The sequence below is a fragment of the Ambystoma mexicanum genome, chromosome 6p (genome assembly GCF_040938575.1).
Source record: "Ambystoma mexicanum isolate Mex_15411 chromosome 6p, UKY_AmexF1_1, whole genome shotgun sequence".
NCBI lineage: Eukaryota > Metazoa > Chordata > Amphibia > Caudata > Ambystomatidae > Ambystoma > Ambystoma mexicanum.
This window is the reverse complement of record NC_090935.1, coordinates 393603533-393675621: the sequence shown is the minus strand read 5'-3', so window position 1 is coordinate 393675621 and position 72089 is coordinate 393603533.

The following is a 72089-nucleotide window of genomic DNA, read 5'->3' as shown; positions in this document are numbered from 1 at the left end:
GGTATGTTCAGGGGGGTTTTAGCAGAAAAGTGGATATTACTCTAAATGTGTGCATGTTAAAAATCTGAAACTTCATCAGTTAATGTCCCTACCCCCTGCACACATGTATGTAAAGTTGGGTCCATGTCGGAAATTGAAAAAGCAGTTAAAAAGTCAATTATGTACACTCTTTGAATGCAAGCTCCCAGGAAGAGCAGAGTTTGAACAGGGGATACCTCCTGTAATGCATGATGGGTGCATATGATTGTAAAACAATATGTACCTCTGCAAATATGTATTTGTTTCAAATCTAGATTTGTGTGTAAGTTGACAGGAGGAGTGGACTTTCTGCAGGCTGTAAAATGACATCAATCTGACTCACAGTTCAGTTTGCCAATCAAGCGGAGGAATGGAAGCCTGACCAATGACGAATGAGAGGGGCAAGTCTAGTGATGCAACACACACACCCATTCTCAAGAAACAGATAAAAGCAGAGAGTCAGGACACATAGAGAGATTCAATTTCATCTGCCGCTGGAAGCCCTGCCGGAAAAATCCATACTTACCTCCATCAAACTCCAGAAAGCCAAACTAGAGACTTCAATCTATCCAGAGCAGAGACCAGACCAGAGAGAAAGCAGTGCTGGGCCTAGCAGAGACCAGACCAGAGAGAAAGCAGTGCTGTGCCTAGCAGAGACCAGACCAGAGAGAAAGCAGTGCTGTGCCTAGCCGAGACCAGACCAGGCGCTGTGAGCAGAATCCGGAAAGACCTGACCAGACTGAAGATCGTGACCAAGTCGCTTTCCTGTTCAAAATCTCTTGTGAGTACTTAGCAAAACTCAGAACACATCTCTTAGTTTAAATTCATCTAATTCAATCTATTTAACCTAAGTAGAACTGCCTCCTATCTGTCACCTGTCATTTCTAGTAAAATTTGTCATTTTGAAAAAGTGTGCGTTTAAAATTTACAAAACCAAAAACGACCTTTACTAAATTACTCATATCTCCGCAACCGTTTGGGCTAGAGACTTGCAATAACTTTCATTTGGAAGCTGAGATCCCAGGCTTTCCTAGGACCCCAAAACGGTAGAGATAGTCCTTGCGGTTCCTTTGTAATAGCGCTCGGCGCATCCGCGAATTTTGCCGCGATTTGCAATTTCTTCACATGTAAAAAAAACTGCTGCTGCCTGATTTCATTTGCCAGAAATTCGTTTAACCTGCTAACTATCCCTGCATCATTGCTAGTGTGAGCCTGGACTAATATTAACTAGATACCACTCATCCTGAACCTCTAAAAGGGAATTAAGAGCGTTTCCAGCATATTTCTCATTCATTGCTAGCACCTATCAAAGCATTTGCCTGTGTTTTCAAACTTCTGTTTAAGCTTGCTGGATTGAACTGAATTACAGTTGATTGCATTTCTGAGAACTGTGTGTTTTCCTTCCATTTCCTTGCCTTGCATCAAGGGGGGGAGGGGAGTAGCCAGAGAAAAGTGATTACATTGTTTGGGAAATCATATTGCGTATTTTCTGTACTGCATTCATTGAATATTGCATCCACCTGAGCCTACATAAAGCATCCTCTACCACATTATACTTTTGTTCCTATTTACCAGTGTGCTACCTTATCCATTTCATGTCAACTCATTAGTGATTAAAGAAGTGTGCTAGTGCCAGATTCTCCGTTGTTAATATTTACCATATCAGATTAAGTGTGATATTCAATTATTAATTTATTAAAAAGTGTGATATATATTTTAATTTATCAAATAAACCTTTTAAACTTGCAAAACAGAATTACTTCTTGGCTCAGTGGGGTCAGGGGGATTCCAAGAGAGGGGTGTTATACAAGGGTAGTCATCCAGAACGCATGAACTGGACCTAAAGATATATCAATAAGGGTTTTCATTCAGTATTATAGACTAGGCGTTGACTTAGCTGTAGTGTTGAATTGAATCCTCTTACAAAGTGGGGGCTCGAGCCGAGACGTTGGGTTAGATTTACCATTTGTGCAGATTAATACAGTGTGCTAACTGACGGGATACATACATCCAGTCGGATCACCACGCTGCATTACGCTGTGAAGCATTCCTCAAAAGGGACACTCCAAGAAAAGTTCTGTTCTGCAAAAATAAAATACAAACTTCTGTAAGTCAGGACAGAGACCAATCTCTAGAATGACGACCTTAGTAGACATGAAAATAGCCAGAGAGCACCTCTTGCATAAGCTATTTGTGAGAGGTGAATGGACCGAACAGGGCCAGGATGTGTGGTTGCAGGCCATCACACAACAGGTCACTGAAACAGGGTCAGATATATATAGAGATCAGGGTCCCTTACATGTGGCCCTGAGTGAACTATATATGGCTCCTAAAGCCAAAGAGGAACACAATAAGATTGCCAGGATAGCAGCATACCTGTACCTATATATGGGAGACATGCAGGATAGATGTGCTGAAAGCCAAAATCTGGCAAATAGGCAACAGATGGCATTACAGAAGGTCCAATCTGATCTGGACTCTTCTGAGCAGAGGCTGCAGAGGAGCCAGGAGTCAGAAAATGACAGCAGACTGTACATCACTAAAATGAAGGAGGATATGGATGTGCTGCAAAAGGAAAAGTCAGAACAGGATACCAGATTTCTGGCCCTGCAGAAGGAGCACCAAGACAGTTTGGACTCCTTACTGCAGAGCCAGAAAAAGCTGGAGCAACAATTAGACTTTAACAGGGCATGCACGGAGCAGGTAGCCACCCTGCAAAGTCATCTAGATAGAGTGAAGGTAGAGAGCAACAAGCTGATCTTGAAAGACCTGGATACCCAGGCAGAGTTTGATGAGGAGCGCCAGAAAGCTGGTGCCTTCCAAAGGCAAAGGGACGACCTGGCGGCACAAATGCAGGCTCTTAGTCAGGAAAGAGACGCCTTAGGCCAGGAAGTCTGCCATTTAAAAAGAAAAATGGAAGAAAATCACCTGGCCCACCAGGGGCTGGGTGATCTCCAAAAAGAAAACCAGAACTTGGTAGAGCACACCAGAAGGGTGGAAGATGCTCTAGCAAGAAAGGAGCAGGCCAATAGGGACATTGCCCAGGAGGTAAACCTCCTGCAGCAAAGACTGGCCCAGTTCTCCAGGACCAACCAGGAAGCACAGAGGGAGAATGAGGCCCTCTGTCAACACAATGATAGGCTCCAGCAACAGGTAGCGATGCAGGAGAAACTGATAGAGTCGAGTAAGGCCTTAACAGAGGAACTGAAGGCACAAATGCAGGCTCTTGCATTGCAACAGGGAGCAGGGGCGGATAGAGATGAGGTTCGCTGGGAAATGGAAACTCCGGAGCATAACCTCAGGAGCCCTAGTACCAGAGGCCCTCATACCTCTCAGTCCCTGGACTCTGCCACCCCCATGTCCCCTGGCGCACATGAGCACAGGGCCACAGGGATGGCAGATTACTATCCAGCTAAGAGTATGGGGCTCATAGGCCAGTACCACTCAGGAATGGAGGGGTGGGCATCCGGGTATGGGCACCCAAGTACAGTACAGTTCAATGGGGAACCCCGGGAGAGTAGGCCCATTAAGGGCATCCTGAAAACCTCTGCCCAGTTAGGTCAGTGGAGGGGGTACCCATCAAATCCTGGCAGCAAGGAGGAATCTGAAGACTCCTCTGAACTGCGCAGGACACAGGAGACCAGGTCCCCACATTCTGCCAGCCATTCCCAGGCTCGCAGAATCCGGGAAAACCTGGAAGAACAGACGGGAACCTCTGGGAGCAGTGCCTCTGAGTCCGAGGAAGAATGGACAAGGGTTACCCGAACCAAAAAGGCCAATAAGGCAAAAAGGGCCTTGCTTAAGGACCCCTTAAAGCAGATTAAGGCGATCAGGAGCGTCATCACGCCTTACCATAAGAACGCTAAGTATTCTGTTTGGGAGCACTTAGAGTTGTTTGAACAAATGATGGAGACTTTTCATTTGAAGGACAGCCAAAGCTGTATTCAATATGTAAAGTGGACCTTCTCCCCGGAATACTCCAGTTTCTTTGCGGGGCTGGAGGACCAAAATCATTTAAGATGGTCCACCTATAAGGCGGCCATCCTGAAACATTTTTCTGTTCACAGAAATCCTCAAGAGGCTCGCAAGGCAGCCTACAATTTGCAATGTGGGGAGGATCAGGCCCCACGAGAATTTGTGCAGGAGTTAAAGCGTGCTTTTGCGCAAACCACCAGAAGGGTGCGCACAGATAGTAGAGAGTTTGTCAATACATTTTTCCATGCCTTGCCCAAATATATAATGACCCAGCTCGTGAGGGATTTTCATGAGAAAAGATCTTTAGACTGGGTCATTGAACAGGCTACCCGGATCTATGAGGTGCAGAAGCCCATAGAAAATAAAAGCAATGCCCAGAAAAACCCCAAAGCCAACAGCACCCCTGCTGCTGTCAAGGTGGCAGAGGTAAAGGTCACCCCCGTTTTGGATCTGGAGATGGGGGGGCCTAAAAACCTACCTGCACCTAATAATGCTAGGCCCAGAAGGTCCTCGGGCCAGTCGCAGACAGGGAGCCAGGGAGGCAGCCCCACAAATGGGGTCCCTCGCTCTCCTGACTATGTAAGTCCTCGCTACAAAGGTAACAGACCCATCCTGGGTTATGTGTGGACTCCTCCAGCCCAAGGGGGGGGATCCAGCCAAGCACCTAACCCAGGGAACTTCCCTCCAAACTTCCCACAGGAGGGCAGAAATTTACCAAACCCTGGGCAGAACTTTTTCCCCAGATATCCTCCCGACTTTCAGCCCCAAAACCATCCATCCTTCTTTCCCCAATTCCCTGAGCCCAGACCACTGAATCCGGGAGAGGGGAGGCCAAGGGTGGAGGGGTACCCAAATCTTCCCAACCAGGGGTACTACCAAAGAAGGGATAGCTACCCTTCCCGGGATCAGCCCAGGGGAGAAAACAGGGCCCCGTATCAGCCTGAGCGGGTTTCCCAGTTAGAGCGCCAGGTTCAAAACATGGCGCGGGATATGGGTCATCTACTGAGGGCGCAGCAGAACCCTCAGATCAGCATGCCGGCGCAGAACGCACCCAACTCTGGACCTGGTGCTCCAGAACAATGACGGGGGCAGCACCCCGATAAATCACCGGTTCCCAGGGAGGAGGCACAAAGGGAAGGGGGGTGTAAAGCCTTGGAGGAAGCTTCCTTCCTCACTTGTAAACAGCCCCTGGAAACCCAGGAACCGGAAACAAAATCTCTTGCCCCTGAAAGTCTGCCTCCTAAGGAGCAGAGGGGGGGTAGGAGAAACAAAAGACCCAAACAGACTCAGTTTGAGGAGGAGGTACAGATCTTCCAATTTGAGGGAGAGGGATCCTCAGAGGATCCTGGGAAAAGGATCTTCTCCTTCAGAGAGGGGGGAACTCCTCCCAAAGAAAAATGGGTCCCTAGGGATGCAAATCCAGACTGGGGGGATGTGGAGACTGAGCTACCGCCGCCCACCATCTCATCCCAGAACCAACAGCAAGAAAATCCCCGGGTTCAAACCCATACTGGGGACTGCCTCCAAAAAGGGGGGGGCGGCCCAGAACTGGAACCGGGGGAACCCACAATGGCTCTGATCTCCAGTTGCCAACTTTTTCTTTCAGATTCCCAAGGCTCTCCACAGAATTCTGCCCAAAATTCTTCTCTCGCGATGTCCAAAACCAGAAAGTTAGCCCACCAGTTGTCCAAAAATGTACATTATCTGTGCCCCCTTGAGGAGAAGGAGGGAAGATATTATGCCCCGGTACAAGTACAGGGGCAGGGTACAATCTCGGCACTGGTGGACACTGGATCTCAAGCTACCCTTCTGTCCAGAAGGGCCTTTGACGAACTGAATGCAGGAAGGGGAGAGAAGTACCAAATTCCTCTCACCTCTCTTCCGGGACAACTACAGAACTTTGACGGGAAGGAAATTCCCGTTGAGGGGACTGCAGATTTGGACATTAAAATTGGGCGACACAAGCTGAAACACCCGGTTATAGTTGTGACCCCAGAGGGCACCCCTTGTTTACTAGGGAATGACCTCCTGAGAAGGTTGTCACCCCTAATAGATTGTGTAAACAAGGTCCTCTGGACCCAGACTAGCCGACCAATAAAATTAAAACAGAGTGTCAACCATGTTAGTTTAAACGGCACATGCCACATGGTTGAACAAAAATCTGACCAAGTAGAATTTCACTTCCAGAATAGCCAAATTCCAGACGTGACAGTAATAGCAGTAGGACAACAGACTGGTGATGGGGGGTCCTCTCTATTTCTGAAAATCAACCTTCCTTCCAGTTTAAGGTGGTATTCCACGCTGGAAGGAAACACTCTGAAATTCTATACCAATCCACAATCAGAAACTCACACTCCTATAGTCCAGAAAGATGTGAAATCAGCTCAGAGCCTGGCTGATATTCAGCAAATTGGAGAGCAGTTGTTCATCCCTGTTCAGTTAAATGATGGGAAGGACTCTGTTCTCGCTCGAGTGTGTGTGAACAACGGTAAGAGCTTCATCAGCGAAGCCATGTTTCGCCAACTCCCAAAAGATCCAGCCATTCCCACCTTCAAACTGATAGACAAGTGGGAAATGGACCTGGAAGCACCCAATTCAAAACATCTCCTGCCAAGCAGGTGTATGCTCAAAATCTCCATTGGCAACAAGAGCATAGTCCATAATTGTTGGGTCGTGCGAGACGTCCCTGCCGCCTTTTACTTAGGCAGTGACATTCTCAATCGCTTTGCCATTAGTTTGGACCTAATAAACTTCAAAGCTTGGTCCCGATTAGCGGATAATCCCATGGGCTTTGATGATCCAGAAAAAGCATTTAGGTCAGCTCAATTGCTACCTTATGCAGTTGAAATTCAGGTTAAAGAGGAAGTCACCATCCCAGAAAGGACCCGACAATTCTCCCTGGAAGTGAAAGTTAAAAGGGGACAAGAGTTGAAAAACCCTGATGCTTACATACATCTAAATGCTTCTCTCCAACAGCAAGGGTTGGGGGTAAACCCGACTCCATTAGTCAACATAGAACATGACCCCATTCTAATAGAGGTGGATAACAGCGACTTAAAGAGTATTACTCTAGCCGCAGGCACCATTATTGGAATGGCGGTTGATGACCGACATTTCTCCATTGATCTTGTAAATGAACTGTTAGGACCCATCCCCAAGGACTGTTTTGACAGTGACAGTGATGACAACGCAACACCAGACAGGATTTTTACCCGGCATGGGGGGAACTTCCTGGTGTACACTTCCTGCCCCTATGGTAAGGAAGATGTGACCTGTGACTTCAGGAGGGATGAGGTGATTTTCCAGGTCCATGAGGGCTGCCTTTCCCACCTGAAGCCTCCGGTCCAAATCAGCACTCTGACCAGGGACTTCTCCACCCAGCTGGAGGAGGCCGCGGAGATAGCCAAACCAGAAGTCTTTCCAGGCTTCAGGCAGATGGTGGAAGAGAGAGTCAACCTAGCTGATGCCTGTGTGACTCTGGAACAAAAGCAAAAGTTGAAACAAGTTTTCTTGGATTTCCAAGATCTCTTTGCGGTAGACTCATATGACTGTGGTCGCACCGACATCCACACCACAACAATCCCCACGGACCCTGGCATGACTCCAGTGTTTGTGAAGCAATATCGCTTGCCTCTCGCATCAATGGAGTCCCTTACTGAAATAATTAAGAACCTTGAGTCCCGGGGAATAATCCGTCCAGTCCACAGCACCTTCAATAATCCGGTGCTGGGAATATTGAAGCCAAACGGCCAGTGGAGACTCTGCGCTGACCTCAGGGAGCTCAACAAACGGGTCCACACTTCCCGATGGCCTCTTCCCTACATTGACCAAGGGCTGGCCCAGATTCAGGGGTCACAGGTATTCACTGCAATAGACCTGACCAATGGATACTGGACCGTGCCTGTCAGTAGGGAGGACCAATACAAACTGGCTTTTACCTTTGGGGGCCAGCAATACACATGGACCCGGACTCCCTTCGGATACCTCAACTCCGGCAATGAATTCAACATTTTTCTACACAAGGCCATGCCCGACTTGGGTGCAAGGGGTAACCTGGCTTATGTAGATGATGTCCTCATCAAAAGCTCAACTGTTGAGGAACACATAGCGGAGATCCGTTATGTTCTGACACAGTTGAGGGCCGCCGGAGCAAAACTTTCCTTTCAGAAAGCACAGTGGTGTAGAACCCGTGTTAATTTCTTGGGGCATGAGATTACTCCTCAGGGTCTCTGTCCCCAGGAAAAGAAAGTGGAAGCACTTCAGAAACTGAAAGACCCCACAACTCTGCGGGAACTAAGGAGCCTCCTTGGACTGACTAATTACAGCAGAAAGTTCATTGAGGGCTACGCAGAGATCACCAGACCCCTGATTCATCTCCTGAAGGGGGGGGTCAAGTGGGAATGGGGTCCAGAACAAGCCGAGGCGGTAAAACAACTCAAAAGAAGCCTCTCACAAGCGCCTTGCCTAGCTTACCCTGTCAGAAACAAGGAGTTCTTCCTGGAGACGGGGTTCTCTAATACGTGCTTGACGGCAGTATTATATCAAAAGCATGACAAGGTCAATAAAGTAATCTCCTATGCGAGCAAAACTTTATCCTCTGTGGAGGAAAAATTCAACGATTGTGAGAAGGCACTCCTGGCAACGGTGTGGGCATTGAAGAATTACCGCCCGTTTATCCAGGGGGAACACATCATAGTGGAGACTCCACACCAGCCTCTGCAATATCTCGAAAGTGACAGAATCCGGGCCGGAAATGTGAGTAATTCCCGAATTACTTCCTGGATTCTGTCAATGCAAGGCTTTCCTGTGGAGGTCCGATATGGCCAAAACAAGAAGAGTCCCCTCGCGCAAGGTCTGGCTGACTTGCATGATTGTGCCAGAGAAAACTGTCTCGAGGACGAAAGTCTAAAAATAAAGGACAACATGGAGGCATACCTTAATTCCCCCCACAAAGTCTTTGAAGAAGACAAGTGTGTGGGAATGCCCACTGTGTATGTGGATGGATGCTCTTACCATGTCGACAACAACGGGGAGAAAGAACTGGTGGCCGGCATAGGGAATGCATGGGTGAATGAGTCCCCAGAACCCTCCGCTGGATACAAAATTGGTCCCCGAAGTAGTCAGGTGGCAGAATTGATGGCTGTGCATCAGGCCATCCTCACTGCTGTCCAGCATCAACTCCACAAACTGGTCATAATCACAGATTCGGATTATGTACGGAACGGGTTCGTGGAGCACCTGGTTAATTGGAAAACCAGAGGCATGTTATGTGCTAACAACAAACCCTTGAAACATGGGAAGTTGATCCAAAACATTGATGATCTGGTCACATCGAATGGGATGACCATCTATTGGAAAAAGATCAAGGGTCATTCCAAAGTAGAGGGACCAGACAAAACTGGAAATGACTTAGCTGATCAGCTGGCCAAAACCGGAGCCATCCAAGGGGATCTAATTGAGATTGAGTCCCTGTTGGGGGAAATCCAGGTCACTGCCATCACTAGGTCCCAGACAAATGCTCACAACGACCTCTCAATTGCACAATGGAGTAAGGAGACCCCTGATGCTGATTTGATTACTGCTCAGAAGGGGGATCCAATAATTGGTAAATTTTACCAGCACCTTGAGGACCCTGAGAACTTTCCCCTGACGGATACCGATTACATTGGGAAAGAGGACCTAAGAGTGTTGATGAAATGTCCCAAAATGTTCCGGATCCAAGACGGTTTGTTGGTAAGGAAATCCAAAGCTGGCCACGATCAGTGGGTGGTTCCTACCTCATTCCGAAGCCTGATGTTAAGTCACGCCCATGATGCGGCCACTGCCGGTCATAGGGGGTTTCACACAACATTGGAAATCTTAAGAGAGGTTGCATACTGGCCACACATGGGGCAGGACCTCGACCAGTACCTGAAGGGTTGCCTTGTGTGTGCACAATTTCAACCATCATCCCTCACACACCGGGCGCCTTTACAAAAGAGGGGAATGACACTGCCATGGTCAGATTTACAAATCGACTTTGTAGGCCCTGTGATTCGCTCGGCTAGGGGGAATAAGTACATGTTGACCGTGACATGCTTGTTTACCAAGTGGGTGGAATGTCTCCCAGCCCCAAATTGCAAGGCAGAAACTGCAGCGGCCTTGATGATTAACCACATCTTTTCCCGTTTTGGTCTACCTCAAAGGATTGAGTCAGACAGAGGTAGCCACTTCACCAGTGAAGTAATGACAAAGATGTGGGAGATACTGGGTGTCAAGAGAAAGCTGCATATTGCTTATAGACCAGCTTCTTCTGGGGCAGTAGAGAGATATAACCGGACAATTGTGAGCATATTAAAGAAGTTTGTGGCAGATTCTGGGCCAAGTTGGGATATCCGATTACCTCTGGTCCTAATGGCCATCAGATCTACCCCTTCATCTGCAACCAAAATGTCACCATTTGAGTTGATGACTGGGCGCAAGATGGTGCTTCCGCAGCATTTGCTCTACAGGACCCAAGAGCAGACACTGATAAATGCCTCCACTACTCATGAGTATGTAGAGAATTTAAGGAAACACCTCCAACATGCTTTTGCTTATGCTCAGCGGAATCTAGAAAGATCGACTGATAGCATGAAGACCCATTATGACCTGAAAACTTCCAGGAAGGAATATCAGGTGGGAGACCGGGTCTATCTATACAACTTCCAAAGGAACCAGGCCAAGCAGCGCAAATTTTTGCCTACATGGAAGGGACCCTTTGAGATCGTCGATAAGATCTCCCCTGTGGCCTACAAGATCCGCATCCCCAAAGGTGGTTCGGCAGAGGGGGAAGACAAGTGGGTCCACATAAACCAGTTGAAATGTTGCCATCCCAGGCACACTCTGCAACAACTGGAGGAATCCTCTGGAATCCTAGCGGGTACTGTATCAGACTAATTCAGTTCCAATCATAAAACATACCACATCTAGTCTCTAACATACTGTGATTGTATGAAACTGTCTCTTAGTCATACTGTTTTTATTAAAATAAGAATGTAATGTTTCGTTATGATAAAATGCATATGCTGCCCCACTATCTCAACAGTGGTGGAAAAAATCGCCTATGAGTAGATATTGCCGCTTTTGCTTTATCATCCTAGGAGAGATGAAACCATGAAGGATGACCAAGAAGGACGATCCGGAGACCGGGAACGGAGATCCAATGGGCCCAGTGGACCGCCCAATACTCCCATCAGGACCGGCGAGGAGAACCGATCGATCAGTACCGGATGGAGAAGAAGATGCTGAACTGTGCCATCTACAGAAGAGGAAGAAGATTATGCGGACAGACCGGTGCATGGGTCAAAACCCTTGTGCACGCGACTCCCCATCGACTCAAATTCAAAGTGTAGTCGCGTGGGGGGGACTTGTTGGGTGTCCTGACCCACTTTTAAGCTATCCTGCTACAACATTTGGTGCTGTGGGCTTAGGAAATTCAAGATGGCGGAAAACCCACATGTGCGCCGAAATCCAGGAAAGCTGCGCAGTTTGTGCGCCCACCAAAATGGTTGCCTCACTTGCCACCCACCAGTGCGAGAATGAAAGGCCGGGTTGCCATGAGGGAAATGGGTTGCCAAAGGAAAAACAGTAGCGCCGGTTAGCTTCAAAGCGCTTTAAAACCACCATTGGACTACCCGCACAGTAGTCTGAAACCATTGGGAATGGCAATGCTGATTGCCAAATGCAACCTAGAAGTGTGGGGAATTCATTTCTTAAATCCCAAAAATGAGTGCAGTACCAGTACTCACCACTATCCAAAAGCCGGCGTTTTAAAACCACTCTGTGTGTTTCTGAAGGCAAGTCAAAATGCCTATTTCTAACAGTGCAACATGTGCAAAATATTTACTGAACACCAGCAGACATTGGCAGAATGGAGTTTTGTGTGCCTACAAAATCTGGGAAATGAAGAGCCCAAAAACAATGCTTATAACAAAAATGCTATGGAGTCAGCAGCTTAAGCCTAACTGAAACTGGATTTAAAACCACCAAAATCGAAAATGTTAAATTAAATGAGTGACCTATGCTTGGTGTCACATGCCCTTGTAACTGTTGAAATGTCCTAGTTTTGCACTTAGAATCAGCATTCTAGCTGCATGTGTAAAATTACAAGTTATTTTAAAAGCAACAAAAAGTTAGCTGAAGGTCTGGCTTAAGGAACTTGATTTTGCCTGGCAACTACCCCCATCAGAAAGGAAACTTGAGTCACAGCTGTGTTCCCAGGCCATCTGCCCTTTTGCTGCTCAAGCTAAGGATATGCCATCTATCTGATAATTGAATTATCTGTGCTCTGCAAGAGAGTGAACAAAGCCCTCTTCACTCAGGCAAAGGTTTTTATTACCGCAGTCGTAAATTGTAGCTTCCTCTTGGCAGGAGCTGGGAGGAGCACTGCCTGTGAGAGCAAGCTGGCTTGGCAGAACTGGAAAGAACCAGAAATTCAACCTTGGGCTGAGGGTAAACCACACCCCTTTGGAGCCAGAACATAACTTTAAAAAGATGAATAACTCATAGAGCGGACATGTGAAAATTTTATAAATGATACCATAATTCTTGTGATTTTTCTGCCCACAGTTTAAGACGTGGTAGGAACCGGTGGTATGTTCAGGGGGGTTTTAGCGGAAAAGTGGATATTACTCTAAATGTGTGCATGTTAAAAATCTGAAACTTCATCAGTTAATGTCCCTACCCCCTGCACACATGTATGTAAAGTTGGGTCCATGTCGGAAATTGAAAAAGCAGTTAAAAAGTCAATTATGTACACTCTTTGAATGCAAGCTCCCAGGAAGAGCAGAGTTTGAACAGGGGATACCTCCTGTAATGCATGATGGGTGCATATGATTGTAAAACAATATGTACCTCTGCAAATATGTATTTGTTTCAAATCTAGATTTGTGTGTAAGTTGACAGGAGGAGTGGACTTTCTGCAGGCTGTAAAATGACATCAATCTGACTCACAGTTCAGTTTGCCAATCAAGCGGAGGAATGGAAGCCTGACCAATGACGAATGAGAGGGGCAAGTCTAGTGATGCAACACACACACCCATTCTCAAGAAACAGATAAAAGCAGAGAGTCAGGACACATAGAGAGATTCAATTTCATCTGCCGCTGGAAGCCCTGCCGGAAAAATCCATACTTACCTCCATCAAACTCCAGAAAGCCAAACTAGAGACTTCAATCTATCCAGAGCAGAGACCAGACCAGAGAGAAAGCAGTGCTGGGCCTAGCAGAGACCAGACCAGAGAGAAAGCAGTGCTGTGCCTAGCAGAGACCAGACCAGAGAGAAAGCAGTGCTGTGCCTAGCCGAGACCAGACCAGGCGCTGTGAGCAGAATCCGGAAAGACCTGACCAGACTGAAGATCGTGACCAAGTCGCTTTCCTGTTCAAAATCTCTTGTGAGTACTTAGCAAAACTCAGAACACATCTCTTAGTTTAAATTCATCTAATTCAATCTATTTAACCTAAGTAGAACTGCCTCCTATCTGTCACCTGTCATTTCTAGTAAAATTTGTCATTTTGAAAAAGTGTGCGTTTAAAATTTACAAAACCAAAAATGACCTTTACTAAATTACTCATATCTCCGCAACCGTTTGGGCTAGAGACTTGCAATAACTTTCATTTGGAAGCTGAGATCCCAGGCTTTCCTAGGACCCCAAAACGGTAGAGATAGTCCTTGCGGTTCCTTTGTAATAGCGCTCGGCGCATCCGCGAATTTTGCCGCGATTTGCAATTTCTTCACATGTAAAAAAAACTGCTGCTGCCTGATTTCATTTGCCAGAAATTCGTTTAACCTGCTAACTATCCCTGCATCATTGCTAGTGTGAGCCTGGACTAATATTAACTAGATACCACTCATCCTGAACCTCTAAAAGGGAATTAAGAGCGTTTCCAGCATATTTCTCATTCATTGCTAGCACCTATCAAAGCATTTGCCTGTGTTTTCAAACTTCTGTTTAAGCTTGCTGGATTGAACTGAATTACAGTTGATTGCATTTCTGAGAACTGTGTGTTTTCCTTCCATTTCCTTGCCTTGCATCAAGGGGGGGAGGGGAGTAGCCAGAGAAAAGTGATTACATTGTTTGGGAAATCATATTGCGTATTTTCTGTACTGCATTTATTGAATATTGCATCCACCTGAGCCTACATAAAGCATCCTCTACCACATTATACTTTTGTTCCTATTTACCAGTGTGCTACCTTATCCATTTCATGTCAACTCATTAGTGATTAAAGAAGTGTGCTAGTGCCAGATTCTCCGTTGTTAATATTTACCATATCAGATTAAGTGTGATATTCAATTATTAATTTATTAAAAAGTGTGATATATATTTTAATTTATCAAATAAACCTTTTAAACTTGCAAAACAGAATTACTTCTTGGCTCAGTGGGGTCAGGGGGATTCCAAGAGAGGGGTGTTATACAAGGGTAGTCATCCAGAACGCATGAACTGGACCTAAAGATATATCAATAAGGGTTTTCATTCAGTATTATAGACTAGGCGTTGACTTAGCTGTAGTGTTGAATTGAATCCTCTTACAATGGGGAGGATGCAGTGGAAAAGCAGAGCGCAGTTGACCTCCAAAGGCAAGATGCCAATGACGGGAGACTGTCATACCAGTGTTGTGGAGCAGGTCAGGGTCATGACTGGAGCTTGGCAGACTGTAGCACTATCTTGTGTGAGGTGTACCAAGCAGTCCAGAAATGGTTCCCACAGCATCGGTAAGGAGACCGGGAAGTAGGTACATGGAGCGAGAACAGCAGAAGCCAGAGACGCCTATGCAACCCAGCAAGTAGACCCAAACACCCAGGAAGAAACAGAGCCAACGAAGATAATGGACACATCATGGGGAACAGTAGGGGCATGGATGTGCAGGAGAGAGACAAACGGCACAGAGAGAAAGACACAAAGCATCTTAATTGTGGCAGTACTCGGGAAGAGAGTCACCCAAGTGGACCTAGTGAGAAGGGAACCAAACAGAGGTAAAGCCTATGTGGATATGGGTCATCTTCCTTGTGGCAGTACTTGGCATTAGAGTGAACCAAGTGGGCATGGCGAAAAAAGGAGAGGAAACTGGGTCTTGGGACCCAAACAAATAGTGCGAAAATGGACTAAGTAGAGCCTGGAACCATTGGAAATGTTACCTAAAAAGAAGGGGGAAGGGAGACATTCCCCTGATCTTAAATATATCTTTGTTGAAACTAAACAACCAGGGGAAGATGGATATTCCCCTGGACACACTTGGGACTTTGTTGTTACTGACATCCAGAGGAAGGGAGTCATTCCCACTGGACACAGTATTAACTTTGTTGTTACCGACATCAATAGGAAGGAAGTAATTTCCCCTGGACACCATTGGAACTTTGATGCTACTCAAATAGAGGGGGAAGGGAGTCATTCCCCCTGGATCCAGTTTGAAGATTACCAGGGAAGCAAGGTGAGGGGAGTGATCCCACCTGGCCACAATTGGAACTGTGTATAAACCATGAGCAGGGGAAGGGAGTCATTCCCATTGGTATTGATTGTAATACAGAAGAAACCTTTTTTCCAAACACTAGGAGAAGGGAGTCATTCTCCTGGTGAGGGAACTTTACTTTTGATTAAGGCTATGTGGTTATAGTTTGAGGGATAGAGTTAAGGTTTTGATTCAGGGCGGTGCTTTCTTTAGTTATGGGTATTCTGACAGTCCCTTTAGTTTTTAGTTTGAGGTAGGGAAATCCCTCTTAGAGTTAGGAATAGCTAAGTTGTCCTGCTATAATAAAAGTCTTGCCAATCACCATGACACCTCATGGTCAGTGGCCTTCTTCTGCACTCTTCCAGAAGCCACATCTGATTTATCATAAATGTGTCAACACTGTGAGCCTAGGACAGCTGTGAAAGGCTTGTATGTATTCTGGTCAGACAGCCTGTCCCTGCCAGCCAGCAGGACAAGAGACTGAAAGAATGTGCCTCTCTTTTGATTCCTTGTGAGGTCAGGTAATACCTATCTCTGTTAGTACATCCTCCCAGCAGTAGCTATCCTGGGAAACAGGAATACAATGGCACACCCTACATAAGGTATTGTTCTCAAACAAGGGTATTGCATACTAACCAACCTTTGATTCTGTGGGTCTGAGAAGGGGGTAGAGTTAGAGTAGCCAGAACCAGTTCAGTACACATGGGTAAGGATTCCACCATCCTGTTACTGTTTGTAACTCTCCTTACTTCTTGTCTTGTTCACTTTCCTTGCAAGAAGTCAAAAATCACTTGTCATAAGGAAGGGGGTTGACCCCATTAAAGCAGGCTTTCTCTTTTTCAATCACCTGTGGACTTTTGAATTTGCTTTTGACCAATGACTTGAATTGTTGGACCTCAATTGGGAGAGTTGATTTTTCAGAAATGCCTGCCAGTGAGTTGAATACTTAGTGTTCAAGGTCAGAGGCAAGCTGTGCTCCCAACTATTCCTGGGGCCCTTTGGGGGTGATCTACTGCTTGGCAAAGACATGCCTTTCTGGCAGTCACAGTAGCACCCAGGATCACACTGAGCTGAAGGCACCTTATAGGTGCGTGCCAGCTCCTTTGTGTTGGAAGTCCAAGAATCCTATCCCTCAGACCCTGGAGGGGACTAACAACAACCAGGATCCCTCTGTTATTGCCATCACACTTCTGCAAATAATGATTCAAGCTTGTTTTACTATGCCAAACCAACACAACCCTTCGAATTTGCCTTTGGCCCTTTGCCAGTCGGTGAGCTGCTACTCACTCCATCCAGTCCACTGCAACACCATGCATGTTGTTGCTGCAGCTTGAAATTGAAGCTCATTGCTGCATTCAGTTAATTTGAAATGAATTTCTTCATCAACAGTTGACCCCACCCTTGTAGCCTATTGAACACCACCTCAAACCACCCAACTCGAGCTGCACATCTAGCCACAAGCATCTTCGCTGTTGAACCGACTAATGAACCATCTTGGTGACTCTCACGGTCCACACCTTATTGAGCCCTTCTTCAAACCAGCCATTTAGAACAGCACATCTAGCCATCAGCATTTTCACAATTGAAAAGATTGTCAAACTGACCCCAGTGGCCCTCACAAACTGCCCTTCCTTAAACGTTGCTCCAAACCACAGCAAAATTTTACTCAAAACCTGGCTTAACACTGCTCAGCATTTTAACAATGTGACTGATGCATCTGAGTCTGAATTGTACCACGTAGACAGTACTGAGAAGCCTTTTTCAACGTTGTTAAACCACCAGGAACAGTGCACAGTATTGCCTGGTAACTGCATGCTGTGTCCATCTATTGGCATTAGAGTAGGTCACCTTCAATCCCTTTCTCCACATTTTGTCTCTTGATTGCTTTTCACCCCTTTTTCACTACCCCGAGTGCTGCATAATCCATCTTAGCATGTTCTGTGTTCATTCCACATGGCCAGGTTTTGTGTAGTGTTTTTTTTCTGTTGAGCAATTACTGTAGATAGTGTGTTTAATTAAAAAATATGTATATTTATAGAACCATGATTGGACATTGCTGTTATTTTGAACTATTATTCTTTGCAGTTGGGGTTGCTACTGTATCACATTCACCCACCTCTTGAAAGTATAATTTTCCCTCGCCAGACGTTAGCACAAAGGGCAAGGAGGAATTAACTGTGCCTATATCATCTTTGTGATTGGAATCACTCTTGTTTCTTAGAAGTGTGAGAGCTGAGTAGGTCGGTTTATCTACCAGTCATCCTTGTACTCTGGCATCCCTAGTGAAAAAATATATTTAAAGAATATTACCACAGTGCCTATTGGAAGCGGCTGAATCCAGCAGTGCTCCTTCACAGCCAATGTGACAATGGTGTACATTTCTTTCCTCACACAAAGCTGGTCAAGCTGAAACAGTGAGAAAGAGATTGAGTGTCCCTGCAGTCTTGTGGTCATGTGGTCTGCTGCCTGCAGCCTGGAGTTTTGGGTGCAGAATAAGCAGGAGCAGCTTTCGACCTCAGGAAGACCAGTCTGGTCTTGTCTAGGTGCTTGCAGTGAGTGTATTCCGCTCCTGGCAGTCTGGCATTGTTGTGGACTTGGTCTTGTGCAAGCCCTCCCAATAGTGCTGAGGATCTTTAGTTTGTGTTGGAAGCAGTGTTTTGGTGCAGCTGGACACGTTTTGTCATTTGCAGGGGCCATTTCCGTACATGTTCAGTAGGCTGTGTGGAGGTTGGACTCTGAGATGCGTTTGCTCTACCCATGCTGCTATCGCTCGTTCAGCAGGCAGAGGTTGGGCGTTGTAACAGCCTTGTTTCACCCGTGGCACTGCTGGTGGTGACGTACCTGTGGGTAAGGTGGCATGCTGCATGATGTTTTGCTGCTATGGCAGAGCCTGCTCTTTGACCACGGTGTGTCTTTGAAAGGTCTGCCAGTCTTGTTAGCCGGGTATGCATGTACCCACTCACCACTCATGTTATTAGGCTGCAGGTACATGTGTTTTGCTGTTCCCGCTGTTCCCCTGTGATTGTCAGTCCGGGAGGTCCCCCAATCAAGCATAAGCCATTTGTTTACATTGCACCGAGCTCAGCCTGAGCGTGGATCCTGGAGCATTGAGGAGATCTGTGAAGAACCGCATAGACTTGGACAACAGTGGGGCGTCATGGGGGTGGGTTTCACTAGCCAGAGACTGAACCCAGACTCTTGAAAACAGGACTAGTGTCCAGTTCTGACTTTTTATTGTATATTTATACAATGTGGTACACCGGATTGAAATACTAGTAGTTGGACAAACAGTGAATTGGGCCTCTATATGGGCTTATTTGAATGGTCTGGCAATTGTGGAGTCCAAATATACAAGGTAAAGTGTCTGGGTGCCTTCAGCTTTCCATCTTTTGCCAAGCGGGGTGTGTGAGTGGGGTGTGGATAAAACAGACTTAGATTGAACCCCAAGCTGCCCAACCCCTGGTCTGACCACTGACTTGTGACCTGCAACCTGTGATTGCTTAGCTATTGCTAACTGTATGTGGTCAGATGACAATATACATTCATATGGATTAGTAATACGAAGATTAAATCTGTTAAAGTGTTTGATCTCCCCTCCAGTTGGATGTACCAATGATATGAACTCTGAATCCTCGTTTAATTTTCGGCAAGAGGGAACATTTACAGGCAGGTTTGTTCAACCCACAATGTTTCTGATAACTCGCTAAGAGTTGTTTCTAGTCTCTGGAACTCTAGAATAGTAACCATGGGCAGGAGAGAATTACATCTGTAGAGCGTGAGACAGAGCATTCTTATGATTGTGTTGTTTTTATGGAAAACATGCGTGCTAATTTTATGAATTAAATTTTAAAGGAGAAATTACTACCTTTATGGGATATTCAGAACATTTTAAATCCAATCTTTTTATACTTTTGAATGTGATGGACGATATGGTTGGGCAGACTAAAATTGAGTGAAGTCTAGTAAAAGAGATAGTTTCCTCTAGTTTGTCCAAACATTTTCCTGATTTAACAAACGGTGCAACAACAGCCACCACAGGGGTGGAATATGGTAGTTACAGCTCAATGTCTCACAGAAATTAAATTATCGAATGACCTTCTGCTAGTCGGGAAGGTTGAGACTTCTGGGACAAAGAGAGCACACTCATCAGACAGTACCAGTGCAGCATGAATTAACTGTAGATTGGATAATTGTTAAGGGCCCCCATATTCAATTTACCAGCAGCAGCAGCAGCACTGCTAGTAGGTGTAGATCATTTATCCAGAGGATCAATTGAATATCTCTAAGCTCTGATCAACAAGTCATCTCATTGGATAAATACCCACCTGCGAGGTCCATGTCTTAATTCTAATTCTATCCTTATGGGTAGGAGAGTGAAATGGGTGGGTAGCACTGTTGTGAAGGACATGAGCCTTTTCCACCCCCATAGGCGCTTTAGAATAAGTCCCATAGAAAGACATACAATGTACCAGGGGGGAGAGGGCTGTGCTAAGAAACCCAGCAAGAATACAATATTGCAGGAATTATAGATGCATAGACTTAGTGCGCGCATATAAAGAGATGACATGTTATAGTTATGGTAGATGCATCCAGTCCTTCATGGCTGCACGGTAAACGTAGACCCAGCTAAGAAACCCGAACAGGCCCAAATGCTGAGGGCAGATTAACTTGCTCCATTTGTTACTTAACTGTTGCAATTGCTTACTATCCCAGAGAAGGAATGCACCCTGCAAGGCCATGAGACAGCAGCAGGCTCCTTGCGGTGCACATTCATCACAGCCAGACCAATGGCAGGCCTCCAACTCCCACCCAGCCCACCAGGAGTACTGGCACCCACTACTGCCCCAGTCCACGATCCCCTTCATTCCATGATAGTGGGCAACATCAGACCACCAACAATGAAACCAATTGCCATAAAAGATCTAAACGGACACAACCATTTCACTTTATCCCACAAATCCACCCTTTTTAGTCCAAGGTACAGGGAGGAACAAAATAAAGCTCAAAATGAGGGTGGAAGCCTTGGGTGTGTGTAGTGCGATATAAACCAAGTGGAGAATGTGTGAGTCAGCATGACCATGTTCCTCCCCCTGTGCTAGTCCCCAAGTTTCCCAGGTGCATGCCATAGTGATGTAGTAGTTTTATCGTACAATAGTAAGCATGAATCAGCAACATGTGAAAAGCCTGACCTTCAGTCCCCAGAGTGATGAGCCCAGCTGACCCCATGCGAGAGGAGACAAGAGGACGAGACTGGAGGCAATCATAGCCTGGCATCTCCTATGGTGCAGGTCCATGTATGAGGTCTCACCAAACAGCTGTGCGAGTTACGAGCATTTACAATGATGTCACTGATGATGCTGTGTAACCTTATAATGTGTGGTTCATACAGACTCTGCCAGAATGTTCCCAAGCAGCAGAGTGCTTTGCTTGAACGTTTACTTTTTGTAAGATTAAAACTTGTTATCCTTGCAAGCAATCTCTTGGCCATTTTCCCTAGGGGGTTGTATTATTTCTGACGTGAGAGTACATGGGCCTGCCTTCAGCACTAACACATTTATAGAGGGGGACTGCATTGTACTTTCTTTTGCAAGCATACATGTAGACTCTTGTGTGCTACAATCTAATGTGATACACTTTCAGTGGAACTCAAACGTTAGAACGCTACTGCTTTCCTTTTTTTACTCAATGAAAGTGATTTAGAAGGCGCCCACCAGCCAGTAACTGCAGTAGATAATGGTTCACAAGATCTGGTTGCATGCAAAAGGAAAGATAACCACTCCTTGTGATCGCCCAACAGCAACCTTATGCCATATACTCTCCCCTAATGGTCCAGGAGCCTGGAGTTGAGGCTAGGAATAGGCAGACATATGAACCATCCCACCATGGCAGGCATTTGGGAATCACCCATTGGGGACTTAACATTGACCAACAGGTTTCAAGCCCCAGAGTCGTTGGGAGTAATTGATTGATTACCTGAGAGGACCAAAGTTAGGTGCGATCGATTTCCCAAAAAGTAAGTGCAAGGCATGTCTTCGAACGGACCAGAGCTGACTGACCCACACCCAAGCTCTCAATTGTTTCTCAGAATATTACTGAAGCAAAAAGCAAATTAGCAGATCTAGAAATCAAGCATGAAAGATGGAAAGACGCTGACTTGATTCTGGATGACTTTTCATCCCATCAAATTAAGGGTAAAAGAAGAGAAACAGGGAGATTTTACAGAGTCCTAGCGACTTACTTCATGTCCTCATTTGAGTGTAAGGTAACAGAGATGATGATACACGTGGATACCCCATGTCAATTGTTTGAACTACACTTCAAATGGGTAAACCTTTGTTGATTGTAAATTTGTATAATAGCCCTACATGCCCAAGCAAGCTGCCATCAATTACACGAATTCAAAATTTGATTGAAAACCTTATTAAGACTTTTTCTTTCAAAGACCAAGAAAATCTTGGGGTAGGGTAATTAAACATAAAATTGGGTCATGGCTGCCAGAGTCTCTGTTTCACCCTGAGAAAGACATCTCACAAGGTATACCATCCCTGCAAATGTTGGACCCACGATCCTGTGGTGAGGGCACTGGTTAATCGAGAAAGGGATGAGAACATCTAAGGGCACAAGGGGAAGTTCCACCATTGACTATTTCCTAGAAATACGTACTATCTGTGAACAAATGTAGTGTTTCTGGACCTCTTCAGTGACCACCATGCAATGGTATTGACGTTTGTTGGGATGGATGCAGTCAAAGTAGTAATATTATCCATCATTTGGTTGAGGTCATTTGTAAGGATGAACTAACGGAAAGGTTGCGATGGGAGCGGTGGACAGACCTCTGATACACAAGCAGATAATCATGTCAAATACTCAGGACTTTTGTATTCTGATAAATGAGAAAGGTAATCCAGAGTTAGCCCTTTTAATGCATGAGAAACTTACACCCAACCAGTAAAGGGTCTTCATGGTGCAGGACAGGGTTAATTCAAACAAACAGAAGACAATTGTTGCTTCAAAGAGCATTGTAGAGTAGTGAGGGAGCAATTCATGGCCTATTCAAAAAGGGGGACATGCATAGGAGTACAATCGTATCTGCAAGAGCTCATTACAAATATTTTCTTAATAAACAGAAATTAGAATTAAACAGCATTGCATCTGAGGAAATGGAAACAGCTGGGTTACAGAAAAACTCTGAAAAATATCGAAAGGCAGTCAACAGGGTCCCCATATACAAAGAGCAAATGTCCAATTTGGAGTAAAATAGACTGGATAGTACATTGGTGGCACATTTTCATGAACTATATAAATCGCCAGATCTCATAGAGGTGTGCTCTGAGACCCCCGACCGGCCCCAGAGTCAGAGTTTGCCCAGAAGCACTTTAAGAGAAGATAGCAGCACCCGTGAGATGCATGGGGGTGCAACGGTTTGGCAACGGCAGTCCCTTTAATGACAAGTACAGAAAATGGGCAGTTATGAATATCAGCAATGATGCGATCTTCCTTCTAGCTTCAACTCCAACAAACTTCATAAAACTTGCAACATTAATACTAAAAACTTGTCATCATTGACGTGTAACACTCAAAAGTTACCATGCAATACTATTGGTTAGGAAAATGTAACTTTACTATAGGTACTATATCTGTATATGGTAATGGAGTGAGAGAATTGAGTAAACACTGTCAGGTGGGCATCTAAGACTTTCTTCTAAAATGACTACTGCAGACGTTACTAAAAGTATGACGTCCTATTGGTTCTACTAACTATAGGACCCTAGATTATTTGGTCCATTGTGATTGGCTTGGCACCAACCCCATGCATACTTTTCTACTTTGCTTAGCAGCATGCAGAACGGTCGGCCAGGTACGAGGTGCCCCTTAGTTACCCGACCATCCTCCAGTCCTTGTTGCAATCAATCATAACTTTAGTATCCATGTGTCAATTATTTCACTGCAGTTGGCCTTGAGACTGCATCTTCTGTCTCGAAAAGGTTCTGATATCTTCATCTGGCCTGGTGCCATGCGTAGGTGACACTCTCGTCTCTTCTCTCTCGGCTAGTCACATAATTTAGACACCATGAATTTGCTTCTTTTCCATCAATTTGTGTATTTGATTTACATTTCACCCGCCACCTGCCTTCGCCTTCTTATCTCGACCTTTCAGAGGCACGATATTCTGTCCTTAGTTTCAAATAAATATTTTTTTTTTTCAAAAAATATATGTCAGATATTTATTATTCTATAGTAGATCATAAAACAGACCATTAGGTCACATTTGCAAATTTCAACAACATAAAACAAAATTATTAAAAAGACAATTATTCAACAACTTTGAGCCTTGCGTTCATTCATAAAGTGCATTATATGGTAAGTGATGTTAGTAACACATAGGTGACTTTAGAATGGCCCATTCATGTTTGCTTTGATATAAAGTCCCTATTTAAATTGTGTCGACATGAGTAGATCTGTTTCCAGCCTTAATGTTTAATTGGCACAATGACTGTCCCTTGTTCTCATACTGGTTAGTCAAGTGTGTAAGGCTTTCCTCAGGACACATCAAACCCTTATCTTCGGGATGCAGAATGTCACAAGTACTGTTGCAGGGTTGTCTCTCAATATCTATAAAAACAGAGATATACACATCAGTATACATGAAGCAGAGCCTCTCGTTATTCACAATATTCTTTGTCAGGTAGTGGACGAGGCCATATTTTCAACCTCTCGGGCTAGTTCAGTGGGCATCATACATTTTATTGCATGTGACTGTACTATCTGATTTATACAGTGCTGTTAGTTGCTTCTTCTGATGTCATTTGACAACACCATAGCTCCCACTGCTCAGCATCTGAGTAGCCTTGAGTTTTCAAAAATATGGTCATTAATACAGGTTCAAAAAAAAGGTTTTCTTTTTTTCTCTTTGAACGTTGGCCTTAAGAATTCAGTTGAAGAAATGATTTATCTGTTCAAATAGGTCTCTGTGAAATACAAAAAATTATTTTTGCCCTAGTAGATGGGTGTTCTATCTTTAGAACAGAGTTACTAGCATTGCGGGTTTTTGCACAGTACGTATGGTGGGTTGTATGAACGTGAATGACAGTTGGTACGCAAGTAAGCATGGGTGAGATGTGATCACTGGTTTCGGTATGATATGTGTTTTTTCTAGATGTGAGATGTACATGGTCAATATTGACTGTTTTAAAATGTATGAATTGTTAATGTGTTATATGTGTTTTTTTCTAACAAATGTGTTGGTTTTTAAACAAAATTGAATAAATGTAATAAATGAACTTTAAACACACACACCGTGAATCGTCTATAACACTTGCCCTCAAGTAGGGTTTGTCTCTTGGAAGGGATGTTTTTGGTAGCGCCTTTGAGGTGCAAAAATATTTTATAAATGAATGGAGAGGTTGCACGTATCCATTGCTTTCTTGTATGGTCATTTGACTTTATGCGATACGTTTTGTAGGGAATTCTATTTTTGCCTTTTTTTTTTTCTGTGGGCAGCCTGTGTTTTATGCTACTAGTACACATGTAATCTTATTTGCCTTTTGATGGTTTAATTGCTATCTGCGTTTTCTATTTTTTTAAAAATATTTTTATTTTATTTTAAAATCAAACAAACACACTACAACTGTTTCAAAACATAGAAAGCATCATATTCCAGCACATTTTCATCAAAACTCCCCAACTCCCCTCTCCCCCTCAAACTAGAGCCGATTCTCACATGTCGTTTACGGGAGCATCATTGGGTAGCACAATACTTAGGCAGTCATCATCCGGGTCCTCTGTTTCGTTGTCACCCTGGTGAGGGTTTGCCAACGAGGCCACCAATTGCCGCCAGGCCAGCAAGGGCCCTACTTCCTCCTCGCCCCCCCTGGTGACTGCTTCAAACCAGACTACAGATTCAGCTTCCGCCCACCTCAAGAGGTCCGTCCACCATAACTCCACCCAAGGTCTGTGGGCCGCCTTCCAGCCCATGGCAATCCTACGTTTGGCCAGAACATAAGCCAGGTCCTTCATCTTGCTTATGTGTTTCAAATGCCGGGGTCTAGGAAAAAGCCCAAGCATGCATGACCAGGCCGATTCCACATCCAGCACCACCCCCCCCACCTGCCAGTCTCGTCTTGACCTCGCCCCAAAATCTATGCACCTCCGGGCAAGCCCAAAACATGTGTAGCAGTCCCGCATTCACCTCCCCACACCTGGGGCATTGCTGCGTAGTTGGTCCCCCAAACTTTGCAATCTTCCCAGGGGTTAAATAAGCCCTGTGGGTAACGTACAATTGAAGCTGTTGGAATCTCGTGTTTCGGGACACCTTTTTGTGGTAACTCTGGGCCCGTTCCCATTGCCCATCCGTCATGGGTCCTCCAACCTCCTCCTCCCAATCTTGTCTCAATTGGAGCAACTCTTTCCCTGCCCTTGTTTGCAGGAGCTCATATATCCTCGATATTTCGTGCCCGCCCTCTGATACATCATACATGGTTTCCAGGGAGGCGTCTGGGTCTTCCGCTAGCACTGTCTCAGGCCATCTTTCTCTCGTCTTTTTCACAAGCCTAGTGTAGGTTATATATTGGCCACCATGTACTCCCGTCTCTTCCTGCAACCTCTGAAAGTCCACTGCCTCCGCTTCCTGCCATATGTCCCCGAGGGTGGCTAAGCCTACCTGTTTTCAGTATCTGCGGACCGATTCAAGTAGTTGAGAGTCACTCCCGCACAGCGCCGCCAAAGGGGCCTGCTGGGAGTACGGCTCCGAGTCCCCCCAATCTTCCATGTCCTGTGCCAGATCTCCCAGCCCAGCCTCAGTAGCCACCCCTTGCCCACCAGTTTGTCTCTGCACAACCACACCACTTCCATCAGAAAGTATGGGGCTGTATCTCCACGCAGGAGCCTGGTTTCCGCCGAGTCTTCAGCCGAGAGCCACCTGGCCACGTACTGCAGCTGCCCCGCCAGGTAATATAGTTCAAAATTGGGCAGGCCTATCCCCCCCTGTCACATGGGTTCTGGAGCTTCCACAGAGCAACCCTATTCCTAGAGCTGCCCCACACGAAACCCCTGCACACGCTATGAAGTTTCACGAATAGGCCCCTAGGTATCAGAAACGGGACGTTTACAAAGAAGTGCAAAACTCTAGGCAGGACCACCATCTTGAGCAAGGCCGCCCTCCCCATCATGGTCAGGGGCAATCTGGACCAAAATACCATGCTGTTCTTGATCCCTTCTATCGCCTTTTCCGTGTTGTGCTTGTGTTCTGCCTCGACCTTGTGGTGAATGTTTATTCCCAAATACCTAAATGTCACTGGCTGCCATGGTAGTGGCAGGAAAGGCAGCCTCTGCACCGGGACATTCCTATATCTGCCCAAAGGGAACAGACTGGACATTCCAGAGTTCACCGATATGCCGAGAGGATAGCGTACCGTTCTATTACCTCTAGCACGTACTGTAGGTTTTCCTCTGGGTAATGCAAATAAAGGAGCATATCATCCGCATATAATGATATCAGATGCTCTTCACTGGCAGTGCTTATACCCACCTCCCCATATTGTTGTCGCAGGCATATTGCCAGCGGCTCTAATGCCAGTATATATAGCATGGGTGATCCTTGTCTGGTCCCCCTGCAAAGTTGCCAAGAATCTGAGACTGTGGACCCTGTCTTGACCCTCGCCTTCGGGGTGCTATAAAACAACTGGACCCATCTGAGGTATCCAGGTCCCATTCCGTACCCCTTCAGGACCGCTTTCAGCCAGGGCCATTGTACCGAGTCGAAGGCCTTGACCGCGTCTAACGACACTATAGCCAGCTCGCCCGTGTCTTCCTCAGTTTGGTCTATGACATGGTGTAGCCTCCTGTGGTTATCGGTGATGTTCCTACCTGGAACATATCCCGTCTGATCTGGATGTATCAGTTTCTTAATCACCCTCTTCAGTCTGTTAGCCAGCACCGTCGTGAGTATTTTGCTGTCCTAGTTAAGCATGGACAGCGGTCTGTAAGACCCGCACTCCACGGCCGGCTTGCCTGGTTTCAGGAGTGGGATGATTACAGCCTCACGGAAGGACAATGGGAGTTCTCCCTGCTCATAGGCCTTGTTGAAAGTGGCAAGCAGTGGCTGAAGCAACTCTTGCTGGTATGTTTTGTAGAACTCACTGGGCAGCCCATCCGAACCCGGCGCCTTGCAAGTGGGCAAGTTCCGAATCACCACCTCCAGCTCATCCGAGGTGACGGGTGCGTCTAACTCAGTGCGTTCTAGATCATCCAGGGTGGGCAGCTCAATGTCCCCCAATGTGTCCAGTATGTCTTGACACATATCCTCCCCCGTGTCCTCATACAAGTGTCTGTAAAACTTAAGGAATTCCTCATTTACCTCTTTCTGGGTGTTGCATATGCATCCTCTCTCGTCCTGAATCTCACTAATCACCGAGCGGGGGGTCTCACTCTTATACAGCCAGGCCAGCAGTCTGCCTGGCTTGTCGCCCCCTGCATGTATCCTCTCCGTATATTTCCTGTAGTTGAGCCTGCACAGTCTATCCCAGAGTGCGCTGCAGGACAACTGTAGCTCCTCTATTTTGGTTCTACTACCATGAGCGGTGCTCTCGCAACGTGTGAGATCCTCTAGCTCCCTTTCCACCTCCTGGAGTTCCCTTTCGATCCCCCCTGTAGCCCCTTAGCTTGGGAAATAGCTACCCCACGCACCACCACCTTAAACGCTTCCCACAGTGTGCCCACAGAGCTTACGCTTCCCGTATTTATATCAAAGTACTCTTCGATGGCATCCCTCAGGCCCTCCCGAAACCCCTCGTCCTGCAGAGCTTCGGTCCTAAGTCTCCATGTAGGGATTTGCGGTCGTGGGGGCTGGTGTCGCCAGTCTACCACCAAGGGCGAGTAGTCCGATAGTACTCGGGCCTTGTATTCTGCCCCTTCTATGTCTCTCACCATCTCGGCTGTTACAAACATGTAATCTAACCTTGTGTGCAAATCATATGGTGTTGCATAGTGTGAGTACTGTCTATCTGTGGGATGCAGCCTACGCCACGCATCCTCTAGGCCAAGGTCTTTCAGTAAGGTACTCAGCGCTTTAGCCGCCGGTGCCGTTTTTCCTGCCCTGTCCTTGGACCTGTCCATTCTGGGATCTACGGTACAGTTAAAGTCCCCCCCACACTACCGTACTCCCTGCCAGGGAGCCAAGTTTACCATAGAGGGTCCTAAAGTAAGCCGCTGTATCATTATTGGGGGCGTACAAATTTATGATGTGTACTTCTCTGTTTTCCAAGAGACCCATTACCACCACCATTCTACCCTCCGGGTCCACCGTAGAATCAAGCACCCTAAACGGCACATGGGGCGCCACCCAAGTAATAACCCCTCTAGCATACGCCGAGTATGCCGCCCCCACAACAGTGCCCTTCCATTTCCTCCTGACCACCTCCAGCCTTTCCCTAGTGAGGTGGGTCTCTTGCAGCAGGGCTATGTCAACGCGCATCCTATTTAAATACAACAACACTTTGTTACGTTTAAGGTAGCTGTTGAGGCCCCGTACATTCCCGGTCACAATTCTGAGATTACCCAATGCCATCCGGTCGGTCTATCTCCATCCCATCCCTTCCCATAATGCTCCCTACATAGGGTCGTTCCCTGGCTCTTTCCCTTCTATTCACGAACAGTGCCCTCCTCCCCCCTTCCACAACGGCACACCACTGCACACAACTCCCCCCCCATCCCCGCCAACCCCCAACAATAGCCCAGCTCCATCCCTGGATCTCAGGCCTACCCATGTCTGGACCCGTCTCGTGTCTGAGAACAAGGACCCTGCAGGGTGTCACCACTCTAACAGTGACCAACTAAATATACTACTATTGGGTGCAGAGGTTGCTCCCCAGTAGCTCCCAGTCGTCTATTTAGGAGAAGTGAATTCAACGGGACCCGCCGGCAGATACCGTGACTTCCCCTCCACAAGCACAATATCATACTATATTCCAGTCCCAATGTCATAACTATGGCCTCACGGGCGCCTCTGCAACGTGCTACTTATCTCTAGATGTTTCTGTCTGGGCATCCGATTAATGAGGTCGACCTTGCATATCCAACCATTCCATCGCTTCAGTCGGCGTCTCAAAGAAGAGGGATCTGTTCTTATGAAACACCTTTCACCTGGCAGGGTAGAGCAACATGTAGCGGTGGCCTGCTTCTCTAAGCCTCCTCTTCACCGTTCCCAAGTTCATTCGATTCCATTGTACGAGCAGCGTATAATCCGTGTACGCCGTTATATTCGCTGAGCCTCTTTCTATCGTGCCTCCTTTCCAGAAAAATTTGAGAATCTTCTCGCGGTCACGATAGTTCAGGATCTTCGCGATCAATGGCCACGCGGGGGCTCCTGCGGCCAGTCTCCTGGTCAGGGCCCTATGCGCCCTTTCGACCACGAACCCCTGGGTCTGCTCCCCGCCTGTAATCTCCTGCAAGAGCATAGTTTCAACGAAATCCGTAGGGTTCGATCCTTCCATTCCCTCCGGAACCCCCACTATGCAAATGTTGTTGCGCCTGGCGCGCCCCTCTGCCTGCTCTGCTCTGTCCTCCAAATTGCCCACTCGTTGCACGAGGGTATGAAGCTCCTTGGCATGAGTATTGCACGCCTCCGTGGTCGGGGCCAACTCCTTCTCCAGTTCCCCAGTGCGCTCGCGATCGTTCACATGTCCTGGCGCAACAGGTTCACCTCTTCTCGGACCGCTCTGATCTTAAGGTTTAGGCCCTCTTGCAGCTCTTTCATGGCCAGGCCCAGCTTCGTCTCCCAGGCCACCTTCAAGTCGGCAATTGCCGCCAGCACCTCCTGGATAGTACCCGGTGGGTCCATCGCTGCCGCGGGGGTGTCTTTGCCCTTGCCCCCTTCCGCGCCCGAGGGCAACCTAGCATAGGCCTCCATCGTGGGCTGTTTGATCCGGGGTCGCACCACCTTGGAGGACATCCTGCTGCGTCGGTTGGGCCCACGCACCCAGCTGTATCTTCGGCACTGCAGAGTACCTCATGGGGTTCACTCGCCGGCCCCTTCACAGCGAGGTTCTGCTGAACCCGGGTTCACTTTGCTAGCCCGCCACGAGCCAGGGCCTCCTCCGTGGGGGCTTGCCCTTATGTTCTTGCCTTCAGCCAGAGGCGCATGCGACACGTCTATCTGGTTGGGCTCGCCCACGTTCCGACCAACTTTGTCTTCCTCAGCTCCACGGACCATTTATGGCCCTTTGTCCGCAGACGGCCATCTTGGGTGCTGCCCTTCCATTGCACGACCACCACCTTCCTCGAATTCTAGTTCCGTTGATATGCAGTCTCGCTAGTGGGGAGGGCACTCACCATGTGCCCCCCACTTTCATGCGCCCTTGGATGCACCGTGGGCTCGAAAGTCCGCCAATAACCATCACTTCTTCCCAGGTTCAAGATCGGCTCATCGGGAGCTCCTCCAAGGAACATCCTCTCACGTAGCCATCAAGCCACGCCCCCCTAGTTTCAATTAAATATAGCTACTGTTCATGTCTTCAATTGGTATGACCTTGGCTCTCCTGGCACGAGTTACCTCTGCTGAGTTTCATTTCAGCCGCCTCTTCTCGTTTTTACTTAAATGTGAAGCTTTTCTCGTATGGCCTTTATTGACCTGGGTTGATTCTGTTTCTTGTGCAAAGTGGAAATATGCTTAAAATAAGGTGCTTCATTTGAGGTAGATTATGTATGATGGCGCTTGCCGCACTATTATTCTACTAAGCATAGCAAGCTGCACTATTTTCTTAGCTTTCACGCGTTTCCATGCACATTTACTGGTTTAAACTGGTCAAATATCTTTGCCACGCTTACAGCTTAAACTTCTTGCATTTTGACATCGTCCTTTCACTTTAGATTCACGATGTCCTTGATCATGGCGTTTCGTCTCATTGCATCATTCTCTGGTTGTCATTTCTTCTCTCTGTGAGTCAGTCCGGGCCCTCATGACATCACTATTCGTCTTCTATTAAGGCTTTTTGGTTTCTTCAGGGACTGTACACAGATGATCTTCATTTCGCTTCATCTGTTGATAGGGTTTCCTAAATGGATACCTTACTGTCCATGGTTTTCTTGGTATTGGTACTGCAATAGGTGCTGTTCTTCTGATAGGTACTGGACAGAGCCCTACTGCAGCTCTCTGCTGGTTTATTTGCTCATCATATGTCACATATCCTAGTGTGAATGTTCCTGGTACTTCAAAATGGACTTTGGAGTGCAGGCTTTATTTGGGACCTCCTCTACAGAGGGATGTGCTAGGCTTACAAGACAGAGCACTTTACTCAAGAATTACTAGAAGGTGCCTAATCCTACTGGTGCCACACCCCTTCAATTAACTTATTTGCAGGTTGGAAACATTACTATGAATCTAAATCATATAGATCACCTGGACTGAATGGTGGATTATTTCCAGCATTTTAAATAAATGTGCGGATCCACATCTAATGGTGCTTCTAATGTAATTCTAAATTATTACTTGATCCCTGCTCATTGGAAAAGAGCCATTATTGTTCCAATTTTTTAAAAGGACAATAAAAGAGTCCCTCAAGCTTGCAGGCCAATCTTTCTCCTTAACCTAAGTTTTAAGCTATTTGATAGATGTCTCCTAAATATTTTGGAGGATTGAAATGCACTAATGATATTCTTGCTCCAATCCAGCTGGGTTATTCATCAATCACTAGGGACTAAGGAGCAAGTATTACACTTGTATTTGATAATTGCCCATTCATTGTTTATTTTTTATTTTTTTAAAGGAGCCTGTATATCTTAGATTCATGGACCTAAGCACTGCTTTTGATAAGGTTAACAGAGAGAAGTTATGGCAGGTGTGTGGGTCCTATGGATGTCTAGAATACATTTTACACACACCCAAAAATGTACATCATAACAATGAGGCTTGCATGCAATCTGGTAGGGTCGGACATTGTACACCCTGCTTCCCTATTGGCACTAGACATCAAGGGTGCATAATATTAATAATTTATTTTCTTTGTACATTAATAACTTACAAAAGGAGCTAACAGTTTTTGCTGCTGATGTTCCAAACATAGGGGGATGTGGCTTCCTGCACTAGTTTATGCAGACAAATCTTTATTAATGACATGCCCTCCTAGGACTCTACAGACCTTGACTAACACATATGTGCTGTTGATGAATGACTTAGCCCACCAGCTTAAATCTGCCAAATTAGCGCACAGGGTCTGTTGCCAAGCAAATAGGAAGCTGGATTTTCCCTCCATCTGGTGTAATTCAGTCTTTATTCTTCGAGGAACACATTTTGATTATTTGAGGATTCAATTCTCTGAGACTTTTTCTGCAGAGCCCCGTTGCTCTAAACAAGTGGTGCAGATGAGACAGTCTGTTGGGGGCATTTCCGTTTTCTCATACAACAAAGACATCAACCACTAAAGATGTTCAAATCAATCTGTAATGCTCTCACACTTGGGACGGCTAAATATGGGGCGGCTATTTGGAGTTTCGTAGATAATTCAGAGGCACAGATAGTCGAAAACCGATTTCTTAAGTCCCTATTGGCCCTCCCTAGTTTGGCCCCGAATTATGCAACACAAAATTAGATTGGTCTTGGTTTCATCCAGGACGAGCTGGCTTTGGAACCCATCCATCTGTGGATCAGGATTTGGTCAAATCCCAAGGCTTTACTAACTCAGCACATCCTGAAGTCTTTTTAAAATGGTTTAACCATATAAGGAAAACGTAAGATGTTATTAATGCAACCACACTTTTTTAAACACTGAGCATTCTCAACTCTCTTGAGCACGTGTTTATAAGTAGAGACTGAAATCTATGGTGACAGAGTCAAGGGAGACAAAGGATATCGTGAAACCAGAAAATATGTGCTTACTGGTTTTAGTTACAGACAATACAAAAGATTACCTTTTCTGGAGCAATTTGAAAGCTCAAAAGTGTCAAATGACCAGAACTCGTTTTAATTGCCTTCTCCTATGAGATGTTGTAGCTGGCAGATTAGGGTATGGTATAGAGTCAGGGTGCCCCAGGTGCCAACGCAGAAGTGGAAGACATGCCACATTTTCTCTTCTTCTGCCTGGAATATGTTTCATTGAGAACACGTTTATTGGTGCCTGCATTAAAGCGAAACCGATTTACCCAACACCATCCAGCTCTCTACTTTCTTCTGAATAAATAGACCACCTTAATTGCATTGGCGTTGTCCCTTCATATACAAAAAGCTTGGCAAACAAGGGGAAAGAATTATAGGAGGAATTCCCAATTAAGCTGTCTATGGCTCATGTTTCAGAGGAATACATTTCAACCTCGTGGAGCTAGATGGCTTTGTTTTGAGCAACTAATCTAAATTCCTACTAAGCAGGTCCTTTTTAGGGCCATCTTACTCCTTTGGATGTTCATGCCTTTCTGATTTCATTTGATTTTTTTATGATGAATCATTATATTTTAGTCATCTCAACGAATCGGCAACTGGATTTTATTTGCTGTCTCATTATATTGTTTGAATGCTGCTGAGCCTTCCCTTTTTTTCTACTTGAAAATGTTATATGTTTAGGGTTGCTTAACGTCTTTTTCCCTGTTGTAACCGTGATGTGTTATGCATAGTATCATAAAGAAGATTGGTGACTAGTTTTTGATGGGAATTAATTGAAAAAGAATGAAGGAAATTATAGAAATAAAGTTTACGTTGTTGGAAATGATTATTTATATTTATTTTTAACTTGATTTAGATTTGCATGTGGGTTGTGGTTGTTATTGATTGTTACTGCTCTTATGGATCCATTGTATCTGAATAAAGTATTTTCAGACTGAATATTAATTTGGATTTAGGACAATGCAAGATTTCACTTTTACTGGTTCAAAGATTCTGTAATGTGGTCTCGGAAATGACAGTCTGTGTGCCTAAACACTGACCGACCAGACTTGTTCATGGTCACTATGGGGCAAATTCACAAAAAAGAGCGCAAATGAAGGAGCAAAGAGAACCCACTTTTTTCATTTACACTCATTGCTGAAACGATGAGGTCACTTTATTCTCAAAGGCGATCTGAGCATTTCAGGAGGGGCTGGGCAATAGTGCCACGATGTGCTGTCCAGCCCCCATGCATGCATTACTCGGTGCGCTATTGTGTCACACAGACATGAGCCGTTGAAGATGCTCTTATTGAGATGCCCTTTGTGAAAAGGTGACCTAGCACATCTATGCGCTTGCGCTATTCAAAGTTTAGAGAATCTGGCCCTATGGGTGAGATGCCTTGCCTCTGTGCAGTAGGTCTGCAATGGGTTCAATTGATATCACAGCAGTACATGTAGTAGCCCCTGGGATTAGATGAGCTAATGTTCTCTATGGCTCAAAAATAGAGGAAATGAATCTAACACAAGTTCTGATATCACAAACAAAACCACTATCTGAGAATGAGAGGTTTCAGTATGTGAGATAGACAGTGTGTCTGATTATTTGGGGTTCTGAATTCTCAAAGAGAGCCAAACCATGATGTCTAGGTGGCATGAGGAAAATCTCCCACTACCACAAGAACTCAGGTGAACCAATTATGAGACCATCCTAAAAAACTACTGAATGCAATCTTGAAATCCTAATGAGCACCTTTGATAATTCTGTTTGACTGTGATCAACATTGATGAAACGGCACTTTGCACTTGCAGACCTTAATGACATTTTCTATGAGTTTTTAACACTTTTATGCTGTATGTTTGTTGTACACCCCCTTCATCCTGTTTTTGTGCACTTTTACTCAGTTTGTTCTGTTTTTAGAAATAATGTTACTAAGTACATGTTTTTACTACTACTCACTACATTCCAGTTGTTAAATTAACGCTCAGTCCTGTCTCTTTCTTCATGAGGACTAGATTTTTAAAAAGCGGCAAATGCAGTGTCTGCATTGCAGACATGCTCAGTGGTCGTGCTGCTAATGTGCCAAAGGTGCACTAAAGACAAGCCTGTCTCCACCGGTGCATAATAAGTCCAAGATAAACCATGATGGCAGTGTCGTTGGGGATTTCTCTTTCTCCTCATGCTAAGAGATATGGAACTATTTCTCGTCATCTCCACCAACAGATGATAAGGTAATTGAAACCATAATAACTAATCATTTATACCATACAATCCCACACAATCCCTTTTAATAGATACTTTTGTGAGACACATTCCTCGTTAGCCAAAACTCACTGTGGTAATAACTCATACTTAAAAGCCTTATTGGACAATACAGGATTTGCAGTGATGAACAGATTCCTGAATTGTGATGCAATGATTAATCTTTAATTAGATATTATGTTGAAAACTGAGTCCTGGCTTCAAGAAGAGAACATGATTTCCTTGTCCGCTATGACTACACACTCACATAAATGGCTCTCCAAACCACGCCTCGATAAAGTTGGAGTGGGCCATGCAATCCACTATAGTCGGGAACTAAAGGTTTCACAGATACCTACACCAAACACAATCTCTATGGAATCACTTGCTATACAAATGCAATTATCTTCCACGGAATTGCTAACAATCCTATTAATCTATAGGCCACGAAGTTCAAAGTCTAATTTTGTTTTAGAATTGGCTGACATTCTGTCAGGCCTAGTAATGAAAAGTGAATGTAACCACTGGACAGAAGATAAGATGAAACTGACAGTAGACCAATTAAGTACACCTTAGCAGGACTTTGGTCTGTATGCCCTAGTAAAGTACCCTACTCAAAAGACCAGTCATACTCTGGAACAATCTTCTCATGGTCCTCAGAAACTAAGATTCAACAAGCAATCTGTTTTTATTGATCAGATTACTATGGAATCCCCTTCTCAATTCCAACTAGTGGTAAGATCAAACTGATAACTCGACTGAATAATACACTGCTTACTAGCTACTGAAAATTGCACAAAGGCAGTGACATTGCCAGCAATCTAACCTCTAATCAGCAAGTTGAGACACAATCCTCTTTAAATAAAACAAATGATATTTTGCAAGATCTGGAACTACACACAGTCAAAGGGGGTCATTCCGACCCTAGCGGTCGGGGGTTAATGGCACCGGTAAGGATGCCGGTGCCGTTAACCCCCTACTGCCCTATTACGAGGTCCCTTAGCGGGTCCCACCAGGACTGGCTGGTTTTACCAGCCGGATTTAGCGGGACCCGTTAAGGGGCCATGGAGCTAATAAAAGGGCCTGCAATTTGCAGGCCCATTATTAGCTCCTTCCCCATTCCCATTGAGCCCTATCGGGGCTCAATGGGAATGGGGAATGGTTTTCAAAATGGGGACTTACTGGGTCCGCATAGGCCGGAATGTTCCGGTAAGTCCCCATTCTGACACCACGGACCTGGGGCCGAGTTTGGAGGCAACCATGGTGCTAATAGCACCATGGCTACCTCCAAACTCGGAATGACCCCCAAAGTGCTGGATAAAACAGCCCCCCACAACTCTTGCTAGAAAAAAAGTAAAACTAAGGAAAAGTAAAGAATGGTTTACTCTAGACTTAAACATATTATGAAGAAAAATAAAACATTTTGAGAGGAACTCGCTGTGTACCTATGTCATCGATACATTACGTAACCTGAAACAATTTCAATTACACTACAATAAATAGGTAAGAAAGACAAAAACACAATTCTATGGAAACAGAATAGAGACAGCACAAGATGGATTTTGGAGATAGGAAAAGTGTCACACTTGGATGGATTTTCTGGAGGTATGAAATGTGTCACCCATAGCTGTAGTTTGGGGTTAGGAAAAGCATTGCACTTGGACGATTTTGTAGGGATAAGAAATGTGTTACACTTAGATGGATTTTGAGGGAAGGAAATGTGTTGCACTTGAATGGATTCTGGGGATAGGATATGCCTTGCACCAAACTAATCATACTCAAACCTCAATGTTCTGCATACTCACCCTAAAACTCTAAACTAAAACACAACCCTACCTCTACCAAACCACAAACTGCACACACTCCACAGCACTCAACATGAAACCAAGCAAAAGTACATAAAAGGCACCCATGCAAAAATCATACCTCAACACCACATGACGGCTACCAACCAAAAATGCACCAACACTCAGTAACCATTTTTTTCTAAACTGAAGCTGCCAACATCACATAAAAGATCTGCTGCTCTTCTCTCTTTAAATCCCACTAACAACCCCAAACCCTCCTTCCATTCCAGAGCCACCAGAGAGCCAAGAGACCTTGCAAGTGGAATGTCATGATCCCAGTCAGTGAGCACAGTTCCCATTCAAGCATTCAAGATATGTAAGGATCATTACATCAGTCAGTGGGTCAAAGGCGGGTGTTAGCCTGGCATAAATGGCACTTGCACCATTCATAGCATATGTTTCCATAGACTCTCATAGTGTTAACATTGGCCTCATGCTCTAAACATGGCCGCCACAAGATCCGTTTTTACCTAGCAGCACATTCCATTCATATTGCAGAGGGAACTATTTAAGCCTTGCCTTCGATGGAACGCTTGCTTCGCGTCTGCTCCGCGTCTGCTCCGCTGACAGCGTGTAATGCTACCAGCATTACTCCTCACAGAACCTGTCAAAGAAGAAAATATTAAGACATTTGCTTTTCAGAAAAACACAACAGAATACAATAGTAAATGCAAATACTTACCGAACCAAAGTTAGCTCCACAGCAGTATCTTCTGTCAGCATTGGTTACTCATTACCACAGCAGCTCCTGTCAGAAGTTTCACTCACAGACACAGCTTCTTCCAGCATCAGTTTTACTCTCTTAGCTGCAGTATCTTCAGTCAGAAATTTCTTCCACAGCCTCAGCATCTTAAGGGATTTTCCTCAGATTTCTGAAAAAACCTGCAAACAAACAAGGTTTAGCGAACAAACTGATTAAAAAATAACAGAAGAAGTTTTAAATAAGTTTTATGTACCTGACGTTTTCCTCAAGTTATCACCTCACAGTTGTTTCCGCGTTTTTCCTGAAGGCTGTAGTTACTCCGTATAGACGAACTTACATTGTTTAATGTTTCCTCATCCTGAGTAACATTGCAGTCATCCGCAACCATAAATGTTTCTGAATTTTGAGAACCTACAAGAAAAAGCCAATTATTAGAAAGAGAGATCTCTCCAATGTAGGAATTATTACAAGACATAAAAGAATAAGATACTATCTCCAGGATACTTAACCCAACGACTAATTTTGGAAAAGTATAGACATTGTCAAAGCATGAAACTATAGAGTAACTTAGCATACCGAACTCCATTTGTATAGTCATCTCAACGCACCCCTGTAGAAAGCAGGATGGAGAGCTCCACAAAAAATAAACACAGGTGAAAAGGGATGATTATAAAAGTATACATTTAATACAATACCTTCTCAGTAAATAGATGTTATAATAGTTCTATTGTTTTTATTACAGAAAGGTAATCCAAAAAGTGCCCAATTACAGGTCCACAGGCTGAGAAGGCATTACACTCCCGAGGAGTCCAGGTGAGCGTTACATGGAAGCAGTGCTGGTACAAGACCACATAACATCAACATTATTCCACTCAAGTGCTTTTCATGGGTCATAAATAACTTAAGCAAACACCAAGACTCCCCAGGCAATCTGGTTAAACAATCTCTGCTCGATCAATTAGCACCTCCATCACATTAGTATAGACACACGTTTGTGAAAACTCAAACAAAACTGTCAACTGCCACTCCAACCCCTTTACTATCCCTTTAACAGCTTTTAATAACCAAAATAACACACAGAAGCCTGAAGTTTAAGTTGGTTGATCAAACAGCTCTTCTTTCCTTTTTTTCGACTGCCATAACTTCTGGCTCCCTATTAGACAGTGTGCCACCTCATGTGTTCAAAACTCTTAGCAATCAATTTTTGTCTGAAATCCTACATCTATTCAACTCCTCAGTGGAGGTTGGAATATTCCCAGGCAAATGAACATGTTCCATTACTAAACGCCTCCTGATAGAGCCCGGCCTGGAACCTAAAGATCCTAGAAGATATTGACAAATTGCCAGCTTCCTTTCCTGGCAAAACAACTGGAAAGAGTTGCCCATCAACTACAAAAATGTGTAGGAAACCCTAACATACTCGACCTATCCCAGCAGGGTCTCAGACCAAAGTGTAGTGTAGAGCTGATAAACACAGCTATCATTGATGACCTTAGACTAAAACTGGACCATAAAAAAGCTGATGCAGTTGTGCTCCTGCATTTCTCCGCAAGCCTTTGATACTGTGGACCACCATATTTTGGCATAAAGAATGACTGAATATGGCATGGCTGTGACATGGATAAACTCATTCTTAAATAATAGATGTCATCAAGTACATCTAGTCACCTTTTCCTCCCATCAATCTGCTGTGCCCCGTCCCCTTTGTCTGTGCCCTTTGATGAATCTCATAGCTAGCTTTGTTGTATCATTCTACAATTAAACTGATGATACACAAATTATGTTGGACTTTGAACCAACTAAGACAGAGTGGATCAACAACATCAGAAGCTGTCTAACCTCTATCAATGTCTGGACAGAGACCAACTTGCTAAAATCAATCCCGATGTGACTGACATCTTGGTTGTCGACTCCAGCCTATCTTCCTGTCTACCATCTTTCTGGCCTGAGAATTTCAGCCAATCCTCAGAACCTAAGCATCAGGTCAAGAGCTTAGCTATTAAAAGGGTATTAACCCTAAATAACCAAGTGCGGTATTTTTCAAAATCATGTTTCGTCTAATAAGGCGTATCAAACACATGCTTCCTTATATTATTTTTTCTTACCAGGTCATTCTGATGAACACACTTGTCTCATCAAGACTGGATTTCAACAGTGGCATTTACCAGTGCCTTCAAGACTTCTCTATGAATAGACTCCAGAGAATTCAAAATACTGCAGTCGGAACCCTAATTAAACGTAAGCGTTCAGATCATATCACCCCTGCCTGGCAAGCTTTGCACTGGCTCCTGATCAAAGAAAGAGTAATCTTTAAGAGCCTCTGTCATGTTGATAAAAACGTTAATTCCTCAACCGGTACATCCCAAGGTGTTTCCTTAGATCAGCAGAAGAAAGACTAGTTCATATCCCCCACTACAGGAAAACATGCCAGGGAGGAGGGCGAGCCTTCTTGACACAAGACGCTAAAATCTGGGGCGTTACCCATTACCATTTGGAAAGAAACAAATCTCTATTCAGCTCACCCTAACATACATCAATCCGTTATTCTCAGCTCACTCAATGTTTAATCTTGGTGCTTCATATCTGTTGTCTTGTTCTATAGTGCCAAGATGCTTTCGGCAAGTGGTTGTGCTCTATGACACCAACAATAACAATAACAATTCACAAAACATGTAGATACAGATATTATTATGGAACTATTTTGTGTGGAAAAATAAATATTTCATAACTTTTGAAGGTTAACATCATTCAGAATAGATTTTTCCTTGGCTTGCGTTGCACACGTCTGTGCTCCTGTATTTGTTTTGAACAGGGCATCATCCAGCATGAATGTATTGGCTTGTTTGAAAAGTGGTTTATTGTGCTCTCTACAGGGATATGCAGACCTTAGTTTGTGAAGGATTGGAAAAGGGAACCCAATGTAATATGTCTTGGAGTAAAGGGGCTTTGCATTAATGGCTATCTTGGCAGGATAGCTCAGCAGCAACATGCTCACCTTGGAAACAAGACGACACGGGGCAACACAGATTTGATCCCTGGGTCCGCGGTTAGAAACCTCTGGTTATTAAGCGAGTTATAAATAACCTATCGTATCACATGAACATGTTGGCACTGAGCTAGAAATTAAGTAATCTGATTTCCGGACAGTTTTATGGTAGCTGTCTGACATAAAAGAGGAACAGCTTTTGTTTCAAAGTAAATCCCATGTTTCACAATGGAAAATGTTGCAAAAATGTTTTCCCTTATTGCATAAATAGGAAGTATTGAAAAATCGTTGTGGATGCTCGGTTGTCTTGCTTGGTTTTAAATGTTATGTAATAGGATGCTAGTATTCACTATCAAGCACTCTGACAACAATAATACAAATCATTTCATCCCATTACAAAAATATTGATTCAATATCAACTGGATCAAAAGCTGTTCGATCCATTCCAAATAATAATTTTAGAAAAACATGAACATGTGTGTTAATTGCATTTAGAGAATTGTAGGGACTCGTGCACGTTTCAGATAACCTGACAGCATCTGTTCAGTAATATGATGATAGTCAGTAGTATTATTGCCTAGCCTCTGCACTGCAAATCCAAGCACACTGTTCAAGCAATTTCCGAGCTTTTCCCAGTACAGGACATCGATCTGTGATCAGCGTTTCAGATCAACCATCCCCAACCCCCCAGCCCACTCCCCCGCAAACCTCCGAGAGGAACTTCATTCTGATGCTGCTCTTGAGCAGGACCATTTTAATAGCAGAAGCATTTGCCCGGCAATGAAAACAAGGCTAGGCCCTTCCTTAGAGACCCTTCACCCCTCATTATGTTGGAATCAGAATAATAATCAAGTGGCATTTCAAGGTACAGCATGAGCAGGTCATGCTGGGGGTGCATCACATTTTAACAGTAGCAGCCATGAGTAAGGTATATGGCACATAGTATCATTGCAGGACGCAGACAAGTGGCTGCATTAAAAAGGTGAACAAACCCCAACTTGGATAGAGAACTCACATTCACAGCTTCAGAGAATGTACAGCATCCAAACATACATAGATACATGGGAGAGATTGAAAACAATGAGACAGTTATACATCCTATAACATAGAAAGAGGATACAGGTCTGTTACTAGGAAAGTGCACTTATACAAACATAGACTGAGATTAGAAGAGAGGCATGGTTTTCAAAAGGTTTTTCCTTTAGTGCACCAAGAGACAAATTATTTTGTGGTGGGCAATACATCAATGGCTACTATTATTATACTTGAAGCAATACCATAGCCAGTGTAACCAGTAGTAAGTTTAAAAAAAATAAAAATTAAGCACATACCTTGAGAACGTATTCACACTTATGGGTTGCCAATTGCGTAATATTTACTTTCTAGCAGTGTTCACAGCTGTGGAATTATGATATTAAATGAGGTTTCCAGGTTCACACATTTTGGTTATGTGATGAAGCTTGGATGTGAGCCCATTCTTCAACTTGGGCACTTGTCAGTTCCTGGAATAAAACAAAATGTAATTATTTGTGAATGCTCGACTTTCTCAAGAAAAATAATACCATTTTTAAAACCTAACTTGGAAAGTGCACTCATAATGATAAACACACATGTACTTTTAAAGGAGGATGATTGCACCTGTATTTTTCCATTATAGAGTGAAGTCTACAAGTGGCAGAATGCTAGTTGATGTGCGAGTAGGACATCCCACCGAGGTATTGCTTCTGTAGTTTACATCACCTACTAATGGTCATTGACATGCTGTTTGTTATTCCTGATGCAAAGAAGAATATTCGATTTTGGGGGAAAAAGAAAAATATAATAGCAAATAATCTTTTGTGTCGAATAAGAAAACCTGAAAAAAAAGCTCGAGAAAACCCTTTGACATTTGATCATATCCCTCCTGTCGAGGGCTTCTCCCACTTAAAGCACCCAAGTGAAATGAAATAGAAGGCAACGAGCGAAACAGTGCAAACAGAATATGCGATAAGATGATCTTTTGAAAATCATAGTATCAGCGGGTGGTAAAGCTGGGATATTAGTTTAGTTCCGCTATGTGAAATGTAGCTACTTAATCACCCCTCCCAGCTAATTGATCATGCTCTTCATTGGCTATGCCTGCCCAGATCTTACAGGCCATGTCTGACGTGTTCTACTGATACTATGGTAGCGTTTATAATGAGCCGGTTCTGGTGCAGGCCCATAGCTCTGTGTCCCATTAAGTATTGTTATCACAAAGGTTTATATACTCAAGTTTATCAATTTAAAGGCAGCTCTGGCATTTGAACAAATCTCTTCAGCAAGTACTTACAACACTGGGTTACCTTCTTAACCATTGTGCCATGCAAACCTAATCTTCATTTCGTCTTAGGTATTATGTGATCAATATATTCTGCAAAGAAAATTGAACACACTATACGTGGTGCTATGGTGAATGCATACACTGTTAATAGAGTAAACTTGAACACGCTGCAAGATTTATTGAGAGATCAGATCTTAATTGTCAACAACAGCCATACAGCAGGTTCATGGCCTCAGCAGAGCATGATACATTAGCATGGCATGTGTTATTCATGTTTTGAAAAAGTGCAGTGACTACTTTGGGCAGCCAGTTGGGTATTTCTTCAGGAGCTAGGGCAAGGAATGCGTCTCTTTAGCCCTCCCATGAAGCTGTATCTGCTTTTAAGAACAGATGTTCGCAACCTTTGAGGGCACAGCCAGCTGCTGAATGTTTCTATTGCTCCCAGTTGGTGAGGTCGCTACTAATACCATTAGAAGGCTTGTTGTTTAATTGGCTGTCTACTTCATACTGAGGAAAATCTACTTCAGAGAGGAGGGACTTTGCACATTGTCCAGAAACATTATTCCCTTCGCCCACTTAGTAGGCGTGTGCACACACTTGCCTTTCCCACTGCTACACCCAGATTATTCAGTGTTTTAACAACAGATATTGGATTCCGATTTAAAGATATCAGGCTCCATTTCACCCTTGTGGACAGGCTAATCACTCATTCTTTCTCAGATCACCAATGACCTCTGCTAATCAACAGCCTGATGACCCTCCCTGGACAACACATTTGAAGGACATGACACACAATTATTTCATTGATGTTTTCCTCTGAACCAACTTAACGTTTTACTAGAATGAGCGTAGCTCTTTTATATAATTAAACAACCTTGCTTGAAGAGTCCTCGGTGTAAAGCCTGTTACACATTTAAGCAACACATGGTTCAATGATGGGCTTAAAGTGGTGTAGAAATATTCTTGAAGGCTGTTGGAAGAAATCCAAACCTCTGATCACACTGGAAGCTTGGATACACAATAGAGGCTACAAGCATGCAAATTGCAAGGATGGATCCCTCACATCCACAGCTCCTTGAGAAACGTTTCTATATCTAGAGAAGCTGATTCAGATTGCCAGCTCTAATTGCCTTCACAACAGCTGTGAGAGGACTTGACTGAGATGTTCCCACTGCAGGGGGTAATGACTTTATATCAAGCATTGCATAATCAATATCTATGTATTGCTTGGATACCAAGAACAGTTTAATTACCACACCCGCCACCACACACTCTCAAAGTCCTCCCTTGTCTTGATATCCATGGTCATCAAAACCCTAATGTTCTTCAGACCTTCATCGTTTCGCTTCAACATCTGTAGTGTCAAGCTGGGATTCACTCAGTTAATGATTCCTGAGTAATGGTAATGGTTCTCAAAAACTCAATTATCGCAACATCCCTCTCTTATTAAATAGAATCATGTGCCTGGATCACCTTCATGGCAATCCCCTGGCTCCACTGATTAACTCTTGATACTGTCCTCACTGCACAGCAATCTGACATAGTTTAGCTATTTTAATGCCTCACCCCTGTTTTGTCTTCTGGTGCCTTGAAACACCATTTGCTTTACAGCCACCTTATAAACACTAAATAAATAAATAAATAAATAAATAAATAAATAAATGAAATAAAGCAATTTCTTTAGGTTTATTCGACCTTTCCATAATGCTATTGGTCTTCTCAATGACATGACTTTCATTGTATAAAACAGCACACCCCAACCTTCCTGATGCAAGAGATATGACACGTGAAGTGGAATCCTGTATAGATCACTTGCGTCGCATTAGAGGTAAAGGCTGCTCTACCAGTCATATGCCAAAAATGCCCATATCTACATTACCTGTTTACAAATCTCAAACACATGGCCCCAAAGCGGGTATGTCCTCAAACCAAACTGCTCCTATACACAAATCCGGTCTTCCAACTCCAAACAAAAATAATTCCCCTTGCCATATCAGTCTAAAGGTGACTGCAATAAAGGCATGAAAGTTGCTTCCTGTTAAAGATAACTGGTCAAGGACACCAATCACCACACCCCACCTCCTCCATTGTCTAACCCCTGGTTGAACCACTAGGGAAGAGAACGTGGGAGAGAATACATATGGTTATTGCACTCTGCCAGAGCCATAACAACCTGATCACAAATGTACATTTACAGAGGTAAAATCACGCTGTTTTAGATATCCCTAGCCTTTTTCAAGGGTATCAAAGCTAAGGCTTGTTCCCACCAGAGGTGGTGTAGTATTTAGGTAGGTGTTCATTAATTGGTTGATGTATTTGTATAGTGATTTTCAAAGGGACTATTGCAAATTAGCCACTTCTAGCTGCATCAGATGGGAGAGAAAGGGTGTAGGGAAACAAAAGAATAACCATTCTCAATAAATGTAGTGCTGGTGACAAATAGAAGGCAGTACAGTAAGGGCTAAGCATTCTGTGCACGGAGCGGGTCAGATGTTGAGGCTGTGTAGCCAAATCTCTCAGGGATAATAAATATATCTTATAGTATAACATCTTTATAACCATCTTCAATTCCGTCATCTTCTGAAAACGATAATGTTTTAGGTCCTTAAGTTCTCTGCCATCTATGCCCTTCACGCCATGATGCCCTTGGGCGACCATGCGCATTAGAAAATGATGATAACATAACATAACATCTTTAGGTACCCACATGAATTTAAGGGGCTGAGGGGCCTTTTATCCTCATATGGTTAGGGAGATACTACATGGATGTGTTCCGATTGCAACAGGAGTCTTTCCATCATTGCATGGGGCAGCCTTCAGTTTAATTTTGCCTGCTGATCAGCCGTCTGTGGAGGAATATACCTGATGACACCATGAGATAGATGAGATAGTTCCTTGGGACAGATGCTGTGGTAGGAGCAGTGCATGGGGCTTTGTATGATATGTTGATCCCTACTGGCTGCTAACTTATGACTTTAAGAGCAGTGGTCAACTATTTTCATATTAAGGCCCTGCAGCTATGCTCTTTTAGAACCTATAATTGAGAAGCCAAGATCCTGGGGACTCCTGCTTTAATGCACTGGCACTTTCAACTAATATGGCATGTCTGGGAGGTACATAACTCTAAGCATCCACATCGTAACATATATTTTCAACAGTTTGCACCTGTGCGAGGTGTGACCATTCTAGCTCAAACATTGGTATAACATACCTTGCTTCTACACTAGAATGGGCTATTTCCCATAGGCAATGTTAAGGAGGAAGGTAATGATTGCAGTGTGTGGGCAAAATTGAAAAGCCTTTCAGATATGAAGACAGAGCATATTATCAATCAATACTTGCTGGCTAATCTGGAGTAACTGGCTGGTTGTTGTTGGTCCCTTAGTTGAAGTAATAGACTATATTTGAATCATCTTGATGAGGCAAGAATATGGGAGCAATGATATGATCAGGCAGAGGTGGATACATGTTTGCAGCTAACAATTCCAGGTATAAGTGGAAAAGTTAGGGTGATGGACCTTACTCCATTCCCAAATGGGGTCAGGGCCGCTCCAGGTAAGATATGAGCCAACTAAGATCTGGGAAACGGATCCACATTGAGTGTTGTAGTATTCTCATTAAGTGGTCATACTGCAGTGGCATAAGCTACAGATACGTCTAAGAGAATCAGTAGGGTGGGTGACTTCTGACCAAAAGATTTGAAAATTCTCTGACTATTAATGAGCAATGTTGCTTAAGTTACTTTCTTGGATCTAAATCCCGACTGGTGCACGTAAAGAGTGAGTGAGAATCTTATGTTCCTGATCTACAAAATAAAACATTTTCAATAAAATAGAATCTTTTTGGTCACTCATAGCAAAAATGTAATACACTAGTTTCTCCGAGTCCTCATTCATCCGGAATATAATGCAAGCGAGTGCCACATTGCTAATGGATTCCTTATATCATGTGGGTATGTTCTCCATATATAGACAACTGCAGAATCTACACATCACACTGAAACATAAGGACTTTTTACAGGGGAAAATTAAGGTAGGGAACAAACATTCTGTCTAATAATGCACATGCTAACTTTCTGCTTCTCCATGACTACACATTAAGATATGTCAGGCCTTACCTCCTATGGTAAGAACCCGTGATCATCGGCAGAGTAATGAAATATGTTCTAGCCAGAACGGGTCTCTCTTCACATCGAAATGGATCTATGTCCCAAAAGAAAATGAAAAGGGGAAGATGGTCTCATTCTTCACTGGTACAAGAGGTATCTTAGGCCTACTGGGAGCTGCCATATGGGAGTTATTTGGTTATATGGTTACTATTGTTTATATATGTTAGAAATGAAAGTGATGGGATATTTTAAGATGATAAGCATCCTACACATAGCAACGTGTTGCAAAATGATCTCAGGTTTGATGTTAGTGTTACATATTGGTCTTCATTGGTATTAACTAGGCAAGGATAGGTTCAGAGGATGTGTTCCTGGTTTTGACTATTTTACTCAGACTACAAAGACTATAACAGTAACATCACATTTTGTGCTGTCTTTCAAGGGTAGCAATGCTCACCAGCTTTGTTTTTATTTCCTTAATATTGTTTTGAATAGATTTCTTAGCTTAGAAGTGGCTTGTGACTCGTAAAAGGGACACTGCCTGGATTTAAATGTAGAAATGTCTCAAAGGTGCCTTGCTATTACACGTGTGTTGTATTCTTCTTTCACTACCATGAAATAAGTGCCCCTCTGGCATGCAGGTAGTGAGAGAGACCACCCCACATATGATGCAGATTCCACTGCACCCCATGAACATTCCCGAATTGTAAGGTGAAAACACGAGGATTCCTCTTTTCTAAATGAAAAACGTTCTACTTCCTGCTAAACATAAAGGACAGGAAGTGCATATTAGAACATTGGCACCCTCATTGTCAAAATAAAAATGTGAGAAATGTTGCCTGTTACAGAACAAAACTTAAGTTTGCATTATTGAAAGGTACTGCAAATGTAACTATACTTGCAAAGCAGACACTTGTAATTTTATAAGCTCACATATGATGTGTTTCAAATGGAGCACTGTTGTATTTTAAGCAAGAAGACACGGAAAAATGACATAGAACTGAAATTGTAACGTGCTGTTTATTCAGGATATTTTGAACTTGAAGTGGAGAAATCAACCTAAGGTATTTATAAATAATGGATTGTACACGGTTAATACAAAAGAAGTAAACAAGGTTTCCATGAAACAGGAAATGGCATACTGTTCTGATGTGGATTTGGCTAGGCTGTTTTGGCTAGCTCTCCAGTGAACATGGTGCAAACCAATGTCTATTTAGCTCTGCATATATTGTTGATGGGAAGGCACAAGGTCCCAGAATATTAGTCTGGCCATCTGGAGAGGGGTACACTTAATCTTTCACCAAATTAACAGATTATATTTACAATAACAAAAAGCCATCTGTGTGAGGGGTCTGGGCAATGAGATGCCCCCACCCACATAACATAGATCTCTACATTTCAGTAGAGATAAATCCATGATATGATATGATATGGCATGTATAACACACCTATACACAAGTGTTTCAAGGCACGGCGAGGCAAGGGAGGGGAAACAGAGAGAAGACAGAGACAATGATCCTACTAGGCCAGGTGACATTGAGATTGCGCAAGTGAAGGGGAGGGCAGCAGGGGAAAATTGCAGGGGAAAGGGGAAGGGGCAGTGCAGTACATAATATAGCAGTAAAATAAATAAAGACAATAAATAATAGTGGAGCCAGCTGGTGGCAAGTGCACGGGTAAGTGCAGACATCAGGTGTCAAGGGCTAGTAGGGGCTATAGGGATAGAGAAACAGTCCCTGAGTGCAAGGAGTACAAGGGGTCAGTGTGGTTGTTCAACTAGTGGGAAGAGGACCTGGGCCCAAGGTCAGAGGGTAGCCAGGTAACCAGTGCAGTTTCAGATTCAACCACGAGATCAGCAGGGGTGAGGAGGATATAATCCTCAGATAATATCGTAAATATATGCATGCTAGGAATTTGGTATTTCTGGACCCAACTTTGAATAATTAAACTTAAGCACTAAAATCTGAACAAGACCTCAATAAAATCTTTCGTCTGTCAAGCTATTGAAGGCTTTGCATACAAAGGTGGCCTTGTCCGCCAACCCTATTAGTCACTGATTTAAGGTTTTACAAAGGGTTGTCTGAGAGGTGCTCACATGGTTTATTGTGCTGACAAACAGAAATGGAAAGGCCAATTTGAATCAGCATTATCCAGGTATCCATTTGATGGGTGATGAGTCCATGATAAATCCATGAATGCACATTCCCAACTCTGTCACATGGTCAGAAATATGATCAACCCATGAAAATGTAGGGTATTTTCTCTGGCAGATACAGGCCTTCTTGAACTATTTATTTTCTAAGTCTGAGAAGTAGGCGGACTGGGGAGGTGGGTGTCAATAAAGCAGGGAATAATTCCAAATAGAATCATTGAATAGTTTAGTGTAAAATGCAACACTGCTTTGTCACTATATGTAGAACCAAGAGAATTTTGACTTATTGTAGAACACTTTGCATGTTCCTATGCACAGCACACAGTGGCTGATACATTTCCACCACCAGAATAGGAATGGGATATTGTAACTTGTTAGTATGAATTATATCTTGGCTTCACTGTACTCAAAGTAAAGTGATATTACATTTAAATACAAACAAATAGCCTTTTGGCTTTATTAGTGCAGTGTAAAACCGAGATAATTTCCATGCACGGAAAGTATAGCTTTTCACAATTACAGTCAAATGAAATGTATCCTGAGGTTTTCACAGGTATAGTCAACAGCAGGGGCTATGATGTGATGCACCTACATTATAGCCTGCCAGAGAATGTATAAATGAACATACTAGATATTAAAATGACAGATTGGGATGGAATGTATGTTAGAATTTCCAATTCCATAGAAAAGATGCACTTCTAAATGTACATTTACATTTCAGCTATTATATTGTGTTTGAGTGAAAGGATCCTCAATGAAATATATCCAAATCATCAAAACGGATTAGCAGACCATCATTTGTTGTCCTTTCAGAAAATTGTAATCTTGGGTGGATACATAGTGTAGGTAATTCGATATTCTGTGCAATCTAAATAGATAGTACATATTGCCCAAAGTCAATCTTGTAGGTAAAATCCCACAGCACAGCATCTACACACAGGTGGAATTCATTTCAAATATGGTTCAAATGCATGTATTTTTTCTGTGATTCTTTTCTCTGATATCAATAGTGATTAATTATAGTGGGGACCAAAGCTGGTTCAAATGTGCTAATCTTCAAAGAAATTCGGCTGTATGGATATGTAATGCTGAAGATACGTGACAATGTACCTATGAACTTAGATTGCATTGTTTTGAAGTTACATTGTCCTATAAGAATTAGATTCAGAAATATATCTGAGTGAGATTTGCACAAGCAAGCACATTCTTGTTTCTGTAAATCATTTACAAGTGTACCTCTATTTTATTGTGGTGACTTGCCCTGCATAAAGTTAGGAGACCACTGTTCAAATTAATTATTTATTTGAATAAAGCACAATGATATTCCTAATACATTCAGTTTCTTGTCCAGGAATTGCTGGGTTGGATTTTATACCATTTGGTATTGCATCAGTGCCTGGATAGGTAAGTGACTGCACTGATCTCATACTACTTTGGATATTCTGAATACTTTAGACTTTTCTTTTTTTACGGACCTAAGCATGGCATGAATTGTGCTGTCTAATTTGTCTTTCTGTACTTGCATATCAGTAAGGTTAGTTATTTTCCAAACAGTTTGCTGTGCGTTTTGTGGCACATGAAACTTCTCCTACCAAGTGGTGGGTGTGCCTAAGACCATTGGAAATGGAAGTTGGAAGTTGTGCAGTCCCTTTTTGGGGATTCTAAGGTGGACTAGAAAGTTTCACATGATGCAATGGATCCGTTCACTTTTTCTTGCTTTACTTTTTCATTGGTCTGGAAAGAATGGTAGCTGTATTGTGTAATGGTCTATTGAGGATGAGAGCGATTGTTCTAGTGATCCTCTAAAGGATTAGTTTGTTGTTCATCTAGGAGACATTCAAATGGGTAGCAGGGTTAAGTTGAATGTCCTTGGAGAAGATAACCTCTATGCTATGTCCATTGTTATGAGCGGGATCATAGTTCCTGAGTTGGAAGCCTAACTTTTCCATGGAGACACAGTCGCCCTGGGCAGGCTTATGTGCTTGTCAGTTATGTGATTAAAGGCGCCCATGATGTATAATTTGGTAACATTAATTGTACATAAATAATATGGTCCACCCATATATTGTGGAATTCGGGCTTTGGCCTGGTGGGCAGGTAAGGTATGCATATAGAGATAAGCATAATCACTAGAATACTGATCTCAGGGAATTCTTCTAAAACTATCAATCAGTGCAATGACTGTTCACTCTGAAGCAACTGCCTTGGTTTCATGGAACACACTGCTATTTGTATCTCCCCTAGTCAGTAAACATGGAGTTGGAGCTAATCTTGAAGAATGCGGTGATCGTCTGTCAGGCTGATATCCATTCCATGAGCATAAGGATGATAAGAGTTTGCCTTTTAAAGATACCCTTGATAATATCAATCAATCTTAAGGCATATTATGCTGCATATGCCAGCATTTTTCAAAGATGGCCACTGATATTCTGAAGTCATGGAGAATATTCTATTGTGGGAAATTGTAACTTTGTTCTGAACACTTCTTGCATAGCGAGTTGAATGCTGATTTCACTCGCATCCACTGATGAAAGAGATACATGTTGGAATACTATGATTCATTGACCTTTGATGCATCTGATATCCTGCTAAGTGATTTATTAGCTTTTTCCTTTGCCTTACTTGGCCCATAATGCTTTGTGGAATCTGGCAACTGCCCATTGATGGTTGGCCTTCATCATGAAAATCTGTTTGGTTGATTTTGTATAGCCCAACGTGCACCTAGTGAGGCACCGAGAGACGATGGCCGCATTGAGCAATTGTTCTGTGCCATATGGTTCCAAGGCTTTATGCACGTGAAAAATGGAAGGTCCAAATCTTACCCTACAATTCCTATCCGATGAAATATAAGTTCTTCAAAACTTGTATAGCCAAACAATGCTGGTGATACCAAAACATGTGCTTTATAACTATCAGAAGAGTGGGGCAGAAATTGCATCAACAACAAACAGGTGAGCTAAAACAGTCTCTTGCCATCACATTAAGGGAATTCTGTCCCTCCCATAACATTTATGATAACACTATTAAATACCTCAGCAGTGTGATAAAAGAATACAAACAAGGAACCACTCAGTTATTAAACCAAAATCTACTCTACGCCACCAGAAACACAGACTTACAGGGTCATGAAACTTTAGTGCTAAGGGCTTATGACTATGTGGATTGCTCATATTTATTGGTTCCACAGCACAATGTTCAATTTTCCTCTGTAAAGATTGGTTCTTTCATGTTGTTATGCAATGTTTAATTCATGCATACCATTGAATGACAATGGGCCTAGTAAGATAGTTGTCTGTCTTCCCTTGTTCCCCCTCACTTGCCTGATCACGCCTTGAAACACTTGTGTATAGGCGCGTTATAAATGCCATATCATATCATATCATATGCCAAAGGCCATCCACGAAGACAGTGAAGCGTAAGGCTTAATGGCACAACCCATCTCGTACAACTAATACCCATATCTACAGGCTGCGTAATCACTTCACATGTAACCACTGGAGAGCTACTGCTGAACTGTCAGGTATGCTCACAAAAAATACACGTTTCAAAATGCTCCCCTATCATATGGGACCACACTGAGCCAAAACATCAAATGACACAGTGAAAAAAGCTGAAAGATTACAAAATGTTCAATTAACTTCCTTTCTCCAACATTCGAACTACCAGCCAGTGGTAGCATTGGCAGCGATTGGTAGACAAATAAAAGAGCAAACTTATCCAAACTACTTCCACAATAAACACAATTAGCACTACCACTTGCCTTGCTAAGAACAAATAACATGTTGCATTTTATTTTCTATTGAAATCCAGCAAATTCTAGAAACACAATACACGCAATGACAGAATATTTAGGCGAGAGCAGCTTTATGCAGCAAAGAGGCTACATGGCATGAACATGCAGGTATAAGACAGGGTGCATGGAAACATGCTGCACAAGGAAAGGCTGGCACAGGTGTAATACATGAATCACCCTTCCGCAGATCCATCAACCTGGAAGTGGGGCCAGTGGGTGGTTGTCGTTCCCGCTCTTAATCATCCCCATACGTTACTGCTATCTAAATGTCCTCACAATGGCCTCATAACACATCTGACCTTAGCCTGTCAAAAGTCACGCCACCCAGCAGTACGTCAGGCACATTTGTCACCCCTGTGTCAGGAGCTGTGGGATCTCTCTCAGATGGAATTCTTGTTGAAGGCCATTTGCTCTAATGCGCGCCCGGGTTAATGATTGTTCATCTAGTCTGAGCTGTGAGCTTTGTACAGTACTGCACGATAACGGATACTAAATCATTGATGCAATGTCTGCTTGATTTCATGTGTGCTGCAATATGGGTCTTAATCACAATAAAACATATGTCAAATAGAATCAACATAGGATCAGCTTTTGCTGACGAAAAAACACTTGTTCAACGATGCACACATGAATTTGTCATCTATGGGGCTAATGTTAAATAGAGCTGTAACCACACTGGAAGGCTTAAGGTTTTTACACCTTGCATTAGCGCTAAGCCTCATTTTCATTCATTTGTATGGCAGAGAGGACGGGCGGAACACAACTTCCGTTTCTTCCTCCCTCTTCCTCTCCACCATACAAATGCTCCAGCATGGATTTTCAGGCCTGCACAATTGCTGGAGATCCCTATGGGGTCTGTCTGCTGTATGCACCAGCATAAGGCAGCCAGACCCTAAAGGGATCCATTATGCACGTTCCCTGCCATGCAAGCATTCATTGTAGTTTTCTTTTTTTTTTTAAACCATCAATGAGAGTAGATTATTCAGCTGGATACTGGCTCTCTGCCCTTCCTGACCTGCAGTATTGTTCAGTCACACCTTCATCACATGTAAATGTATCACTACCTAATACCTGTCCCAGGAGCACAGGATTCTCTCCATGACTCACTGTTGTTGCTCCATGAAAGGGATATCCAAAGACAATGTGGCCCTCTCTTGCCCAACTACTCGCTTCCTGTCTCTCGGTTTCTCGTGTTTCCACCAGGGCTATTTTAAACGTGGCCATTTTCACTGTGGTGTTTTCCACACAGCCATTTTTTCTTCTTTTTTTAAATGGGGGTTTCCCTCTTTTGACCCATCTAATGCACCACCACCGCATCACCCTGGCACCCGCCCTCCCCAATCTCCTATCCCAAACACACAACATATATATATATGTCTTTTTTAATAAAATTACTCAAAATAGCAGTGGTGAAAACACCACGTTGAAAAGTCCCACGTTTAAAACAGCCAGGGTAAAAATCCGGTAAGCGCCCAAAAAATATTGGCAATGGAAAGAAAGTGCCACTTGTCTTTGTCTTGCCTGCAGCTGATGAAATCAAGTGATACAAGCCTCAGTAGCAATTTCTTCAAGAATGGGCATAGATAGTATGGCACTATACAAGCTGCATCTTGACCTACGCTGATCAAATGCACTTGTGGCTTAAATTACATGTGTGAATCCACCTCAACTGTGAGAGAAGAGATAGTGCAACAAAGCAGCAACACTCAGATTCATAGCACTTACTTCAGACATTACATTATAAACAACCATGCCATTCCACGGCTGACATTTCAAGTACTTGCAGTCATTCCGATGCACCCTCGTGGTTGGGACCGATATAAAAGACTCATGAGAGAAACCTTGTAGATCGGTTTTTCCACAGTTGAACTGGCTGCCCTTGAATTGCCTCCTAACCTTCAATCCTATATTAACAACAATGAAGGCCTTGACCTTTGAATTGTTTTCTTTCTGGACATGGAAATTAGTGCTCATGACGGTGTGGGATGATGCTCTCCAGGCTGTTACATGGAAACTGCTCTCCTGAACATCCGTGAGGACCTGCTCTCTAACCTTGACTCTAACATTCTCTCTGTCCTCATCTTACTTCATCTCCCCTCTGCTTTCGACACTGTCAATCATACCACCCTGCTCAATCGTCTCCGTGAAAACCTGGGTATCACCAATCAGGCTCTGCCCTGGCTGACCTCTTTTTCTCTCTGATCGACCCTCTCAGGTACAACTTGGCTCCTTCCTATCTTCTATCTTCCTCTCTACCTGTGGTGTTCCCCAGGGGTCTAACCTCTCGCCCTGGTTTTTCAACCAATACCTGGCTACTCTTGCAACTGCATTTCCAACTTCTGCTCAAATTTCCAGTGCTATGCTGATGACACCCAACTCATTTTCAGGCTTCCTTCAGCCACCTCCTTTCCTTCCCTCATCTCTTACTGTCTAATTGCATTCAAAATTGGTGTGCTGTCAACGATCTCTGTTTAAATGCCAACAAGACTGAGATCCTCCTCATTGGTACACCCTTTCCTCCTTTCCCCTCACTCTCTGGCCGGCCTCCCTTGGCCCTCCTCTGGCCCCTACCTGCGAAGCTAAGAACCTCGTGTCATCTTTGACTCCACACTGTCCTTCTCTTCACACATCTCTGACGTCTCTAAAAAGTCAAACTTCTTACTGCACCTCCTTAGTGGTACTCTTCTGTAACAAAGATGGACCGCCAGTACATCAAGGTAAGTTCTAGGGTTCTTTATTGTCCATTTCCTGAACTCCTCCACAAGATACAGGGATGGTAGGGGACACAAGATGACACGGGAAACACCGGGTTCACCCCCACACCCATCTTCTCAGCTCACAGCTTCACTCTCCTCTCTAACCGTCACCAGCAGAACACCTCCACACAAACATTCCACACAAACATTCCACCTCACACTCACAGACTAATCTGTAGGCCAGATTACTACATCTTCCTTTCTTCACCTTTCCTCAGAAGCTCACTGTCTCCCAAGCTCTGATTCTCTCTAGGTTAGACTACTGTAACATCCTCTTTCTAAATCTACCTGCCTCCACTTTCCACTCTTTACAACTAATCTAGAACAGGACTGCGAGAATTGTCCTTGGCCTGAAGCATTGGGATCGTATCTCTCCAGCTCTGTAATCCCTTCATTGGCTCCCAGTGGATGCAAGGATTACATTTAAAACCCTTTGCATTGTCCACAAGGCTTTCTGGAACCTGGGTCCAAAATACCTTCAACTATCCCTCTGTAAATCCCTCCGCTCTCGAGCCCTTTGCTCCTCTACCTCTAACTCCCTCAGGGTCAGTCGTTTTTCAAAGAAACGTGCTGGGTGTAGATCTCTGTCTTTGGCTGGGGCCTCACTTTGTAACTGCCTCCCTGCCACCTTGAAACTTGAGGAGAACTATCTACAGTTCTGGAAGCTCCTCAAGACCTTCCTCTTCGCTTCTGCCTTTGCCCCGCTTCTCCCCTGCTGATCTGCCTTCTCCCTCGGCACTGTGCACCTGGCCACCCTATGTCCTTCAGGCCCAGGTACCTGCTCACCCTGCCACCCTCCGGCACAGCCTCCGGGCCACCCCTTGCACTGGGGCCTGTATCTGTACCCATACAGTTCCCCACCCACTCTTCTTCTACACTTATCAGATACACCCTACCTGACTAACCTAGAACTTATTCCACTTACAGGCTGCCCTACCACCATCATAACCTTATTTATTTATTTACTTACTATTTATTTTCTTCTCTCCTATGCTCTGCACTTTCCCCCTTTTCCTTTCCCCTTGCACTTTCCCCCTTTTCCCTTCCCCATGCACTTGCACGTTCTCAATGTCACTGGGGCCAGTACGATGTTGGTTTTGTTTCTCTCCTGTTCCCCTCCCTTCGCCTGGTTGCGCTCTGAACACGTGTGTACGAGCACGATATAAATAAAATATCATATCATATCATATCTGTTGGAATTATTGACCATGTTCAAAATTGTGTGCCAGTCATTAAACATTTGATTGAAGAATTCGTCCCTCACCCATGACCTGCTGCTGGTCTAAATCATTCCTGTGTGTGAAGGCCCAACAACACCCTCTGGTCTGAGATGTGGGGGTTCCTTGAGGCATCCCGTTGTGCCAATTAATTTCTTAATATGTATGTTCTCCTCCTTTGCAAAGTTTTCTGATGCTATCCTACATAATTCCTATGTGCAGACTAGTTGTCTCAAGGTATAAATGCTCCAGACATGGATGAAGATGGTTGCCCACCCGGGGACCCAGACATTGGAATTTACTTTTTTGTATTCTACCAAGCTAAAACCTAACCACTTGCCCTTCAGGAGCCCTTCACATCTATTTACTTAGAGAAATGGTGCTTAATCAAAGGAACTTTGATTAAAGTTTTTTTTTTAAATGTCTCTATTTTCGTAGTGTATTCAAATTAAAGTATGTTGTATCCCTGTGTTTGGCCTTTTCTGCAGCTAACTATTATCATTGTTTAGATACACATTCCTTTTTTTTGCCGGGAAGATGAACTTGAAGTCTTATTGTTGTATGTGCAAGGCAACATCTCTCTCTAGCAGTGATAACATGAAATACATATTTTGTTTGCCTGGACGATTAACTTGAAGTCGTATAGTTGTATACATAAGGCAACAGCTCTCTCTAATGGTGATAACAGGCAAAGTGAGCAGGACAGCTTCAGACAAACAAACATCTGGCCTTTTATTGTATAGAAAGATATTTTTGGGCCAGGATAGTAACAATAGGTGTAAATTAAATGGCTATTTCAGGTGAGGAAAAAGGGCAATATTTCCAAATGTCACACTCGAGTACAATGTATACTGGTGGGCAAGTGACTTCTGGAGGTTGTTCCTTTGAAGCAATTCCATTCGACTGGTCTCACTTTTCTGCAGAGGCAATGCTTCAGCAATACCTGCTGCAGTCATAGAGAACTATATTCTATGCATAATCCATCATTATGTTCTGTAGAATTTCATCACTTCATGTGGTATGCTCTTTTATTTGAATTTACACCACACACCGCTTCCATTTGCATAGTCACCGGCACTCACATGGATATTAGAGGGAAAGTGTGCGGTTGGATTAGTGAGAGGAGGCGAAGGAAAATGTAAGTAGGAGTTGTGCTTAACTGTTGGTGCATGTAGAACAAGGAGGCTGTTATTTCCAGGTGCATATTTTTCATTTGCAAATGGGAGATCACGTGTTTGCGCTGTCAGGGGTCCTTGGGTAAGAATTGCACGTTAAATCGGGAAATGTCGAGTTCAGAGGGATTTGGTAGGGCAGAGGGATTTGTCGAGCCATGTGAGTTGGGGTGGCTGGCAAGCATGTGCTCAGTGGGGGGTTGAGCATAAGGTTTTTAGTGGACTGAGTTATTTCCGGTTGTTGCTATGATGTTCCTGACATGTTAGTGTCTTTCTTACTGATCAAGGTTATGACGAAGTTGTTAATTGAGTGTCCCTTTCCTTTGCTCTAGTTTTGTGTAACATTGCAGGAATATTGGTTGACAGGCTGCACCTGTATGACATGCTAGTTCAACATGTTTTTATGTGGGTGCCATTTGAGTTGTTCTTCCTGCTTTTTCCGGGTTCTCGGTTTATTTTTTTCAATCTGATTGGATTTGTGTCAGTTTGTCCATTAGGGATGCTAGATGAGTTGCACATGTGTGACAGAACACGTCACCTAAACCTCAATGTTATTTACTGTCCAAATAGCAGTTGCTAAGATTCTACGCCTTTGCGTGTGAAATGCAAAAGTGCCATTAAGTTTCCAACTACAACAATCTTGTATTGCATCTTTAGCACCCGTGTTTTAGCAACATGTTATTACATTTCTGGTTTACATATTTCGCTACCACATCCACTGTTTAGAACTGTAACCGTGTTGTGTGTACCATATTTCATTAAACAAATAGTTTGGTAATGCAGGACTTTCTTTCACAAAATTGTCTTCTTCATAACAGAAATAAAAACCACTAATACAAACACCAAGATGCACATTAACATTTCGGTTGAAATGATAGCTAGGGCAGTAAAGGGAGAACGAAACATCAGAGTATTGACACAAAGAGGATGAAAGGTGATTGATAAAGGAAAATCATGTATCCAGAGCACAATATATCAGCACATCTTAATGGGAATGCAAGCTTTACATGAACATGTGTTCCTAACCAACGCATGCATATTACACACACATGCACAAATGCTAAATACTAAATAAGTATCTATTTTACCCTTTTAGCAAGAAGAATCTTTTTTGAAACTGTTATGCATGGGTTTCGTCCATGTCAAGCGAAGTTCGATATGAGGTTCTACTGGGTTCACCCTCACGTCTATATAAATGCAGGCAATTCGAAACTCAGGACTGTCAAAGGTTGATGAGTGAAGTGGCAGGTTATGTAATACATTTGTAGGGTGGGCTACAGTAGATTTAAATCCATAATAGGGCATAGGCAGCGTTATGTCAGAATTACTTGGGGCATAGTTGGGGACAAAGGATTACATGGTATTAGAACTAGGGCAACGTTTGCCCTATTTTTAAAACACTGGGACATATTAGAAAACTATTGCACTGTGACAAGTGCCCTCAGACAAAAATGATAACCTTTCACTACATTATTGCAACAGGTAGGGCAAACTTTTCCTGGTGAAAAAATACATTGAAAATTGATCTTTTTTTGCACTATGACAATTTTTTGCCCTGGTGCTTATAACATGCCAAACTGCTCTTGTCATGGTGAAATTATGTACCAGTGTTTTTTAGAAATAGGGCAAACTTTGCCCTAGTACTAATTCCGTGCTAGTTTCTGCAATCTGGCCCCATATGTGCACTTTGGAACCCCATGTGAATTGTGTAGTTAGAGGAGAAGTAACAGCAACGAGAACTTCATGTGCATGTACTAGGTGTAGGAGAAGACCAAAGCACAGAGAATTCATGTGCCGTTACTAGGTGACGAAGGAGTATGGCAAGGCAATAAATACCCCACATGCATTTTGCAGGTGGTGGAAAAGGCACATCACTAATAAACACATGTGCATACACTAGGCATTGGGTAAGACCGAAGCACTAAAAGCCTCACTTTCATTTAGTAGGTAGAGGAGAAGGCACATCACTGACAACGCGCAGAACATGAATTAGGCATAGGAGAAGGCCTAAGCACTAAGAAGCCCAAATACAATTTGTAGGTGGAGAAAAATGCACCACACTGATAACCCCACATGTATATTCTAAATGTAGGGAAAGGCCAAATCACTGAGAACCCCACATGCATTTACTGGGCAGCATAGGAGGCAGACCACTGAAAATTCCTAGTATATGTACTAGGTATAGAGGAAAGTGTAGGGGAAAGCCAAAGTGCTGAAACCCCACATGCATTTAGGAGAAATCCTCGAGAATCCCATGTGTATTTACTAGGCACAGGAAAAGGACAAAGCACTGACAATCTAATGTGCATTTATGGGAGGGATGTCTGAACTAAATGAATAAATCTGAATCTACTTCAGGGGCCAAATGTGGTAGGGAATGTAATGAGGGTTGGGAAGGTTTGCATCTGTTGGGCATTTTCACCTACTAAAGCAGCAGCAGTTTGCATTGATGAAGTACAAATAGATGGTATCTCTGCCTGGTCAATTAGTAGAAGCAGATCTCCTCTGTTGCATACAGCTTTATCTGACTCAATAGAATCTGGTTCATTGGGAAGAAATGTAATTGTGCATGCAGTGCCTTTGAAATGAATCAGGCGCCAGTTCAGAAGATAGAGGAGGAGGAAGTGTCACTGACTGAGTTGGAAGAGCGAAAAGATATGACGTCAACTCAGCAAAAAGAGAACATCCATTGGTGAAGAAGAAGGGGTTCCTGAAAATACCCCACCTCCGGTGTACTTAGAAAGAGATGCAAAGGAAGACCATCACAAAGATTATGCTACATCAACTGTTTGAAGATGGCGACACCTCTAACTTAAGTATAACTCAGATAGTGAGAGTAAACAAAAGACAGAGGACAGTGATGTCATTAACAAACCCTTGCATTTGTCAAGTGCAAGCACTGTACACTTGGTTCTATGCCATTTTGCCGACAGGAGTTTTTTCGATGGAATTATTACTGAAAGAATTCCATTGAAAAAACTCATTAAATTTCTTATTTGTTTTATTTTATTTAAGTGCCAATGGTTTCAATGAACCTTTGCACTACAAAAAATGTTAAAATACAAACAATTAAATGCTAGATAATTACATATGTTGGGAAGGGGTCAGCCCTGTCCCACCACCTAGGCGCTTTAAAGTTTGGCAAGATGCATTTCAGGCACTATTATGGGTAAGGGGGTAGGAAGGATAGTGAGGGGGACGCCTTGCAGTCTAACAGGACCTCATTTTAATATAACTAAATATAGTTTAACTACACAATATAGCCCAAGGTGCAAATAACATTGCTATTTTGCATAGATATTAGTATTCAGTGGGAGAAGGGAAGACCTGCTCGGTAAATGCAGCATTGCATGCAGTAGGCCCAAATTTGGAAGAGACCACAGAAATCCCCAGTCATGCCCGAGCTCCCATGAGGCAACCCACACCCCTAAATGCCACAAAGGATATTCATTGTCTAACAGTGTTGCAAAGATCTGTTTTTTACCCAAGAGGAATGTGCCCACAACGGCCGCAATCAGGTGCCTGGTGTGCATGTTTTCTCACACTGGGCAAAACATGACCCAGCCGATTCCCGGGTGACCATGAGTTATTGCCCTTATAACTGACTAAACCTTAAGATCCCCGAATTCCATGGCACCAGCTGCTCTTTGACCACCATCCCCAAAGTAACAAGTCCCGAACTGTTCAAAGAGAACACACAGGGCATGTTGTTGAAGCAACACTCATGAGATTTGTATTGCAAGGTGCTGGGAGGGATAAATTATAGTTCAAAACAACGGTGGAGACCTTGAAGCCAGATGGCATGGAGATGGGATTTAGTGAAATGTGTGTGTAAAGGTTAGAGTGCCCCAGAACCTTCTTTGTGTCCATCTTAAGGCCTGCAAAGTGCACAGCATGAGTGATTAAATATTCGAATGGTAGGAGTATCATTAATTTGTTTTCTGACCTTCGACGGGAGAATGTTTGTGAGTCACGTGGATGAGGAAGCAAGGGTGAAGCTGGTAGAGACTTTGTCTCTGATAGTAGTGACTGAGTGCTTTCAAAAGTAAAGCCAGTTCACCTTCATCCTCAAAGCAGTTGGCTCTATAGACAAGTACAGCCACTATCCAAGTCCTAGTACCATGCTCACAAATTGGACTTTTTGCCTTCATTTGCTTAGCTCTTCCAACTAGCAGACCGACACTACATCCTCTACATAGGGCAACCTTCTTTACTTCTTCAGTCTGGTCAACATCAATATTGGATTCAGTGGTGGAACTTCCTCATTTTGTGTTTGATCTAACAACCAGCAGAGCCATTCAAGTTTTGTTTTCTGCTCATCCTCAGTGCCCCATGTTGCTCATTTTACTACCCTCTCCCACAACCACTAGCCTCTCGAATCTACTTTTGAACATCTACATGGCACCTCTAATAGACATCATCAATAATCTGGTATGCCCTGCTATAACTACATGGATGGCACTCAAATAATAAAAACATATGTGAACCTACCATCACCAAATGTCCCATATATTAAAAACTGCCTTGCACAGGTGGACACATGGATGACAGCAAAAAGACTAAAATTGAACCATAGCCAAACAGAACTGATACTCTGTAACCCTAATTCCAAAACAATCCATTGGCCTGATGAGATGGCCCTCTTCCGAAACCATGATTCACAATATGGAATATTGTAAGAACAATGGACACACCCACACTCTTGATCCATCCATTGGCAGATGTCATTGTCAAAAAGTTCAGAATGCTGCATCTATACTGCTTCTCATAATTAAGCTTTTTGAACATATTACGCCAGCATTACATATTCTTCTCTGGCAACACCATCAAAAAAAGATTTCATTTCAAAACCGTGTGCATCGACCATCATTCATACCATGGAGGGGGCCCTTCCTCCTTCAGAAGTAAGTTTCAACACTACAATCTTTCCAAAACACTTAGGTTCCACACTGCTGCACTAGTACAAGTCCCCAACTTCAACGCAATACGGCATGGATAATTACATATGTTGGGCAGGGGACAGCCCCGTTCCACCTCCCAAGGTGCTTTAAAGTGTGACGAGATGCATTTGAGGCGCTATTATGTGCCAGCGGGTAGGAGGCATAGTGAGGGGGGACGCCTTCTAGTCTAAGAGGACCTCATTTTGATATAACCAAATATAGTCTAACTACACAGTATAGCCTAAGGCGCGAGGAACATTGCTATTTTGCATAGATATTAGTAGGTGTCCAGTCTTAATGTCGAATGAAATTAGTCGAATTACAAAAAAATCGAATCCAAAAAGTCGAAAACAAAAATGTCGAATTTTTTATTTTTTTATTTATATATTTTTTTTGGGTTCCGGTGGTAAAAAAAAGGGGTAAAACAAAAAGAAATGTAAAAAAGGGGGGTTGGGGGGAAGCCCCCCCATTTCGAAAAAAAAGCAACCAAAAAAAAAATTCGACATTTTTGTTTTCGACTTTTTGGATTTGACTTTTTGACTTTCGAAATTATTGAATTCGACATTATGACTATGAACCATATTAGTAATCAGAGGGAGAAGGGAAGACCTGCACGGTAAATGCAGCATTGCATGCAGTAGGCCCAAATTTGCGAGACCACAGAAATCCCCAGCCATGCCCGAGCTCCCATGAGGACAACCCACACTCCCAACTGCCACAAAGCATATTCATTGTTCTAACAGTGTTGCATAGATTTGTTTTTTAACCCAAGAGGAATGTGCCCTACAAGCCAGCAATCATGCGCCTGGTGTGCATGTGATCTCACAATGGGCAAAGCATGACCCAGCCGATTCCCGCGTGACCATGGGTTACTGCCCACATAACTGACTAATCCTTAAAATCCCCAAATTCCATGGCACCAGATGCCCTTTGACCACCAACCCCAAAGTAACAAGTCCTGAAATGTTCAATGAGAATGGACAGGGCAATTTTTTGAAACAACAACCGTGAGCTTAGTATTGTGAGGTGCTGTGAGGGATACATTTTAGTTCAAAACAAGCATGGAGACCTTGTAGCTGGATGATGTGGAGCCGAGTGAGTGAAATGTGTGTGTGAAGGTTAGAGTGCCCCAGAACGTCCTTTGTGTCCGTCCTAAGGCCTGCAAAGTGCACAGCATGAGTGATAAAATATTCAAATGGTAGGAGTAGAATTAATTTGTTTTCTGACGTTCGCCAAACCTCTCCACCTGGAAGTGAACCACCTGACTAAAAACCTGGCCTTTCAACTAACCACTTTGAAATAAGTGACAAATAATAGCAACCACATTAAAACTGCACACCAGAGAGTTGGGCTAATGTAGAACAAGCAATTTACAAAACTCTTGGCACTACCATCTGTAAGAAACCAATCTGATTTATGGAACGTCTGCTGTGTGACTCTTGTCTGCACCCTAATCTCAGTGAAATCTACAACCAAGATGCAAGCCGCATCAAGCATCATCCACAAGGCTTTATGGGGCCTGGGACCCTGCTACACCCTACTCTCTCTCCTAAATATCTTCCGGCAATAGCCCTTCATCCTTCTAGCTCCAACACTCTGTAGGGGGTAGATCTCACTCCTCTGCAGGTACCCCATCTGGAATGGCCTCCCCGCCCTTCTCAAACTTGGGTCAGATCTCCTTAAGTTCCAGAAGCTTATCAAGATCTTCCTTTTCTTTTCTTCATTCCCTCTCCCCCTCCCCTGCTAATGACCCTGTCTGCCTCTTGACTGGCTGCCTGGTTCTTTCATATTCTTACAAGGCACCAGGCCCTCCTCGTCTTGTCTACTACTGCACTTGGTGTCCACTTCTGGGCCCCCTCTCCCTGTACCAGCAGGCTGGGCTTGCACCCCTTGAACTCGTCCAGCCCCTTACCTAGCATTTAACTCGTGGACCTTACATCCCCTGCACTCTCTGCTTTCCCATGGCTCTGTCCACCTGGCCTTCCCTGGAATTCACTTTCTCATGGGCCCTTCCGCCCTGACAGGCACTTCCCCACATCCCTATCGCCCACACTTCTTTTTACTGCACTTGCACAACCCGAATTTCACAAGTCCTAGCAGAACCATTTTGTTTTGTCATCCCTGCCCCCCCTCTTGTCTTGTTGCGCCTTTAACCACATTGTGTAAAGGCGTGTTATAAACACCCAATAAATAAAATATAAAAAATACACTCACTATCAACCCCTGTCAACCCCTGTCTTCCCTGGACTAACACCTTACTTCTAAAATGTTGCATCCTTCTACCTCCCAAACTCCTTCAGATGACCTCGAGGTCTAGTGTTTTTAGCAGATTAACACTCCGACCATCTTCTATCAACACCATGATGTCAATGTTTGCACTCCACAATCTGGGGGCTGCCCATATGGCCAACCTGCCCTGTCGGCATCAACCTCTAACAGAGATTGTCATATCAGCACACAGGTAATGGGTACATCCAACCTGCATCCCTCAGGGTTTCTACATCTGAAACCCTGCTATGAGACTAACACATCATGCACTACTTTCTCAAAGGGCCATGCACAGCGAGGCCCACATTATTGGCAGAATGGTGCTATTTAAGACCACTTTAAATTACAATTGTCATCTAGAAGATTGTGGGAATATGTGGTTCTCTCTGGCATCCTCCACTAGCATGTCATCCAGCTCACAGAAACTGGTAGTGGTCCGTAAATGCATTCAGTATGTGACTGCATTCCTCAGCGCTCTGTCTCATCTGTTCTACCCAAAGGACACCACACCCTATCACCACCAAAAGGAGTCTATACTGCTATTGTTGGAAAGGTGTCCCTGCTAGTCGACAGTACTACTGGGTAAGGTTGTGCTGAACCGGACACTGGCATCAGAGAGAGTCTTGGGCTGAACCATAAATGGTGGGATGGAGGTCGCTTGCTAGAGCATGATGATCAGTGAACTGGAGTGTCATGTGAAGCTCCCTTGTGCATTCCATAAACAAATCATTATGCCACAGGTATTGCTTGTTGTGCATTGAGTAGTTGTCTCAGGCCTCTTACTTGGGTTACACGGATTCACTCTTTTCTGGCAGAGAATGCATATTAAACTACATGTCTCCCCCCTGATAGTCAGGCTTTCAGGCAAGCTGAAGTAGTCCCAAGATCAGATCAGCAGTGATATCATAGGTGGGGATGTCTTCTGATCAGATGTTGTCCTCTTGGAGAAATCTTGAGCCTATTGTACGCATCCACATGTGTAGACAATGCTGCATTGACCTCACTCTCTCTGTTCTTGAGACATCTCTTGCGGGACCATCTTGAGCTCCTATGCTTCGGGCTCTTTAGTTTCCTGTAGCACCACCACCTTCTCTTCCCTTAAAACTTGCTCCTACGTACCTATCTATACTTGCTGATTATGGAGTACTTCCTACTTTCCACCATCTCCAAGGTCAATCTGCTTGCCAATCTTTTGTGGGTGCTACTTGAGTGACTCTGATTCTACCACCTCCCCCTCCAGATTGGTAGCCACATCCTTCTTCTCTATCCCCCACCTCATACATCATCTCCCGTTCCTGTACCACAGTCTCAACTTCCTCAACCATGGTCTCACCTTCCTCAACCATAGCCTCACCTTCCTCAATCACAATCTCACCTTCCTCGACCATGTTCTAACCCTGCTTAATCACCACTCTCTTCTCCTCAACTAGTATCTCCCCATCTCATGCTTCCTTTCAAACTATGTCTGCCCCTTCTCTTTGGTTTCTGTCTCCCCCAGCTGGCAGACTCCCTCAACCTCTCACACAGAGGTTACGCAGAGGTTTAGCACCTCATCTTCTCTCCACAACACTCTCTCCACATAAAAAGACATGTTGCCTAAGGTCTCAATATGCAGAAAACTAATGGAATTTTCACAAGAGTCACTATGTGATAGGGCAATCAAAACACACAAAAGGAAAGGTGACTGTGCCCATCACTGGAAGACGTGTCAAGTTCACATTCAAAGGTTTCTTTTTAAATACAAGAATGGAAAGGAGGTATTCAACATTTGTTTTTAACATTATTTTAAAAGGGAAGATTAGAATGGAGCCTGAAAGAACTTGCACAGTGAAATACAAAATGTATTAGTAAACAAAATAAAACACCAATAGCAACTCTTAAAAAATTTAACTAACCTCTCTTAAATGTGCCCAAACACTTCTCAGCTCACCCATAACCACCAATTTGTGAGCCAGTTCTGTTCATTCCTAACTTGACAAACAAAGTCCACAAAGGAAGCACAAACAAGGTGGGCATTTTGAAGTCACTTAGGCCCGTTTTAGAATGATAAAGATAATGGGCCTCATTATGACCCTGGCGGTAGCTGTGCCGGTAAAAACAGCACGGCTGCCGCCGTAGTCATTTTTTCAGCACCCGGCAATGTGGATTTACCGGGCCATTACAGGTCTGGCGGTCCCGGTAATTCCTCAGTGGGAATGGGGAGGATGTTGTACAACAGTGCCGGTGCATCCGCCAAGATTTGCGAGCGGGTGCCATTCCGCCCACCAGGTCAGACCTGGTGGGCAGAAAGGCACCCGCTTGCAGAACTCGGAGTATGCCGGTCCGGTAACAACGGTGCCGGTAGCTTACCGGCACCGTTGTTACCGGACCGGCATACTTAAAACGAGGCCCAATGATGTTTTATTTATAGCATGTATGCCTAATTGCCTCACATACAACATATATACAACATCACCCAACAGGAGTTGTTACTGATTTATTGACCTCGGAAAGATGAAAGGCTGAGTTGGCCTTGTTGGGATTCGAACCTGCGACATGAGGATCACATACAGATCACAGCAGCAAGCACTCAATGCACTGAGAGTTTTTATTGGTGAAGAGTGGCCTCTGACTGTGTGGGCGAACCCCCCTCTCAGGCCTTGCATTGGTCGTCAAGTTTCAAACCCAGCAATGAGACTCATATCGGATTCTACCTTCTGGAAATGGTGTGGTAATAAGATAGAGCCATTCAAGTCCTGCCATAAAAGCTTGACTTTCCCCTGGAGCACATTTTTGGAGGTTCAAGCACCCCTACCCAGGTTAACAAAAAGCAAAACCAGTTCTCTTTCTCAGCTTTCCTTACTACAATTGACTACCTCCATTACCAATTGATGTTCATGTATGAGGAGAGTCTTCTTTTTGTGGAGATCAATCAATGTAATGTTATGTCACTGGGTCTTGTACAGTGTGATTTTGGTTATGTTGATCCTTAATTTAGAAGTTATACTTCTGCTGCATCAACATCATGTTTTCAAATACAACATTTTATTATTTTGTTAATGTATAAGCAAACAATCACTCTGTTTCTTGTCGAGTATTCTGATTATAGATTTTGGTGTCCTTGTCGCTTGACTAAAGATTCACTGTTGTGTTTGCCCAACAGTAACAATATAACATCAAATTTGATCTTTAGATTTCATGCACTAAGAAAAGAGGATGCATTCCATTTTTAATGTTTGTATTAATATTCCTATTTTCTGCTGCTGTTGTAGTGATCAGTACATTGTGTTCATCCCAGGTTTTTGAGTGTAAGTTGTTCAAAAGAAGCCTCTGTAGTTTGTTCAAGAGAAACCTCTACATGTGTTTCACCACTACGTGTTAATCTTCAGGAGGTGAAAAGTGCAACTTTGTTTATTTTTCCTGTTGAGGTTAGTGAACACATTACAGAGCTGAGAAGTGGGTCTGGGATCCACAGAACAAGTCACAAGAAGTCCAGGGGAAGAGAAAGAGATCCATTGGCACAAGTCCAGAGAACTCCAGGGCAAGAGAAAGAGATCCTTTGGCACAAGTTATGAGAAAACCGTAGGAAGGAAGAAAAATCTTTTGGCAGAAAGTTGAACAATAAAAAAGCTGTTGAAAGAGCTCCCTAGAAAGGCTTGGGGAAGGGAGATTCTTTCCCAGTCTTGTTTTGGAACTTTGACAAACCAACTGATAAGGTCTGAGACGAGAGAGAGACCTACTCCCCATCTCTTGGGAACAATATGGAAAAGCTTAGTAATGGCCAGGGCAAGAAGGATATTCCCCCATCATTTATAAACTGTCTAAAACATCCCCAAGGAGGGAGTCATTCTGTTATACACAGGGTGTAGACTACTTTACATGTTTCTTTCGAAGTGTAAGGGAAGAAACAAGTTTTGGGACATAGGACAGTGGACTATTGTTTTTGAGGGCCATTCTGATGTTATCTTTAGTTTTGGTAGAGGCAGGGAACCCCATTAGGTATAGGGACAGTGTGGGGCTTTACTTATTTTCTGTTCAATAAAGGTTTGTGCCAATAAACTTGCCGCCTTTGTGTCCTGTGTCTACTTCAGCACCCTTACAATAGTCATTCACCAATAGTAGGAATTAAATAATTTACTAACATATTTCGTCTCTTACATTTTCAAAGAGCTTGCCTTCTGTTGCATTTGTCACCATTTTTTTAGGGACACATTCTTCACGTGCAATGGTCCCTCTTCTCTCACTTAGAAGCTCCAGATTTATGCAGAGGGTTGCAAGTAACTGCACTGGTGCCTCTAGATACCTGAAGGAAGATTTGTGATGTTGCTATATTATATTCAGCTTTGACAGAAACTGTATTGCATATTTGTAAAATGACCAACATAGTTAATTCTTGATCATTATCAAGGATTTCCTAGCTTCTTCTACTGCTAGAATGAAATGTGTGAAAGGGCAAAGTCTTGTCATTTCATATTGTAGCTCACCCCTATTTCTAGCAACACAAAGCATCACATATCAATCCCTTTCATTTTGGAATTTATTCAAGAAAGTCTGTGGATAAACTCTGGTTGACAGCCTTGAACATTAGCTTATTCACTTCTATCAATAAGGTAGGTGCCATGTGTGTTTTTGGATAGATATAAAGAATTTCCTGCATGACTGGCAACTAAAAGTCCTACTTTTTTCTGTAACTCCTTCCAGTTTCTCCTGAAGCTGCTGGATCACTGCAGAAGTCGGGTTGTTTGCATTATCAAGATTCCTTGTACCTCTTCATCGGCCCTGCAAACATTAGTGTGTGAGATGTTTTTTTTTCTGGAGGCTCTATGAAGCCTGTTCCCGACATTGCACTGCCTCCCTGGCTCCCCCTGCACTGTGGGACTGTCACTGTATCCCTACAGCCCCCCTTCCCAGCACTTCTCAGCACTTGCTCTGCACTTACCTCGCACTTGCCACCAGCTGGCCCTTTTTATTTATTATTTATTATTTTATTACGCTACTTCCTTGTACTGCACTTCACCCCCACCTCCTCCCCCTGCACTTTCTCCTTTTCCCCTTACCTCTGCACTTGCGCGATCTGAATGACACCTGGCCTAGTAAGATCGTTTGTCTGTCTTCCCCCTGTTTCCCTCCCTCCCTGCCTCGTCGCGCCTTGAAACACTTGTGTATAGGCGCGTTACAAATACCATATCATATCATATCATATCAACCCTTAGTTCCTTGATTATGCTGTTTTTCACATTATATGGGTAGCTTTCACAAGTATGAGATGGGTGAAGAAACCAGTGAGGTGGTCTCTTGGGTCAAATAAATGTCCGTTTCTGTTTTTTATATTTATCTTTGCAAGTCATCATTGAGTTGTCCTAGATCTCTAAAGCAACTTGATATGCTGAAGAAATGTGTGGCTGGGTGTTCAGAAGGCAATAAAGCCTAGTAGAGATTCCTGTAAAGGTTGTCCACCCCTCACCCATGATGGCCTCCAGATTTAGTCAGCTCCAGTGCAAAAATAGCTGCCTCAAGCCTAATGGCCACCCCTTTGTATTCCAGGTGCTCTGGAGTTTTCACTTACATTGTTGTGAGATCCTGGCATTCCTCACCCTTACTTAAGTACTCAAGTAGCACCCCACTCATACTGAATACAGTGGCTTATTCTCATGTGATTTCCGACCCTGCTAAAGGAGGCAGCCCCAGAGCACATCATCAAGCACTGTGTATGGATGAGTACAGGGCACTATACAGGTTTACTGGGGCCAGTCTATGTTAGGCCAAGGTCCAAGCCTCAGTGGATCTCTCCGTACTCCCAGGCTTCCAATTCCATCACTGAAAGGGCTCAATTACTTGTGAATTATGGTCTACCAGATGCGTGCGTGTGGAGGATCGGAGCCCACCTGATGGCTCTATTTCTTCATATGCTGCAGGCAGGGATAGAGCTAGCAAAACGTGTCACCATCTTATTTGACATCCAGCCACATCCCCCTCCATCTCATATGTGAATGTCATTAGCATACCCTAATGTTTTGTAAGGTTTATTTCATATCCTTCTGCTTGCCTTCCATCACATAATACATTTAGAACTATTCTACAATCCACCACACTTCCCTGTGATCTGCAGATATATTTAGTCAGTTATCAAGTGTACTTTTAAAACAACAATGTGAAGTTATAAAGGTTTTGAAGTAATGGATGTGTCTTCTGCTATCCCCCCTCTCTCCTACCCACCAAAGTTCATGGCAGTAACAAAGGCATACATGGGCTACTGGTTGATGAACAGGCACTTTATAAATCATTGACAGCATAACACATCTGGAGGAATAGTTCAC